Source organism: Condylostylus longicornis, unplaced genomic scaffold, assembly GCF_029603195.1.
Source record: "Condylostylus longicornis isolate FDR11 unplaced genomic scaffold, ASM2960319v2 ptg000126l, whole genome shotgun sequence".
NCBI lineage: Eukaryota > Metazoa > Arthropoda > Insecta > Diptera > Dolichopodidae > Condylostylus > Condylostylus longicornis.
In genome coordinates this window covers 667805-739893 of record NW_026578094.1, presented here as the reverse complement: position 1 = coordinate 739893, position 72089 = coordinate 667805, and the positions used below count along the sequence as shown (strand labels likewise).

The 72089-nt window shown below is 23.7% G+C and overlaps 1 long non-coding RNA gene across 1 annotated transcript; it reads right to left on the bottom strand.

The window, feature by feature from the left end:
* Window positions 1–35612: 35612 nt before the first annotated feature.
* Window positions 35613–37196, bottom strand: LOC129614908 (uncharacterized). The gene is made up of 4 exons (XR_008697418.1): window positions 37061–37196; window positions 36782–36972; window positions 36293–36480; window positions 35613–36179 (listed from the first exon to the last, which is right to left on the bottom strand). It is a non-coding gene; the product is annotated as an uncharacterized LOC129614908 (long non-coding RNA).
* Between the last annotated feature and the right edge of the window lie 34893 nt (window positions 37197–72089).

Genomic DNA, 72089 nt, shown 5'->3' with positions numbered 1-72089 from the left:
TACGTTCATATGTTGGAACGAAAAATTTTAAAATCTTCAATTCTAATCCATTCATATATACATACACACATATATTCATATATACATTCATACACATATTTTTACATACATAAATTATTATTTTGTTTTTGACTAAACCTTTTCTTTATTTGAGAAATTAATTTTTGTAAGTTTACCCCCATGATATAATAATTATGCGTTTAAAATTTATTTCTATTTATTCTACAGTTTTGAATATTATTAAATTCATATAGAAAGCTTAAAAAAAATTACTCAGTAAGCTTTAAAAAAAATATACATACTACATACATATTTATGTACTTAAAATTTTTGCGAATTTTTCCAAACTATTATAAGAATATTTTTTTGGAAATTTTCTTTAAACTTTTATATAACATTTATCAGTTATATATTAAAAAAAAATAAAACACAAAATTTAAACAAAATAAAAAAAAAATTTTTAAAATAATCCAAAAAAAGAAAAATACAACATCCAGGCAAGCATTGATCCAATAACCTTCTGGCTATGAGACTACCACGCTAACCACTAGGCTACGCAGTACCTTGAATTTCCCTTAATAATTCTATATTTTATTCATATATCGTATAACTCATCAAAAACCATCATATTTTACATTATATATATATAGCTACTTCTCAGGTGGTAAAAAGTACGGGTACTTCTAGAAGGGCTAGAGACATGGGACAAAAGGCATTAGATAGAGTTTTGCCTCCAGGGTCCCAAAAAAATCTGACATTGGAACTTTTTAGCCCCGAAATAGCTCTATTTTAAGATTTTCAGAAAAAATTTTTGTATAACAAAAGCACGTTTTTCTTTTATACTTTTTATAATTAGAAACACAAACCAAGAAATAAATGATACGTTTTACGTTATTTTTATTAATATTTCATTTGTTATTGTTTTGAACATTACGTTTCGTCAGCAAGCTTTAAAAAAATATATGTACATACAGAATATATGTATGTACGTATGTAGTTAGAATTTTATTTTTATTGTTCCAAACGGAAAACTGTAAAATGCTAAATTTTAATACATTTATATATACATACATATATTTGAATAAAATTATTATTTTGTTTTTGCCTAAACCTTTCCTTTATTTAAAAAAATTACATTCATATGTACATATATATATTTGAATACAATTATTATTTTATTTTAACCTAAACCTTTTCTTTATTTGAGAAATTTATTTCTATATGTTCACCCGCAGTTTTAAAAAAACTAGGTATACATTCATAATAACGTGTGTTTGTGTTAATAATTTTATTTCTAATTTTTCCAACAGCAAAATTTCAAAATTTTCGATTCTAATACATTCATATGTACATACGTTCATATGTTGGAACGAAAAATTTTAAAATCTTCAATTCTAATCCATTCATATATACATACACACATATATTCATATATACATTCATACACATATTTTTACATACATAAATTATTATTTTGTTTTTGACTAAACCTTTTCTTTATTTGAGAAATTAATTTTTGTAAGTTTACCCCCATGATATAATAATTATGCGTTTAAAATTTATTTCTATTTATTCTACAGTTTTGAATATTATTAAATTCATATAGAAAGCTTAAAAAAAATTACTCAGTAAGCTTTAAAAAAAATATACATACTACATACATATTTATGTACTTAAAATTTTTGCGAATTTTTCCAAACTATTATAAGAATATTTTTTTGGAAATTTTCTTTAAACTTTTATATAACATTTATCAGTTATATATTAAAAAAAAATAAAACACAAAATTTAAACAAAATAAAAAAAAAATTTTTAAAATAATCCAAAAAAAGAAAAATACAACATCCAGGCAAGCATTGATCCAATAACCTTCTGGCTATGAGACTACCACGCTAACCACTAGGCTACGCAGTACCTTGAATTTCCCTTAATAATTCTATATTTTATTCATATATCGTATAACTCATCAAAAACCATCATATTTTACATTATATATATATAGCTACTTCTCAGGTGGTAAAAAGTACGGGTACTTCTAGAAGGGCTAGAGACATGGGACAAAAGGCATTAGATAGAGTTTTGCCTCCAGGGTCCCAAAAAAATCTGACATTGGAACTTTTTAGCCCCGAAATAGCTCTATTTTAAGATTTTCAGAAAAAATTTTTGTATAACAAAAGCACGTTTTTCTTTTATACTTTTTATAATTAGAAACACAAACCAAGAAATAAATGATACGTTTTACGTTATTTTTATTAATATTTCATTTGTTATTGTTTTGAACATTACGTTTCGTCAGCAAGCTTTAAAAAAATATATGTACATACAGAATATATGTATGTACGTATGTAGTTAGAATTTTATTTTTATTGTTCCAAACGGAAAACTGTAAAATGCTAAATTTTAATACATTTATATATACATACATATATTTGAATAAAATTATTATTTTGTTTTTGCCTAAACCTTTCCTTTATTTAAAAAAATTACATTCATATGTACATATATATATTTGAATACAATTATTATTTTATTTTAACCTAAACCTTTTCTTTATTTGAGAAATTTATTTCTATATGTTCACCCGCAGTTTTAAAAAAACTAGGTATACATTCATAATAACGTGTGTTTGTGTTAATAATTTTATTTCTAATTTTTCCAACAGCAAAATTTCAAAATTTTCGATTCTAATACATTCATATGTACATACGTTCATATGTTGGAACGAAAAATTTTAAAATCTTCAATTCTAATCCATTCATATATACATACACACATATATTCATATATACATTCATACACATATTTTTACATACATAAATTATTATTTTGTTTTTGACTAAACCTTTTCTTTATTTGAGAAATTAATTTTTGTAAGTTTACCCCCATGATATAATAATTATGCGTTTAAAATTTATTTCTATTTATTCTACAGTTTTGAATATTATTAAATTCATATAGAAAGCTTAAAAAAAATTACTCAGTAAGCTTTAAAAAAAATATACATACTACATACATATTTATGTACTTAAAATTTTTGCGAATTTTTCCAAACTATTATAAGAATATTTTTTTGGAAATTTTCTTTAAACTTTTATATAACATTTATCAGTTATATATTAAAAAAAAATAAAACACAAAATTTAAACAAAATAAAAAAAAAATTTTTAAAATAATCCAAAAAAAGAAAAATACAACATCCAGGCAAGCATTGATCCAATAACCTTCTGGCTATGAGACTACCACGCTAACCACTAGGCTACGCAGTACCTTGAATTTCCCTTAATAATTCTATATTTTATTCATATATCGTATAACTCATCAAAAACCATCATATTTTACATTATATATATATAGCTACTTCTCAGGTGGTAAAAAGTACGGGTACTTCTAGAAGGGCTAGAGACATGGAACAAAAGGCATTAGATAGAGTTTTGCCTCCAGGGTCCCAGAAAAATCTGACATTGGAACTTTTTAGCCCCGAAATAGCTCTATTTTAAGATTTTCAGAAAAAATTTTTGTATAACAAAAGCACGTTTTTCTTTTATACTTTTTATAATTAGAAACACAAACCAAGAAATAAATGATACGTTTTACGTTATTTTTATTAATATTTCATTTGTTATTGTTTTGAACATTACGTTTCGTCAGCAAGCTTTAAAAAAATATATGTACATACAGAATATATGTATGTACGTATGTAGTTAGAATTTTATTTTTATTGTTCCAAACGGAAAACTGTAAAATGCTAAATTTTAATACATTTATATATACATACATATATTTGAATAAAATTATTATTTTGTTTTTGCCTAAACCTTTCCTTTATTTAAAAAAATTACATTCATATGTACATATATATATTTGAATACAATTATTATTTTATTTTAACCTAAACCTTTTCTTTATTTGAGAAATTTATTTCTATATGTTCACCCGCAGTTTTAAAAAAACTAGGTATACATTCATAATAACGTGTGTTTGTGTTAATAATTTTATTTCTAATTTTTCCAACAGCAAAATTTCAAAATTTTCGATTCTAATACATTCATATGTACATACGTTCATATGTTGGAACGAAAAATTTTAAAATCTTCAATTCTAATCCATTCATATATACATACACACATGTATTCATATATACATACTTACATATATTTTTACATACATAAATTATTATTTTGTTTTTGACTAAACCTTTTCTTTATTTGAGAAATTAATTTTTGTAAGTTTACCCCCATGATATAATAATTATGCGTTTAAAATTTATTTCTATTTATTCTACAGTTTTGAATATTATTAAATTCATATAGAAAGCTTAAAAAAAATTACTCAGTAAGCTTTAAAAAAAATATACATACTACATACATATTTATGTACTTAAAATTTTTGCGAATTTTTCCAAACTATTATAAGAATATTTTTTTGGAAATTTTCTTTAAACTTTTATATAACATTTATCAGTTATATATTAAAAAAAAATAAAACACAAAATTTAAACAAAATAAAAAAAAAATTTTTAAAATAATCCAAAAAAAGAAAAATACAACATCCAGGCAAGCATTGATCCAATAACCTTCTGGCTATGAGACTACCACGCTAACCACTAGGCTACGCAGTACCTTGAATTTCCCTTAATAATTCTATATTTTATTCATATATCGTATAACTCATCAAAAACCATCATATTTTACATTATATATATATAGCTACTTCTCAGGTGGTAAAAAGTACGGGTACTTCTAGAAGGGCTAGAGACATGGAACAAAAGGCATTAGATAGAGTTTTGCCTCCATGGTCCCAGAAAAAGCAAGAATTCCACCCGCCCTCCCCCTTCACCCCCCTCCCAAGATGTTTTGTAACCGTTTTTTACAAAATGGTTTTACATCCTGTAGGGGTAATTTTTTACTTACTTTTGGAAGTATTAATATTGTATATAAATTCATTTTTGGAAGTGTGAGTTATAACAAAAAATGAAAACTTTCTTAAGAAAATTGTTTTAATAAAATCTACATTGTTTTATAATAAGTGTGTACATATGAATTTAGTTGTGCATTCTTTTCGGGATCTGTTGCAACATGTATTAGAAAGCAAAACATAAGTTTACATTAAACTCCTTGACAATATATTTTTAGGGTAAAATTTTATAAGAAAATATTATTCTATTGCATTAAACTTTTTACAAGTAGGGTAAAATTTTTAGAACGGAAACTCGCTGATATTGATTTGGTAAGGGTGAAGGTTTTTTAATTTTATTTTAAAAAAAAATAAAATTATCAATAAAAAAAGTTGATCTGGCAAATCGCATTTTGAAGGGTTCGAACCTGAGACTTTTCGCATAGAAATCGTATGCATTACGTATTACCCTATATACGTTAGTATTGGTGTTAACTCATTCTACAGTCACGCGTTTTATTCGCATGTATTATAAACTCCAAATACATACGTGCATGAATTGTAGTTTATAATTAACAATAATTTATGGCTAAAAGTGTTTATTGTAAAAGGTATTTTACGATTTTATGCAACATAACTCAAAGTGAAGTTTTAAAATAAATTACTCAAAAGGTATTAGATTTCAAAGGAACTAATTATTTGTTTAATTATGTATTTTTGGGTAATTATTTCTCAGAACTTTTTTATTTTAAGTTTTAAGTTTTATCTTATTATTTATCAGGAAAAAACATATCTATATGTATATTATGGGTGTGTTTTTGAAGAAATAAAGTAAACTTAAAATATCTCAGCCACAGAATGGAACACAATTTCAAAACTACAGGCATCATACTTGCAAGGCTTGCAATGCAAGCACACACGACTAGTTATTATATATATATAGCTACTTCTCAGGTGGTAAAAAGTACGGGTACTTCTAGAAGGGCTAGAGACATGGGACAAAAGGTATTAGATAGAATTTTGCCTCTAGGGTCCCAGAAAAATCTGACATTGGAACTTTTTAGCCCCGAAATAGCTCTATTTTAAGATTTTCTGAAAAAATTTTTGTATAACAAAAGCACGTTTTTCTTTTATACTTTTTATAATTAGAAACACAAACCAAGAAATAAATGATACGTTTTACGTTATTTTTATTATTAGAAACACAAACCGAGAAATAAATAATATTTGAAAATGCAATGATCTCACATATATTTTAATTTCGAAAAATCGAAATAAACTTAAATAAATGTCAGATTTTATAAAAGACATCAGATGTTTTGTGGCAACTGAATATTAATGCTTCATTTGTTATTGTTTTGAATATTATGTTTCGTCAGCAAGCTTTAAAAAAATATACATACACAATTTATGTACGTATGTATCTACCTAAAATTTTATTTTTATTGTTCGAGTGAAAACCTGTAAAAAATGCTAAATTCCAATACATTCATATATACATACATACACACATATATTCATATATACATTCATACACATATTTTTACATACATAAATTATTATTTTGTTTTTGACTAAACCTTTTCTTTATGTTTAAAATTCAATCCTATATGTTTACCCACAGTTTAAAAAAAACAGGTATCTATTCATAATTATGTATATTTGCATTTATAATTTTATTTATAATTTTTCCAACAGCAAAATTTCAAAATTTTCGATTCTAATACATTCATATGTACATACGTTCATATGTTGGAACGAAAAATTTTAAAATCTTCAATTCTAATCCATTCATATATACATACATACACACATATATTCATATATACATTCATGCACATATTTTTACATACATAAATTATTATTTTGTTTTTGACTAAACCTTTTCTTTATTTGAGAAATTAATTTTTGTAAGTTTACCCCCATGATATAATAATTATGCGTTTAAAATTTATTTCTATTTATTCTACAGTTTTGAATATTATTAAATTTATATAGAAAGCTTAAAAAAATTACTCAGTAAGCTTTAAAAAAAATATACATACTACATACATATTTATGTACTTAAAATTTTTGCGAATTTTTCCAAACTATTATAAGAATATTTTTTTGGAAATTTTCTTTAAACTTTTATATAACATTTATCAGTTATATATTAAAAAAAAATAAAACACAAAATTTAAACAAAATAAAAAAAAAAATTTTTAAAATAATCCAAAAAAAGAAAAATACAACAATCCATTCAAGCATTGATCCAATAACCTTCTGGCTATGAGACTACCACGCTAACCACTAGGCTACGCAGTACCTTGAATTTCCCTTAATAATTCTATATTTTATTCATATATCGTATAACTCATCAAAAACCATCATATTTTACATTATATATATATAGCTACTTCTCAGGTGGTAAAAAGTACGGGTACTTCTAGAAGGGCTAGAGACATGGGACAAAAGGCATTAGATAGAATTTTGCCTCTAGGGTCCCAGAAAAATCTGACATTGGAACTTTTTAGCCCCGAAATAGCTCTATTTTAAGATTTTCTGAAAAAATTTTTGTATAACAAAAGCACGTTTTTCTTTTATACTTTTATAATTAGAAACACAAACCAAGAAATAAATGATACGTTTTACGTTATTTTTATTATTAGAAACACAAACCGAGAAATAAATAATATTTGAAAATTCAATGATCTCACATATATTTTAATTTCGAAAAATCGAAATAAACTTAAATAAATGTCAGATTTTATAAAAGACATCAGATGTTTTGTGGCAACTAAATATTAATGCTTCATTCGTTATTGTTTTGAATATTATGTTTCGTCAGCAAGCTTTAAAAAAATATACATACACAATTTATGTACGTATGTATCTACCTAAAATTTTATTTTTATTGTTCGAGCGAAAACCTGTAAAAAATGCTAAATTCCAATACATTCATATATACATACATACACACATATATTTATATATACATTCATACACATATTTTTACATACATAAATTATTATTTTGTTTTTGACTAAACCTTTTCTTTATGTTTAAAATTCAATCCTATATGTTTACCCACAGTTTAAAAAAAACAGGTATCTATTCATAATTATGTATATTTGCATTTATAATTTTATTTATAATTTTTCCAACAGCAAAATTTCAAAATTTTCGATTCTAATACATTCATATGTACATACGTTCATATGTTGGAACGAAAAATTTTAAAATCTTCAATTCTAATCCATTCATATATACATACATACACACATATATTCATATATACATTCATGCACATATTTTTACATACATAAATTATTATTTTGTTTTTGACTAAACCTTTTCTTTATTTGAGAAATTAATTTTTGTAAGTTTACCCCCATGATATAATAATTATGCGTTTAAAATTTATTTCTATTTATTCTACAGTTTTGAATATTATTAAATTCATATAGAAAGCTTAAAAAAATTACTCAGTAAGCTTTAAAAAAAATATACATACTACATACATATTTATGTACTTAAAATTTTTGCGAATTTTTCCAAACTATTATAAGAATATTTTTTTGGAAATTTTCTTTAAACTTTTATATAACATTTATCAGTTATATATTAAAAAAAAATAAAACACAAAATTTAAACAAAATAAAAAAAAAAATTTTTAAAATAATCCAAAAAAAGAAAAATACAACAATCCAGGCAAGCATTGATCCAATAACCTTCTGGCTATGAGACTACCACGCTAACCACTAGGCTACGCAGTACCTTCAATTTCCCTTAATAATTCTATATTTTATTCATATATCGTATAACTCATCAAAAACCATCATATTTTACATTATATATATATAGCTACTTCTCAGGTGGTAAAAAGTACGGGTACTTCTAGAAGGGCTAGAGACATGGGACAAAAGGCATTAGATAGAATTTTACCTCTAGGGTCCCAGAAAAATCTGACATTGGAACTTTTTAGCCCCGAAATAGCTCTATTTTAAGATTTTCTGAAAAAATTTTTGTATAACAAAAGCACGTTTTTCTTTTATACTTTTTATAATTAGAAACACAAACCAAGAAATAAATGATACGTTTTACGTTATTTTTATTATTAGAAACACAAACCGAGAAATAAATAATATTTGAAAATGCAATGATCTCACATATATTTTAATTTCGAAAAATCGAAATAAACTTAAATAAATGTCAGATTTTATAAAAGACATCAGATGTTTTGTGGCAACTGAATATTAATGCTTCATTTGTTATTGTTTTGAATATTATGTTTCGCCAGCAAGCTTTAAAAAAATATACATACACAATTTATGTACATATGTATCTACCTAAAATTTTATTTTTATTGTTCGAGCGAAAACCTGTAAAAAATGCTAAATTCCAACCCATTCATATATACATACACACATATATTCATATATACATTCATACACATATTTTTGCATACATAAATTATTATTTTGTTTTTGACTAAACCTCTTCTTTATGTTTAAAATTCAATCCTATATGTTTACCCACAGTTTAAAAAAAACAGGTATCCATTCATAATTATGTATGTTTGCATTTATAATTTTATTTATAATTTTTCCAACAGCAAAATTTCAAAATTTTCGATTCTAATACATTAATATGTACATACGTTCATATGTTGGAACGAAAAATTTTAAAATCTTCAATTCTAATCCATTCATATATACATACACACATATATTTATATATACATTCATACACATATTTTTACATACATAAATTATTATTTTGTTTTTGACTAAACCTTTTCTTTATTTGAAAAATTAATTTTTGTATGTTTACTCCCATGATTTAATAATTATGCGTTTAAAATTTATTTCTATTTATTCTACAGTTTTGAATATTATTAAATTCATATAGAAAGCTTAAAAAACATTACTCAGTAAGCTTTAAAAAAAATATACATACTACATACATATTTATGTACTTAAAATTTTTGCGAATTTTTCCAAACTATTATAAGAATATTTTTTTGGAAATTTTCTTTAAACTTTTATATAACATTTATCAGTTATATATTAAAAAAAAATAAAACACAAAATTTAAACAAAATAAAAAAAAAATTTTTAAAATAATCCAAAAAAAGAAAAATACAACATCCAGGCAAGCATTGATCCAATAACCTTCTGGCTATGAGACTACCACGCTAACCACTAGGCTACGCAGTACCTTTAATTTCCCTTAATAATTCTATATTTTATTCATATATCGTATAACTCATCAAAAACCATCATATTTTACATTATATATATATAGCTACTTCTCAGGTGGTAAAAAGTACGGGTACTTCTAGAAGAGCTAGAGACATGGGACAAAAGGCATTAGGTAGAGTTTTGCCTCTAGGGTCCCAGAAAAATCTGACATTGGAACTTTTTAGCCCCGAAATAGCTCTATTTTAAGATTTTCTGAAAAAATTTTTGTATAACAAAAGCACGTTTTTCTTTTATACTTTTTATAATTAGAAACACAAACCACGAAATAAATGATACGTTTTACGTTATTTTTATTATTAGAAACACAAACCGAGAAATAAATAATATTTGAAAATATAATGATCTCACATATTTTTGTTGCGGATAAACGAATTAATTTTAACGTAAATAAATGTCAGCTTTTATCAGACATCAGATGTTTTGTGATATCTGAATATTAATATTTCATTTGTTATTGTTTTGAACATTACGTTTCGTCAGCAAGCTTTAAAAAAATATATGTACATACAGAATATATGTATGTACGTATGTAGTTAGAATTTTATTTTTATTGTTCCAAACGGAAAACTGTAAAATGCTAAATTTTAATACATTTATATATACATACATATATTTGAATAAAATTATTATTTTGTTTTTGCCTAAACCTTTTCTTTATTTAAAAAAATTACATTCATATGTACATTTATATATTTGAATACAATTATTATTTTATTTTAACCTAAACCTTTTCTTTATTTGAGAAATTTATTTCTATATGTACACCCGCAGTTTTAAAAAAACTAGGTATACATTCATAATAACGTGTGTTTGTGTTAATAATTTTATTTCTAATTTTTCCAACAGCAAAATTTCAAAATTTTCGATTCTAATACATTCATATGTACATACGTTCATATGTTGGAACGAAAAATTTTAAAATCTTCAATTCTAATCCATTCATATATACATACACACATGTATTCATATATACAAACATACATATATTTTTACATACATAAATTATTATTTTGTTTTTGTTTCTTTTTTAATTTTCGATTCTAATAGATTCATATGTACATACGTTCATATGTTGGAACGAAAAATTTCAAAATCTTCAATTCTAATCCATTCATATATACATACACACATATATTCATACATACATACATACATATATATGAATAAAATTATTATTTTGTTTTTGACTAAACCTTTTCTTTATTTGAAAAATTAATTTTTGTATGTTTACTCCCATGATTTAATAATTATGCGTTTAAAATTTATTTCTATATATTCTACAGTTTTGAATATTATTAAATTCATATAGAAAGCTTAAAAAAAATTACTCAGGAAGCTTTAAAAAAAATATACATACATACATATTTATGTACTTAAAATTTTTGCAAATTTTTCCAAACTATTATAAGAATATTTTTTTGGAAATTTTCTTTAAACTTTTATATAACATTTATCTGTTATATATTAAAAAAAAATAAAATACAAAATTTAAACAAAATAAAAAAAAAAAATTTTTAAAATAATCCAAAAAAAGAAAAATACAACATCCAGGCAAGCATTGATCCAATAACCTTCTGGCTATGAGACCACCACGCTAACCACTAGGCTACGCAGTACATTGAATTTCTCTTATTAATTCTATATTTTATTCATATTTCGTATAACTCTTCAAAAACCATCCTATTTTACATTATTATATATATATATATAGCTACTTCTCAGGTGGTAAAAAGTACGGGTACTTCTAGAAGGGCTAGAGACATGGGACAAAAGGCATTAGGTAGAATTTTGCCTCTAGGGTACCAGAAAAATCTGACATTGGAACTTTTTAGCCCCGAAATAGCTCTATTTTAAGATTTTCTGAAAAAATTTTTGTATAACAAAAGCACGTTTTTCTTTTATACTTTTTATAATTAGAAACACAAACCACGAAATAAATGATACGTTTTACGTTATTTTTATTATTAGAAACACAAACCGAGAAATAAATAATATTTGAAAATATAATGATCTCACATATTTTTGTTGCGGATAAACGAATTAATTTTAACGTAAATAAATGTCAGCTTTTATCAGACATCAGATGTTTTGTGATATCTGAATATTAATATTTCATTTGTTATTGTTTTGAACATTACGTTTCGTCAGCAAGCTTTAAAAAAATATATGTACATACAGAATATATGTATGTACGTATGTAGTTAGAATTTTATTTTTATTGTTCCAAACGGAAAACTGTAAAATGCTAAATTTTAATACATTTATATATACATACATATATTTGAATAAAATTATTATTTTGTTTTTGCCTAAACCTTTTCTTTATTTAAAAAAATTACATTCATATGTACATTTATATATTTGAATACAATTATTATTTTATTTTAACCTAAACCTTTTCTTTATTTGAGAAATTTATTTCTATATGTTCACCCGCAGTTTTAAAAAAACTAGGTATACATTCATAATAACGTGTGTTTGTGTTAATAATTTTATTTCTAATTTTTCCAACAGCAAAATTTCAAAATTTTCGATTCTAATACATTCATATGTACATACGTTCATATGTTGGAACGAAAAATTTTAAAATCTTCAATTCTAATCCATTCATATATACATACACACATGTATTCATATATACAAACATACATATATTTTTACATACATAAATTATTATTTTGTTTTTGTTTCTTTTTTAATTTTCGATTCTAATAGATTCATATGTACATACGTTCATATGTTGGAACGAAAAATTTCAAAATCTTCAATTCTAATCCATTCATATATACATACACACATATATTCATACATACATACATACATATATATGAATAAAATTATTATTTTGTTTTTGACTAAACCTTTTCTTTATTTGAAAAATTAATTTTTGTATGTTTACCCCCATGATTTAATAATTATGCGTTTAAAATTTATTTCTATATATTCTACAGTTTTGAATATTATTAAATTCATATAGAAAGCTTAAAAAAAATTACTCAGGAAGCTTTAAAAAAAATATACATACATACATATTTATGTACTTAAAATTTTTGCAAATTTTTCCAAACTATTATAAGAATATTTTTTTGGAAATTTTCTTTAAACTTTTATATAACATTTATCTGTTATATATTAAAAAAAAATAAAATACAAAATTTAAACAAAATAAAAAAAAAAATTTTTAAAATAATCCAAAAAAAGAAAAATACAACATCCAGGCAAGCATTGATCCAATAACCTTCTGGCTATGAGACCACCCCGCTAACCACTAGGCTACGCAGTACATTGAATTTCTCTTATTAATTCTATATTTTATTCATATTTCGTATAACTCTTCAAAAACCATCCTATTTTACATTATTATATATATATATAGCTACTTCTCAGGTGGTAAAAAGTACGGGTACTTCTAGAAGGGCTAGAGACATGGGACAAAAGGCATTAGGTAGAATTTTGCCTCTAGGGTACCAGAAAAATCTGACATTGGAACTTTTTAGCCCCGAAATAGCTCTATTTTAAGATTTTCTGGAAAAATTTTTGTATAACAAAAGCACGTTTTTCTTTTATACTTTTTATAATTAGAAACACAAACCAAGAAATAAATGATACGTTTTACGTTATTTTTATTATTAGAAACACAAACCGAGAAATAAATAATATTTGAAAATGCAATGATCTCACATATATTTTAATTTCGAAAAATCGAAATAAACTTAAATAAATGTCAGATTTTATAAAAGACATCAGATGTTTTGTGGCAACTGAATATTAATGCTTCATTTGTTATTGTTTTGAATATTATGTTTCGCCAGCAAGCTTTAAAAAAATATACATACACAATTTATGTACATATGTATCTACCTAAAATTTTATTTTTATTGTTCGAGCGAAAACCTGTAAAAAATGCTAAATTCCAATCCATTCATATATACATACACACATATATTCATATATACATTCATACACATATTTTTGCATACATAAATTATTATTTTGTTTTTGACTAAACCTCTTCTTTATGTTTAAAATTCAATCCTATATGTTTACCCACAGTTTAAAAAAAACAGGTATCCATTCATAATTATGTATGTTTGCATTTATAATTTTATTTATAATTTTTCCAACAGCAAAATTTCAAAATTTTCGATTCTAATACATTAATATGTACATACGTTCATATGTTGGAACGAAAAATTTTAAAATCTTCAATTCTAATCCATTCATATATACATACACACATATATTTATATATACATTCATACACATATTTTTACATACATAAATTATTATTTTGTTTTTGACTAAACCTTTTCTTTATTTGAAAAATTAATTTTTGTATGTTTACTCCCATGATTTAATAATTATGCGTTTAAAATTTATTTCTATTTATTCTACAGTTTTGAATATTATTAAATTCATATAGAAAGCTTAAAAAACATTACTCAGTAAGCTTTAAAAAAAATATACATACTACATACATATTTATGTACTTAAAATTTTTGCGAATTTTTCCAAACTATTATAAGAATATTTTTTTGGAAATTTTCTTTAAACTTTTATATAACATTTATCAGTTATATATTAAAAAAAAATAAAATACAAAATTTAAACAAAATAAAAAAAAAATTTTTAAAATAATCCAAAAAAAGAAAAATACAACATCCAGGCAAGCATTGATCCAATAACCTTCTGGCTATGAGACTACCACGCTAACCACTAGGCTACGCAGTACCTTGAATTTCCCTTAATAATTCTATATTTTATTCATATATCGTATAACTCATCAAAAACCATCATATTTTACATTATATATATATAGCTACTTCTCAGGTGGTAAAAAGTACGGGTACTTCTAGAAGAGCTAGAGACATGGGACAAAAGGCATTAGGTAGAGTTTTGCCTCTAGGGTCCCAGAAAAATCTGACATTGGAACTTTTTAGCCCCGAAATAGCTCTATTTTAAGATTTTCTGAAAAAATTTTTGTATAACAAAAGCACGTTTTTCTTTTATACTTTTTATAATTAGAAACACAAACCACGAAATAAATGATACGTTTTACGTTATTTTTATTATTAGAAACACAAACCGAGAAATAAATAATATTTGAAAATATAATGATCTCACATATTTTTGTTGCGGATAAACGAATTAATTTTAACGTAAATAAATGTCAGCTTTTATCAGACATCAGATGTTTTGTGATATCTGAATATTAATATTTCATTTGTTATTGTTTTGAACATTACGTTTCGTCAGCAAGCTTTAAAAAAATATATGTACATAAAGAATATATGTATGTACGTATGTAGTTAGAATTTTATTTTTATTGTTCCAAACGGAAAACTGTAAAATGCTAAATTTTAATACATTTATATATACATACATATATTTGAATAAAATTATTATTTTGTTTTTGCCTAAACCTTTTCTTTATTTAAAAAAATTACATTCATATGTACATTTATATATTTGAATACAATTATTATTTTATTTTAACCTAAACCTTTTCTTTATTTGAGAAATTTATTTCTATATGTACACCCGCAGTTTTAAAAAAACTAGGTATACATTCATAATAACGTGTGTTTGTGTTAATAATTTTATTTCTAATTTTTCCAACAGCAAAATTTCAAAATTTTCGATTCTAATACATTCATATGTACATACGTTCATATGTTGGAACGAAAAATTTTAAAATCTTCAATTCTAATCCATTCATATATACATACACACATGTATTCATATATACAAACATACATATATTTTTACATACATAAATTATTATTTTGTTTTTGTTTCTTTTTTAATTTTCGATTCTAATAGATTCATATGTACATACGTTCATATGTTGGAACGAAAAATTTCAAAATCTTCAATTCTAATCCATTCATATATACATACACACATATATTCATACATACATACATCCATATATATGAATAAAATTATTATTTTGTTTTTGACTAAACCTTTTCTTTATTTGAAAAATTAATTTTTGTATGTTTACTCCCATGATTTAATAATTATGCGTTTAAAATTTATTTCTATATATTCTACAGTTTTGAATATTATTAAATTCATATAGAAAGCTTAAAAAAAATTACTCAGGAAGCTTTAAAAAAAATATACATACATACATATTTATGTACTTAAAATTTTTGCAAATTTTTCCAAACTATTATAAGAATATTTTTTTGGAAATTTTCTTTAAACTTTTATATAACATTTATCTGTTATATATTAAAAAAAAATAAAATACAAAATTTAAACAAAATAAAAAAAAAAATTTTTAAAATAATCCAAAAAAAGAAAAATACAACATCCAGGCAAGCATTGATCCAATAACCTTCTGGCTATGAGACCACCACGCTAACCACTAGGCTACGCAGTACATTGAATTTCTCTTATTAATTCTATATTTTATTCATATTTCGTATAACTCTTCAAAAACCATCCTATTTTACATTATTATATATATATATATAGCTACTTCTCAGGTGGTAAAAAGTACGGGTACTTCTAGAAGGGCTAGAGACATGGGACAAAAGGCATTAGGTAGAATTTTGCCTCTAGGGTACCAGAAAAATCTGACATTGGAACTTTTTAGCCCCGAAATAGCTCTATTTTAAGATTTTCTGAAAAAATTTTTGTATAACAAAAGCACGTTTTTCTTTTATACTTTTTATAATTAGAAACACAAACCACGAAATAAATGATACGTTTTACGTTATTTTTATTATTAGAAACACAAACCGAGAAATAAATAATATTTGAAAATATAATGATCTCACATATTTTTGTTGCGGATAAACGAATTAATTTTAACGTAAATAAATGTCAGATTTTATAAAAGACATCAGATGTTTTGTGGCAACTGAATATTAATGCTTCATTTGTTATTGTTTTGAATATTATGTTTCGTCAGCAAGCTTTAAAAAAATATACATACACAATTTATGTACGTATGTATCTACCTAAAATTTTATTTTTATTGTTCGAGCGAAAACCTGTAAAAAATGCTAAATTCCAATCCATTCATATATCCATACACACATATATTCATATATACATTCATACACATATTTTTACATACATAAATTATTATTTTGTTTTTGACTAAACATTTTCTTTATGTTTAAAATTCAATCCTATATGTTTACCCGCAGTTTAAAAAAAACAGGTATCCATTCATAATTATGTATATTTGCATTTATAATTTTATTTATAATTTTTCCAACAACAAAATTTCAAAATTTTCGATTCTAATACATTCATATGTACATACGTTCATATGTTGGAACGAAAAATTTTAAAATCTTCAATTCTAATCCATTCATATATCCATACACACATATATTCATATATACATTCATACACATATTTTTACATACATAAATTATTATTTTGTTTTTGACTAAACATTTTCTTTATGTTTAAAATTCAATCCTATATGTTTACCCGCAGTTTAAAAAAAACAGGTATCCATTCATAATTATGTATATTTGCATTTATAATTTTATTTATAATTTTTCCAACAACAAAATTTCAAAATTTTCGATTCTAATACATTCATATGTACATACGTTCTTATGTTGGAACGAAAAATTTTAAAATCCTCAATTCTAATCCATTCATATATCCATACACACATATATTCATATATACATTCATACACATATTTTTACATACATAAATTATTATTTTGTTTTTGACTAAACATTTTCTTTATGTTTAAAATTCAATCCTATATGTTTACCCGCAGTTTAAAAAAAACAGGTATCCATTCATAATTATGTATATTTGCATTTATAATTTTATTTATAATTTTTCCAACAACAAAATTTCAAAATTTTCGATTCTAATACATTCATATGTACATACGTTCATATGTTGGAACGAAAAATTTTAAAATCTTCAATTCTAATCCATTCATATATACATACACACATGTATTCATATATACAAACATACATATATTTTTACATACATAAATTATTATTTTGTTTTTGTTTCTTTTTTAATTTTCGATTCTAATAGATTCATATGTACATACGTTCATATGTTGGAACGAAAAATTTCAAAATCTTCAATTCTAATCCATTCATATATACATACACACATATATTCATACATACATACATACATATATATGAATAAAATTATTATTTTGTTTTTGACTAAACCTTTTCTTTATTTGAAAAATTAATTTTTGTATGTTTACCCCCATGATTTAATAATTATGCGTTTAAAATTTATTTCTATATATTCTACAGTTTTGAATATTATTAAATTCATATAGAAAGCTTAAAAAAAATTACTCAGGAAGCTTTAAAAAAAATATACATACATACATATTTATGTACTTAAAATTTTTGCAAATTTTTCCAAACTATTATAAGAATATTTTTTTGGAAATTTTCTTTAAACTTTTATATAACATTTATCTGTTATATATTAAAAAAAAATAAAATACAAAATTTAAACAAAATAAAAAAAAAAATTTTTAAAATAATCCAAAAAAAGAAAAATACAACATCCAGGCAAGCATTGATCCAATAACCTTCTGGCTATGAGACCACCCCGCTAACCACTAGGCTACGCAGTACATTGAATTTCTCTTATTAATTCTATATTTTATTCATATTTCGTATAACTCTTCAAAAACCATCCTATTTTACATTATTATATATATATATAGCTACTTCTCAGGTGGTAAAAAGTACGGGTACTTCTAGAAGGGCTAGAGACATGGGACAAAAGGCATTAGGTAGAATTTTGCCTCTAGGGTACCAGAAAAATCTGACATTGGAACTTTTTAGCCCCGAAATAGCTCTATTTTAAGATTTTCTGGAAAAATTTTTGTATAACAAAAGCACGTTTTTCTTTTATACTTTTTATAATTAGAAACACAAACCAAGAAATAAATGATACGTTTTACGTTATTTTTATTATTAGAAACACAAACCGAGAAATAAATAATATTTGAAAATGCAATGATCTCACATATATTTTAATTTCGAAAAATCGAAATAAACTTAAATAAATGTCAGATTTTATAAAAGACATCAGATGTTTTGTGGCAACTGAATATTAATGCTTCATTTGTTATTGTTTTGAATATTATGTTTCGCCAGCAAGCTTTAAAAAAATATACATACACAATTTATGTACATATGTATCTACCTAAAATTTTATTTTTATTGTTCGAGCGAAAACCTGTAAAAAATGCTAAATTCCAATCCATTCATATATACATACACACATATATTCATATATACATTCATACACATATTTTTGCATACATAAATTATTATTTTGTTTTTGACTAAACCTCTTCTTTATGTTTAAAATTCAATCCTATATGTTTACCCACAGTTTAAAAAAAACAGGTATCCATTCATAATTATGTATGTTTGCATTTATAATTTTATTTATAATTTTTCCAACAGCAAAATTTCAAAATTTTCGATTCTAATACATTAATATGTACATACGTTCATATGTTGGAACGAAAAATTTTAAAATCTTCAATTCTAATCCATTCATATATACATACACACATATATTTATATATACATTCATACACATATTTTTACATACATAAATTATTATTTTGTTTTTAACTAAACCTTTTCTTTATTTGAAAAATTAATTTTTGTATGTTTACTCCCATGATTTAATAATTATGCGTTTAAAATTTATTTCTATTTATTCTACAGTTTTGAATATTATTAAATTCATATAGAAAGCTTAAAAAACATTGCTCAGTAAGCTTTAAAAAAAATATACATACTACATACATATTTATGTACTTAAAATTTTTGCGAATTTTTCCAAACTATTATAAGAATATTTTTTTGGAAATTTTCTTTAAACTTTTATATAACATTTATCAGTTATATATTAAAAAAAAATAAAATACAAAATTTAAACAAAATAAAAAAAAAATTTTTAAAATAATCCAAAAAAAGAAAAATACAACATCCAGGCAAGCATTGATCCAATAACCTTCTGGCTATGAGACTACCACGCTAACCACTAGGCTACGCAGTACCTTGAATTTCCCTTAATAATTCTATATTTTATTCATATATCGTATAACTCATCAAAAACCATCATATTTTACATTATATATATATAGCTACTTCTCAGGTGGTAAAAAGTACGGGTACTTCTAGAAGAGCTAGAGACATGGGACAAAAGGCATTAGGTAGAGTTTTGCCTCTAGGGTCCCAGAAAAATCTGACATTGGAACTTTTTAGCCCCGAAATAGCTCTATTTTAAGATTTTCTGAAAAAATTTTTGTATAACAAAAGCACGTTTTTCTTTTATACTTTTTATAATTAGAAACACAAACCACGAAATAAATGATACGTTTTACGTTATTTTTATTATTAGAAACACAAACCGAGAAATAAATAATATTTGAAAATATAATGATCTCACATATTTTTGTTGCGGATAAACGAATTAATTTTAACGTAAATAAATGTCAGCTTTTATCAGACATCAGATGTTTTGTGATATCTGAATATTAATATTTCATTTGTTATTGTTTTGAACATTACGTTTCGTCAGCAAGCTTTAAAAAAATATATGTACATAAAGAATATATGTATGTACGTATGTAGTTAGAATTTTATTTTTATTGTTCCAAACGGAAAACTGTAAAATGCTAAATTTTAATACATTTATATATACATACATATATTTGAATAAAATTATTATTTTGTTTTTGCCTAAACCTTTTCTTTATTTAAAAAAATTACATTCATATGTACATTTATATATTTGAATACAATTATTATTTTATTTTAACCTAAACCTTTTCTTTATTTGAGAAATTTATTTCTATATGTACACCCGCAGTTTTAAAAAAACTAGGTATACATTCATAATAACGTGTGTTTGTGTTAATAATTTTATTTCTAATTTTTCCAACAGCAAAATTTCAAAATTTTCGATTCTAATACATTCATATGTACATACGTTCATATGTTGGAACGAAAAATTTTAAAATCTTCAATTCTAATCCATTCATATATACATACACACATGTATTCATATATACAAACATACATATATTTTTACATACATAAATTATTATTTTGTTTTTGTTTCTTTTTTAATTTTCGATTCTAATAGATTCATATGTACATACGTTCATATGTTGGAACGAAAAATTTCAAAATCTTCAATTCTAATCCATTCATATATACATACACACATATATTCATACATACATACATCCATATATATGAATAAAATTATTATTTTGTTTTTGACTAAACCTTTTCTTTATTTGAAAAATTAATTTTTGTATGTTTACTCCCATGATTTAATAATTATGCGTTTAAAATTTATTTCTATATATTCTACAGTTTTGAATATTATTAAATTCATATAGAAAGCTTAAAAAAAATTACTCAGGAAGCTTTAAAAAAAATATACATACATACATATTTATGTACTTAAAATTTTTGCAAATTTTTCCAAACTATTATAAGAATATTTTTTTGGAAATTTTCTTTAAACTTTTATATAACATTTATCTGTTATATATTAAAAAAAAATAAAATACAAAATTTAAACAAAATAAAAAAAAAAAATTTTTAAAATAATCCAAAAAAAGAAAAATACAACATCCAGGCAAGCATTGATCCAATAACCTTCTGGCTATGAGACCACCACGCTAACCACTAGGCTACGCAGTACATTGAATTTCTCTTATTAATTCTATATTTTATTCATATTTCGTATAACTCTTCAAAAACCATCCTATTTTACATTATTATATATATATATATAGCTACTTCTCAGGTGGTAAAAAGTACGGGTACTTCTAGAAGGGCTAGAGACATGGGACAAAAGGCATTAGGTAGAATTTTGCCTCTAGGGTACCAGAAAAATCTGACATTGGAACTTTTTAGCCCCGAAATAGCTCTATTTTAAGATTTTCTGAAAAAATTTTTGTATAACAAAAGCACGTTTTTCTTTTATACTTTTTATAATTAGAAACACAAACCACGAAATAAATGATACGTTTTACGTTATTTTTATTATTAGAAACACAAACCGAGAAATAAATAATATTTGAAAATATAATGATCTCACATATTTTTGTTGCGGATAAACGAATTAATTTTAACGTAAATAAATGTCAGATTTTATAAAAGACATCAGATGTTTTGTGGCAACTGAATATTAATGCTTCATTTGTTATTGTTTTGAATATTATGTTTCGTCAGCAAGCTTTAAAAAAATATACATACACAATTTATGTACGTATGTATCTACCTAAAATTTTATTTTTATTGTTCGAGCGAAAACCTGTAAAAAATGCTAAATTCCAATCCATTCATATATCCATACACACATATATTCATATATACATTCATACACATATTTTTACATACATAAATTATTATTTTGTTTTTGACTAAACATTTTCTTTATGTTTAAAATTCAATCCTATATGTTTACCCGCAGTTTAAAAAAAACAGGTATCCATTCATAATTATGTATATTTGCATTTATAATTTTATTTATAATTTTTCCAACAACAAAATTTCAAAATTTTCGATTCTAATACATTCATATGTACATACGTTCATATGTTGGAACGAAAAATTTTAAAATCTTCAATTCTAATCCATTCATATATCCATACACACATATATTCATATATACATTCATACACATATTTTTACATACATAAATTATTATTTTGTTTTTGACTAAACATTTTCTTTATGTTTAAAATTCAATCCTATATGTTTACCCGCAGTTTAAAAAAAACAGGTATCCATTCATAATTATGTATATTTGCATTTATAATTTTATTTATAATTTTTCCAACAACAAAATTTCAAAATTTTCGATTCTAATACATTCATATGTACATACGTTCTTATGTTGGAACGAAAAATTTTAAAATCCTCAATTCTAATCCATTCATATATCCATACACACATATATTCATATATACATTCATACACATATTTTTACATACATAAATTATTATTTTGTTTTTGACTAAACATTTTCTTTATGTTTAAAATTCAATCCTATATGTTTACCCGCAGTTTAAAAAAAACAGGTATCCATTCATAATTATGTATATTTGCATTTATAATTTTATTTATAATTTTTCCAACAACAAAATTTCAAAATTTTCGATTCTAATACATTCATATGTACATACGTTCATATGTTGGAACGAAAAATTTTAAAATCTTCAATTCTAATCCATTCATATATACATACACACATATATTCATATATACATTCATACACATATTTTTACATACATAAATTATTATTTTGTTTTTGACTAAACCTTTTCTTTATTTGAGAAATTAATTTTTGTAAGTTTACCCCCATGATATAATAATTATGCGTTTAAAATTTATTTCTATTTATTCTACAGTTTTGAATATTATTAAATTCATATAGAAAGCTTAAAAAAAATTACTCAGTAAGCTTTAAAAAAAATATACATACTACATACATATTTATGTACTTAAAATTTTTGCGAATTTTTCCAAACTATTATAAGAATATTTTTTTGGAAATTTTCTTTAAACTTTTATATAACATTTATCAGTTATATATTAAAAAAAAATAAAACACAAAATTTAAACAAAATAAAAAAAAAATTTTTAAAATAATCCAAAAAAAGAAAAATACAACATCCAGGCAAGCATTGATCCAATAACCTTCTGGCTATGAGACTACCACGCTAACCACTAGGCTACGCAGTACCTTGAATTTCCCTTAATAATTCTATATTTTATTCATATATCGTATAACTCATCAAAAACCATCATATTTTACATTATATATATATAGCTACTTCTCAGGTGGTAAAAAGTACGGGTACTTCTAGAAGAGCTAGAGACATGGGACAAAAGGCATTAGGTAGAGTTTTGCCTCTAGGGTCCCAGAAAAATCTGACATTGGAACTTTTTAGCCCCGAAATAGCTCTATTTTAAGATTTTTTGAAAAAATTTTTGTATAACAAAAGCACGTTTTTCTTTTATACTTTTTATAATTAGAAACACAAACCACGAAATAAATGATACGTTTTACGTTATTTTTATTATTAGAAACACAAACCGAGAAATAAATAATATTTGAAAATATAATGATCTCACATATTTTTGTTGCGGATAAACGAATTAATTTTAACATAAATAAATGTCAGCTTTTATCAGACATCAGATGTTTTGTGATATTTGAATATTAATATTTCATTTGTTATTGTTTTGAACATTACGTTTCGTCAGCAAGCTTTAAAAAAATATATGTACATACAGAATATATGTATGTACGTATGTAGTTAGAATTTTATTTTTATTGTTCCAAACGGAAAACTGTAAAATGCTAAATTTTAATACATTTATATATACATACATATATTTGAATAAAATTATTATTTTGTTTTTGCCTAAACCTTTTCTTTATTTAAAAAAATTACATTCATATGTACATTTATATATTTGAATACAATTATTATTTTATTTTAACCTAAACCTTTTCTTTATTTGAGAAATTTATTTCTATATGTTCACCCGCAGTTTTAAAAAAACTAGGTATACATTCATAATAACGTGTGTTTGTGTTAATAATTTTATTTCTAATTTTTCCAACAGCAAAATTTCAAAATTTTCGATTCTAATACATTCATATGTACATACGTTCATATGTTGGAACGAAAAATTTTAAAATCTTCAATTCTAATCCATTCATATATACATACACACATGTATTCATATATACAAACATACATATATTTTTACATACATAAATTATTATTTTGTTTTTGTTTCTTTTTTAATTTTCGATTCTACTAGATTCATATGTACATACGTTCATATGTTGGAACGAAAAATTTCAAAATCTTCAATTCTAATCCATTCATATATACATACACACATATATTCATACATACATACATACATATATATGAATAAAATTATTATTTTGTTTTTGACTAAACCTTTTCTTTATTTGAAAAATTAATTTTTGTATGTTTACCCCCATGATTTAATAATTATGCGTTTAAAATTTATTTCTATATATTCTACAGTTTTGAATATTATTAAATTCATATAGAAAGCTTAAAAAAAATTACTCAGGAAGCTTTAAAAAAAATATACATACATACATATTTATGTACTTAAAATTTTTGCAAATTTTTCCAAACTATTATAAGAATATTTTTTTGGAAATTTTCTTTAAACTTTTATATAACATTTATCTGTTATATATTAAAAAAAAATAAAATACAAAATTTAAACAAAATAAAAAAAAAAATTTTTAAAATAATCCAAAAAAAGAAAAATACAACATCCAGGCAAGCATTGATCCAATAACCTTCTGGCTATGAGACCACCACGCTAACCACTAGGCTACGCAGTACATTGAATTTCTCTTATTAATTCTATATTTTATTCATATTTCGTATAACTCTTCAAAAACCATCCTATTTTACATTATTATATATATATATAGCTACTTCTCAGGTGGTAAAAAGTACGGGTACTTCTAGAAGGGCTAGAGACATGGGACAAAAGGCATTAGGTAGAATTTTGCCTCTAGGGTACCAGAAAAATCTGACATTGGAACTTTTTAGCCCCGAAATAGCTCTATTTTAAGATTTTCTGAAAAAATTTTTGTATAACAAAAGCACGTTTTTCTTTTATACTTTTTATAATTAGAAACACAAACCAAGAAATAAATGATACGTTTTACGTTATTTTTATTATTAGAAACACAAACCGAGAAATAAATAATATTTGAAAATATAATGATCTCACATATTTTTGTTGCGGATAAACGAATTAATTTTAACGTAAATAAATGTCAGCTTTTATCAGACATCAGATGTTTTGTGATATCTGAATATTAATATTTCATTTGTTATTGTTTTGAACATTACGTTTCGTCAGCAAGCTTTAAAAAAATATATGTACATAAAGAATATATGTATGTACGTATGTAGTTAGAATTTTATTTTTATTGTTCCAAACGGAAAACTGTAAAATGCTAAATTTTAATACATTTATATATACATACATATATTTGAATAAAATTATTATTTTGTTTTTGCCTAAACCTTTTCTTTATTTAAAAAAATTACATTCATATGTACATTTATATATTTGAATACAATTATTATTTTATTTTAACCTAAACCTTTTCTTTATTTGAGAAATTTATTTCTATATGTACACCCGCAGTTTTAAAAAAACTAGGTATACATTCATAATAACGTGTGTTTGTGTTAATAATTTTATTTCTAATTTTTCCAACAGCAAAATTTCAAAATTTTCGATTCTAATACATTCATATGTACATACGTTCATATGTTGGAACGAAAAATTTTAAAATCTTCAATTCTAATCCATTCATATATACATACACACATGTATTCATATATACAAACATACATATATTTTTACATACATAAATTATTATTTTGTTTTTGTTTCTTTTTTAATTTTCGATTCTAATAGATTCATATGTACATACGTTCATATGTTGGAACGAAAAATTTCAAAATCTTCAATTCTAATCCATTCATATATACATACACACATATATTCATACATACATACATCCATATATATGAATAAAATTATTATTTTGTTTTTGACTAAACCTTTTCTTTATTTGAAAAATTAATTTTTGTATGTTTACTCCCATGATTTAATAATTATGCGTTTAAAATTTATTTCTATATATTCTACAGTTTTGAATATTATTAAATTCATATAGAAAGCTTAAAAAAAATTACTCAGGAAGCTTTAAAAAAAATATACATACATACATATTTATGTACTTAAAATTTTTGCAAATTTTTCCAAACTATTATAAGAATATTTTTTTGGAAATTTTCTTTAAACTTTTATATAACATTTATCTGTTATATATTAAAAAAAAATAAAATACAAAATTTAAACAAAATAAAAAAAAAAAATTTTTAAAATAATCCAAAAAAAGAAAAATACAACATCCAGGCAAGCATTGATCCAATAACCTTCTGGCTATGAGACCACCACGCTAACCACTAGGCTACGCAGTACATTGAATTTCTCTTATTAATTCTATATTTTATTCATATTTCGTATAACTCTTCAAAAACCATCCTATTTTACATTATTATATATATATATATAGCTACTTCTCAGGTGGTAAAAAGTACGGGTACTTCTAGAAGGGCTAGAGACATGGGACAAAAGGCATTAGGTAGAATTTTGCCTCTAGGGTACCAGAAAAATCTGACATTGGAACTTTTTAGCCCCGAAATAGCTCTATTTTAAGATTTTCTGAAAAAATTTTTGTATAACAAAAGCACGTTTTTCTTTTATACTTTTTATAATTAGAAACACAAACCACGAAATAAATGATACGTTTTACGTTATTTTTATTATTAGAAACACAAACCGAGAAATAAATAATATTTGAAAATATAATGATCTCACATATTTTTGTTGCGGATAAACGAATTAATTTTAACGTAAATAAATGTCAGATTTTATAAAAGACATCAGATGTTTTGTGGCAACTGAATATTAATGCTTCATTTGTTATTGTTTTGAATATTATGTTTCGTCAGCAAGCTTTAAAAAAATATACATACACAATTTATGTACGTATGTATCTACCTAAAATTTTATTTTTATTGTTCGAGCGAAAACCTGTAAAAAATGCTAAATTCCAATCCATTCATATATCCATACACACATATATTCATATATACATTCATACACATATTTTTACATACATAAATTATTATTTTGTTTTTGACTAAACATTTTCTTTATGTTTAAAATTCAATCCTATATGTTTACCCGCAGTTTAAAAAAAACAGGTATCCATTCATAATTATGTATATTTGCATTTATAATTTTATTTATAATTTTTCCAACAACAAAATTTCAAAATTTTCGATTCTAATACATTCATATGTACATACGTTCTTATGTTGGAACGAAAAATTTTAAAATCCTCAATTCTAATCCATTCATATATCCATACACACATATATTCATATATACATTCATACACATATTTTTACATACATAAATTATTATTTTGTTTTTGACTAAACATTTTCTTTATGTTTAAAATTCAATCCTATATGTTTACCCGCAGTTTAAAAAAAACAGGTATCCATTCATAATTATGTATATTTGCATTTATAATTTTATTTATAATTTTTCCAACAACAAAATTTCAAAATTTTCGATTCTAATACATTCATATGTACATACGTTCATATGTTGGAACGAAAAATTTTAAAATCTTCAATTCTAATCCATTCATATATACATACACACATATATTCATATATACATTCATACACATATTTTTACATACATAAATTATTATTTTGTTTTTGACTAAACCTTTTCTTTATTTGAGAAATTAATTTTTGTAAGTTTACCCCCATGATATAATAATTATGCGTTTAAAATTTATTTCTATTTATTCTACAGTTTTGAATATTATTAAATTCATATAGAAAGCTTAAAAAAAATTACTCAGTAAGCTTTAAAAAAAATATACATACTACATACATATTTATGTACTTAAAATTTTTGCGAATTTTTCCAAACTATTATAAGAATATTTTTTTGGAAATTTTCTTTAAACTTTTATATAACATTTATCAGTTATATATTAAAAAAAAATAAAACACAAAATTTAAACAAAATAAAAAAAAAATTTTTAAAATAATCCAAAAAAAGAAAAATACAACATCCAGGCAAGCATTGATCCAATAACCTTCTGGCTATGAGACTACCACGCTAACCACTAGGCTACGCAGTACCTTGAATTTCCCTTAATAATTCTATATTTTATTCATATATCGTATAACTCATCAAAAACCATCATATTTTACATTATATATATATAGCTACTTCTCAGGTGGTAAAAAGTACGGGTACTTCTAGAAGAGCTAGAGACATGGGACAAAAGGCATTAGGTAGAGTTTTGCCTCTAGGGTCCCAGAAAAATCTGACATTGGAACTTTTTAGCCCCGAAATAGCTCTATTTTAAGATTTTTTGAAAAAATTTTTGTATAACAAAAGCACGTTTTTCTTTTATACTTTTTATAATTAGAAACACAAACCACGAAATAAATGATACGTTTTACGTTATTTTTATTATTAGAAACACAAACCGAGAAATAAATAATATTTGAAAATATAATGATCTCACATATTTTTGTTGCGGATAAACGAATTAATTTTAACGTAAATAAATGTCAGCTTTTATCAGACATCAGATGTTTTGTGATATTTGAATATTAATATTTCATTTGTTATTGTTTTGAACATTACGTTTCGTCAGCAAGCTTTAAAAAAATATATGTACATACAGAATATATGTATGTACGTATGTAGTTAGAATTTTATTTTTATTGTTCCAAACGGAAAACTGTAAAATGCTAAATTTTAATACATTTATATATACATACATATATTTGAATAAAATTATTATTTTGTTTTTGCCTAAACCTTTTCTTTATTTAAAAAAATTACATTCATATGTACATTTATATATTTGAATACAATTATTATTTTATTTTAACCTAAACCTTTTCTTTATTTGAGAAATTTATTTCTATATGTTCACCCGCAGTTTTAAAAAAACTAGGTATACATTCATAATAACGTGTGTTTGTGTTAATAATTTTATTTCTAATTTTTCCAACAGCAAAATTTCAAAATTTTCGATTCTAATACATTCATATGTACATACGTTCATATGTTGGAACGAAAAATTTTAAAATCTTCAATTCTAATCCATTCATATATACATACACACATGTATTCATATATACAAACATACATATATTTTTACATACATAAATTATTATTTTGTTTTTGTTTCTTTTTTAATTTTCGATTCTACTAGATTCATATGTACATACGTTCATATGTTGGAACGAAAAATTTCAAAATCTTCAATTCTAATCCATTCATATATACATACACACATATATTCATACATACATACATACATATATATGAATAAAATTATTATTTTGTTTTTGACTAAACCTTTTCTTTATTTGAAAAATTAATTTTTGTATGTTTACCCCCATGATTTAATAATTATGCGTTTAAAATTTATTTCTATATATTCTACAGTTTTGAATATTATTAAATTCATATAGAAAGCTTAAAAAAAATTACTCAGGAAGCTTTAAAAAAAATATACATACATACATATTTATGTACTTAAAATTTTTGCAAATTTTTCCAAACTATTATAAGAATATTTTTTTGGAAATTTTCTTTAAACTTTTATATAACATTTATCTGTTATATATTAAAAAAAAATAAAATACAAAATTTAAACAAAATAAAAAAAAAAATTTTTAAAATAATCCAAAAAAAGAAAAATACAACATCCAGGCAAGCATTGATCCAATAACCTTCTGGCTATGAGACCACCACGCTAACCACTAGGCTACGCAGTACATTGAATTTCTCTTATTAATTCTATATTTTATTCATATTTCGTATAACTCTTCAAAAACCATCCTATTTTACATTATTATATATATATATAGCTAATTCTCAGGTGGTAAAAAGTACGGGTACTTCTAGAAGGGCTAGAGACATGGGACAAAAGGCATTAGGTAGAATTTTGCCTCTAGGGTACCAGAAAAATCTGACATTGGAACTTTTTAGCCCCGAAATAGCTCTATTTTAAGATTTTCTGAAAAAATTTTTGTATAACAAAAGCACGTTTTTCTTTTATACTTTTTATAATTAGAAACACAAACCAAGAAATAAATGATACGTTTTACGTTATTTTTATTATTAGAAACACAAACCGAGAAATAAATAATATTTGAAAATATAATGATCTCACATATATTTTAATTTCGAAAAATCGAAATAAACTTAAATAAATGTCAGATTTTATAAAAGACATCAGATGTTTTGTGACATCTGAATATTAATATTTCATTTGTTATTGTTTTGAACATTACGTTTCGTCAGCAAGCTTTAAAAAAATATATGTACATACAGAATATATGTATGTACGTATGTAGTTAGAATTTTATTTTTATTGTTCCAAACGGAAAACTGTAAAATGCTAAATTTTAATACATTTATATATACATACATATATTTGAATAAAATTATTATTTTGTTTTTGCCTAAACCTTTTCTTTATTTAAAAAAATTACATTCATATGTACATTTATATATTTGAATACAATTATTATTTTATTTTAACCTAAACCTTTTCTTTATTTGAGAAATTTATTTCTATATGTTCACCCGCAGTTTTAAAAAAACTAGGTATACATTCATAATAACGTGTTTTTGTGTTAATAATTTTATTTCTAATTTTTCCAACAGCAAAATTTCAAAATTTTCGATTCTAATACATTCATATGTACATACGTTCATATGTTGGAACGAAAAATTTTAAAATCTTCAATTCTAATCCATTCATATATACATACACACATGTATTCATATATACAAACATACATATATTTTTACATACATAAATTATTATTTTGTTTTTGTTTCTTTTTTAATTTTCGATTCTAATAGATTCATATGTACATACGTTCATATGTTGGAACGAAAAATTTCAAAATCTTCAATTCTAATCCATTCATATATACATACACACATATATTCATACATACATACATACATATATATGAATAAAATTATTATTTTGTTTTTGACTAAACCTTTTCTTTATTTGAAAAATTAATTTTTGTATGTTTACCCCCATGATTTAATAATTATGCGTTTAAAATTTATTTCTATATATTCTACAGTTTTGAATATTATTAAATTCATATAGAAAGCTTAAAAAAAATTACTCAGGAAGCTTTAAAAAAAATATACATACATACATATTTATGTACTTAAAATTTTTGCAAATTTTTCCAAACTATTATAAGAATATTTTTTTGGAAATTTTCTTTAAACTTTTATATAACATTTATCTGTTATATATTAAAAAAAAATAAAATACAAAATTTAAACAAAATAAAAAAAAAATTTTTAAAATAATCCAAAAAAAGAAAAATACAACATCCAGGCAAGCATTGATCCAATAAACTTCTGGCTATGAGACCACCACGCTAACCACTAGGCTACGCAGTACATTGAATTTCTCTTATTAATTCTATATTTTATTCATATTTCGTATAACTCTTCAAAAACCATCCTATTTTACATTATTATATATATATATAGCTACTTCTCAGGTGGTAAAAAGTACGGGTACTTCTAGAAGGGCTAGAGACATGGGACAAAAGGCATTAGGTAGAATTTTGCCTCTAGGGTACCAGAAAAATCTGACATTGGAACTTTTTAGCCCCGAAATAGCTCTATTTTAAGATTTTCTGAAAAAATTTTTGTATAACAAAAGCACGTTTTTCTTTTATACTTTTTATAATTAGAAACACAAACCAAGAAATAAATGATACGTTTTACGTTATTTTTATTATTAGAAACACAAACCGAGAAATAAATAATATTTGAAAATGCAATGATCTCACATATATTTTAATTTCGAAAAATCGAAATAAACTTAAATAAATGTCAGATTTTATAAAAGACATCAGATGTTTTGTGGCAACTGAATATTAATGCTTCATTTGTTATTGTTTTGAATATTATGTTTCGTCAGCAAGCTTTAAAAAAATATACATACACAATTTATGTACGTATGTATCTACCTAAAATTTTATTTTTATTGTTCGAGCGAAAACCTGTAAAAAATGCTAAATTCCAATCCATTCATATATCCATACACACATATATTCATATATACATTCATACACATATTTTTACATACATAAATTATTATTTTGTTTTTGACTAAACATTTTCTTTATGTTTAAAATTCAATCCTATATGTTTACCCGCAGTTTAAAAAAAACAGGTATCCATTCATAATTATGTATATTTGCATTTATAATTTTATTTATAATTTTTCCAACAACAAAATTTCAAAATTTTCGATTCTAATACATTCATATGTACATACGTTCATATGTTGGAACGAAAAATTTTAAAATCTTCAATTCTAATCCATTCATATATCCATACACACATATATTCATATATACATTCATACACATATTTTTACATACATAAATTATTATTTTGTTTTTGACTAAACATTTTCTTTATGTTTAAAATTCAATCCTATGTGTTTACCCGCAGTTTAAAAAAAACAGGTATCCATTCATAATTATGTATATTTGCATTTATAATTTTATTTATAATTTTTCCAACAACAAAATTTCAAAATTTTCGATTCTAATACATTCATATGTACATACGTTCTTATGTTGGAACGAAAAATTTTAAAATCCTCAATTCTAATCCATTCATATATCCATACACACATATATTCATATATACATTCATACACATATTTTTACATACATAAATTATTATTTTGTTTTTGACTAAACATTTTCTTTATGTTTAAAATTCAATCCTATATGTTTACCCGCAGTTTAAAAAAAACAGGTATCCATTCATAATTATGTATATTTGCATTTATAATTTTATTTATAATTTTTCCAACAACAAAATTTCAAAATTTTCGATTCTAATACATTCATATGTACATACGTTCATATGTTGGAACGAAAAATTTTAAAATCTCCAATTCTAATCCATTCATATATACATACACACATATATTCATATATACATTCATACACATATTTTTACATACATAAATTATTATTTTGTTTTTGACTAAACCTTTTCTTTATTTGAGAAATTAATTTTTGTAAGTTTACCCCCATGATATAATAATTATGCGTTTAAAATTTATTTCTATTTATTCTACAGTTTTGAATATTATTAAATTCATATAGAAAGCTTAAAAAAAATTACTCAGTAAGCTTTAAAAAAAATATACATACTACATACATATTTATGTACTTAAAATTTTTGCGAATTTTTCCAAACTATTATAACAATATTTTTTTGGAAATTTTCTTTAAACTTTTATATAACATTTATCAGTTATATATTAAAAAAAAATAAAACACAAAATTTAAACAAAATAAAAAAAAAATTTTTAAAATAATCCAAAAAAAGAAAAATACAACATCCAGGCAAGCATTGATCCAATAACCTTCTGGCTATGAGACTACCACGCTAACCACTAGGCTACGCAGTACCTTGAATTTCCCTTAATAATTCTATATTTTATTCATATATCGTATAACTCATCAAAAACCATCATATTTTACATTATATATATATATCACTGAACGAAAAGATTAGTTTAAATTAGCTAAAATTCGAGTGTGGCGCAGCTTATTTATTGGGTGTTTTTCAGCCAACTAATATATTAGGTAATATAACTAAGAAAAATTGGGTAAAACTTGGTATAAAAAAACAATGGAAAATCAGCCAAGCCTTAGTGAAATTAAGCTTATCGGTTTTGGCTAAAACTTATTGCCTTAGGCAGAGCAGCTTAGCCACTTAGGTGTTTTACCTTATTTCTGACTGTTATATTTGTATAACAGCGTAAATTGTTATACAAGTTTTACCTTATTTTTAAGCTGTATTACCTTAACAGTTAAGGTGTTCTACCTAATTTTTAAGGTACTTAAATAGCTTAACAAATAAGGTGTCTTACCTTATTTCTTAGGTGTTCAAATAGCTAAGCAAATAAGGTGTCTTACCTTATTTCTTGGGTGTTCAAATAGCTTAGAAAATAAGGTGTCTTACCTTATTTCTTGGGTGTTCAAATAGCTTAGCAAATATGGTGTTTTACCTTACTTCTTGGCTGTTCAAATAGCTTAGTAAATAAGGTATTTTAACTTATTTATAAGCTGTTTAAATAGCTTAATAAATAAGATGTTTTAACTTATTTATAAGCTGTTTAAATAGCTCAATAAATACGGTGTTTTAACTTATTTATAAGCTGTTTTAATAGCTTAATAAATAACGTGACTTACCTTACTTTTAAGCTATTTTATGATAACTAATAATTTAAGATATTAAACTTAATTTCAAGTGAAAATCTGGCAACAATGTACAATAAAAAATTTGTTTTTCAATTATATGTGAATTAATTAAAGCGATTTTTATTTAAAAAAAAAATATTGTAAATTATTTCGTGAAATAATATTCTGTTATTGTCATAATTATTGAAATATTCTTTGAAATATTATTTTGTAATAAAAAAATACATTCCAATTTGAAATTTTGTAACATTAAAAGTAATCTAAATGTAAATTGAAAGTAATATTAATTAATCCAAAATGTTATACTTTATAAAAAAACTAAAATACAGAAACAAAAAGAAATTTTCCTTTTCTCTTTTGGCAAAATTATTTTAAAAGTTTCAAATTTGTTTTTCTTGATATGTTTGTTACTTATCCATATATAGCAAAAACTTTGATGTTCACAAAAAAGATTTTCAAATTGTATTTCAACTTTCCAAAATGAATTTAATTATTGCTTATATCTATCCTTTAAAAAAAAATTGTTATAAAATTTAAACTTATTTTTAATTCTGTTAATTCTGTATAATTAATGACTGACTCTAAATGTAAACAATATTGTGTTTTAAATATTTTAGCCTTATGCAAAAAGTTATATAAACTAAATAAGCTAATGAGCTAATTCCGTATGTTCAATTTCTTAAATAATTTAAAACGAAAAAAACTTCCTTCCAAAATACGATAGAATAATTTGAAGCAACATTGAATAGTTTCTAAGTATTAAATTGAAATTTTGCATCTGCCAGAACAATTTAGAATTTTTGGTAGCGAAATTCTTCTCCGGTAATCAAAATGAATGGTTGCAAAGTCGATTTATTTTGATAATGTTGATCAGTTAATTCGTTTAAGACACTATTCACTTGACTTTCCAAATTGTTGGTAATGTAAATGATCATTGGGAATCATGAATAGTATATTTTGTCCGTTTTCCATTGATTACCTTGGTAGACGGTAATAAAATTCAAATAGAAACTTCATATTACAAAGATGTATCATGTCTAAAATAATAATTAACTGTGTTAATGACAACGAGAAACTATATCATAGCATTAAGATTATAGAAATAAAACTACAATTTATTGTTTATTAATTTGTAATAAAATGTACGAACCTGAATCCATCATACTATTTTTTCTTTAAATATTTTTAATAAGTTTTATTTGCAGCATCTTTAATCTTTATTGTAAAATTTCCACTGCAACTTTACAAAAACTGTTCCATAAATCAAAATAAAAGTTATTATGCCGGAATAGTGTGAGTAATTCTATCTTATCAACCTTATATATAGAGATTATCAATCTGGAAAAATACAATTTTTATTAATTAAATATTTATGTGATTTTATTAACACATTATAAAATTTTTTACTAAGACAAAAAAAGTTTGATAAAAAACTTAAAACTTATAAAATCAAAAATTTTTTGTTCGGGCAAACATCTTTTTCTTCAATGCTTTTTGCTCACAAACTACTTGCACATTCAAGTATTATTGTTACATAATTACTCTTGTTTAAAAAACGTCAGGTTTTTTAAAATGTTCGCGGAAGAACACTAAATAATTTATATTTCTTAAATTTTCTAATTTCAATGACAAGTCTTACCAGCTCAGGTGCTTTTAAGTATCTAAATAGTCATTCCACCAAAATTTGTTCCAGATTCCTGTTGCTGAAACATATTTTATTTTTGGACTTTGTAGTTTTTTTCCATTTTGGTATTAATTCATCCCAATCCCGTATGTATTTAAGCTCAGTGCAAATATTTTTTGCTTCTTGAGGTGAAACGTTTTCCATATCTATATAATAAGTGTGAAACATATAAAAAGCATTCAGTTAAGTAAAGTACAAAATTATAACTATTTTAAATATAGCAAAAATATTTACCATTTTGTTAAGTATAGTCTATTTGATACTCTAATTTAGGAAAAATAGCATTATCTGATACATCGTCTGTTGTTCCTTTTTTTGCACTCTGCATCTGAGACTCTAGATTGCAATTTTTCATTCTTATTCATTTTCCTTTTGGTTCAATAAATAGCTCTTTCACGCTCCCAGAACTAACCTGGTTTAATTCAAGTAGCACATCGCAAACAGTAGTGCATCGTTTTGTATTCATATAATTTTAAATATTATAAAATTTGACGATGAGTATATTATACACATAAAATTAATTTAAAATACTTACAAATCTAAGTATTCAATATTCACCCAAAATAAATAAAGATAACTACATAAATTAAATTTGATTAAAATATAATATCTAAGCCATTTTACTGAAAAAAAGCATTATCTTTAAACAACCTGTAGAAATAGTAATATGCTTAAGTATGTATTAGGGATGTTTATGTATGCATGTATATATGAATATATTGTCTTCCGACGAATGATTTTTTATTATTTTGATTTGTTGCAAAAATCTTTGTGTTGTTTAATCTTTTTAGTACTTTTTAATTATAAAAAAAAAATAAAAAAACATGAAAAGTGTGAATAGAAGAATAAAAGAGACAAAAATAACTGTAAATAAGTTTGGACGCTTCGAATGATTTTAACATTCATAGTTTATTTCACCTATATACATACATACATGCATATACATATATAATTTCAAATATTTAAAATTTAACTTACCAATATTTCGATTCCTTTTTTTTCTTTTCCTTTTATGTATGTTTCACTTTTGTACCAAATTTTTTACATAAATATAAATCTTCATAAATGTATGTACATATGTATATATTTTTCAAAAAATTTAATAAAATTAATAAAATGTGTTTGTAAAGTAAATTTTAATTCTTTCAAAGTTATGTTTTAGCAACTTTGTTAATATTTTGTTCATATAAATTTCTAATATTTATGTTTTTCTTAAATTATACTTTTACTAGAATTATTTTAACTTTAATTTTTTTAATACATACATATATTTTTAAATTATTATTCACTGAAAAAAAAAAACACTTTACTAGCAAACACTCTTTATGCGAGACTAGAGACGAATAAAATTTAATCTGTACAAGACATAAAAATCAATGTGGTTTTGATAACTGTTTCTCTCATATACGTAAATAAACGATTTACTTTTTGCTCTCATGTGATCTTTCTCCCATATTTATAAGAAAAATCACCTAAGAACTTAGCCGGCTTAACAAAATATTTGGCAAAATTGATATAAACTTTTAATTTGGCTAAGTTTTTTGCAATTATAACCAGCGTTACCATTTTATGGCAAGTGGGATGAGCCCGTTTTTCTTGCTAAAGATCTATTTGACTGATTTTTCGTCTTGAAGAAAACATTAATTCTTCTTTTTTTAAAGTTTTTTATATATAATTTGATTATAAAAATTTTGCAAGACCTTAGAATTAAGTTGTAAGATTGTGTACAATGCTCTTAGTATTGGTAATTTAATATTACTATAAAACCCATTTCCATATTAGAATGTGTTTTTTTAGTTGTAAAATATCGAATATGCAGCAAAAGGTTTTTTAAATATTTTATTCCCAATTTTATATATTATTTACATATAAACAGAAAATTTTTCAGACCTCATACAACAAAATAAAAAACGCATGGTAATATAAAATTTGAATTAAATTTGCAATTAGAATAGCAATAAGTTTTTTAATTCGAAAATTAAGCACATTATTAATCTTGGCCCTTTTGTTTTACAATTTGACCTATTAATTGTTTCATGAATGGTAACCCTGGTTATAACCTATTCATAGACCATGTATTCAATACTTAAATAAATTAATAACTGCACTTTTCTCTCTTACATATGTATGTACGTATACATGTATAAAATCACCTAAAAACTTAGCTAATTTAACATAAAACTTGGCAAAATTGTTATAAATTTACCAGCTTATTTTTGGGAATTAGGTATGACATATTTACAAGCAGAGGCGATTCTACTATGTGTTCAAGAGTAGCACTTGCACTGATAACTAAAAATTCTGAAATATTTTTTTTCCTCTATTTATATCTATGTTAAGTATACGAAAAGTTCTAACATAAATAACATAAATTTTAAGTTGACTGTTTTCTATATTACAATAAATATCTATATAAGTCAGACAATTTATATAATAATATAAATTTGAAGTATTAAAATAAAGTTTTTTTGTTATATGTAATAATTAATATTTTTTCTTTGATTATACTGCCTTAATAGAAAAGTTATAGAATAGATTTGGAATGATTGAAAACCACCTACAAAATGTGCTGTACAGTTTTTAAAGCTGAATAAATGAAATTGACGAATTGTATATGTACATCTTTTAAAAAATGGAAAATTTTGATTATATTGGAAATTTTAAATGTAATCAAAATTCGTGAAAAATAAAAAAATGTCTTCCTCAAAATCAAACGAAAATATCAATATTTTTAACGGGGAAATATTAGAAAGTAAAAATAATTTAGTTTTTTAATTTACATCGTTCAGAAAGAAGTTTATAAGAAAGTTTTAAAAACGACATTGGTTATTTCCTTTTATTTTTTTATTGCAACCTATTTATCAAGTTTATGTTAAAAGACCACTTAATTATTATGCCGTCCCCTGCAGATTTCAGAAATGACTTAAACTTTGTGATTCCAAATTATAGGACAAAATTTTATTATGATAACACAAGCAAAAAATTTTTATTTGCTTTTTTTTTTCCTCTATTCTTAAAATGACCACGTGGTGACTAAACGTTTGCATTCCGAATTAACTGTATTTCTCTTTCTATAAGTAAAATCACCTAAAAACTTGGCTGATTTAACATAAAATTTGGAAATATTGTTATGAATTTATAATTCAGTGATGTTTTCTTATTTATAAGCAGGGACAGTTCCTGTATACTAACAAAATGATCACTTGCATTAAAAATGTAACAATTTAGGAAATAATTGTTTTCTCTATTTAAAAGTTCTCCTTTTCTGTCCGGAATAATTATAAAAATTCAGTTTTATTACAAAAGTTGTTAATCACATGTATAATTATTGATAAACTAAGAGTCAACTCATATTTTGTTTTTTATTACTACCTGAGTAGAAAATTTATAGAAAAAATTATTTTCGAAACAACTTACAAAGTTTGCTTAAGAAAAAAAAATTAGAAAAAGTTGTTTGAAAAATTTAATTTTTCAATTACAATATGAAATTGCAAAGCTGAATAAATCAAATTGTCAATTATTTACCAGGCGTATTTCGTATGGAAATAGATGATTTTGAACAAAACAACGCATAATTTGGCTTTTTAATTTGGATAATGCATGGTGAACACGCCAACAGATTTAGAAACATAATTTAACCATTTATTTATCAAGTTTATTTAAAAAAAAGAACACTTTAATAATTAAACAGCAGGTGAATTGCCTATTATGGAAATATCTTAAAATATTTGAATCCAAATTATAGGACAAAATTTTCAAAATTAATACATGTGCATAAAAAAAGCTAGAATGGGGTTGGTTTTTTAGCAAGAGCATATTTTATAGCATAAGTAAAAAATTTCTATTATTTTTTTTTTCTCTTTTTTCAATTTCTTAAAATGACACGTGATGATTCAATATTTGCATTTCGAATTAACTGTACTTCTGTTTCTATAAGTAAAACCACCTAACAACTAAGCTGATTTGACATAAAATTTAGCAAAATTATTATCAACTTATAATTCAACTTATATTTTTGGAATTATAGCTTGTTCATAGACAATATTAACTAAGCATTCAGGTGAGGTAATAGATATACCCTTCTTTTATATAATTTAGTATTTAAGAATTGTAACTTACTATTAAGAAATATTACTTAGGTACTTATGCGGTTTGATAATTATATTTCTCTTTCGTATGAGTAAAATCACCTAAAAACTTAGTTGGTTAAACGTAAAGCTGGCAAAAATTACCTTAGCGCCTAAGAATTTGTAACTAAATTTTTCTCTCTTTAATTTAAGTTAAATCACTTAAGAATTAAGTTGATTTAATATAAATCTTAACAAAATAATTATTAACTTGTATATCAGTTTAGTTTTTAGGAATTATAGCTCACTACTTTGGAATATTACCCAAGCACTTAGGTGAATTGATAACTACGTGCTTTTTTTTATATAAGTAAAATCACCTAAGAACTTAGCTGGATAAATGTAAAGCTTGCAAAAATTACCTTAGCGGTTAGTTGAATTTCTATGCACATTTTTCTTTCTTTAATTTAAGTAAGATCAGCTAAGAACTAAGCTGGTTTAATATAAAACTTAACAAATTTATTATTAGCTTGTATATAAGTTTAATTTTTAGGAATTATAGCTTAGTACTAAGCAATATTACCCAAGCACTTAGGTGAATTGATATCTGCGTATATAAGTAAAATTACCTAAGAACTAAGCTAATTTAGCATAAGTTTAGGAAATATATTTTGAACTTATAATTCAGCTTAGTTTTTAGGAATAATAACTTATTCCTAGGAAATATTGCCTAAGTAGCAACACCTAAGAATTTTTACCTTTGGTAAAATTGACTTACAGTCTAAGGTAATTTTATAAATAGATCATTACCTAATCTTATATTATAATACTACGTTAAATTACCTAAGAATAAGTTGAAACAGCTTAGAATATTTAACTTAGTTTCCTAAACATATTACCCAAGTTTTTTTGTTCAATCTGGCTTATTTTTTTACCTAATTAACACATGTAATATTCCTAATCTCTTGGCTGGTATACACTAGTTTCAAAATCTCCATACAAAAAAATTTACCAAAGTCGGTTTTGGTGATTTAACTTATGTTTTTTCGTTGGGTGATAGCTACTTCTCAGGTGGTAAAAAGTACGGGTACTTCTAGAAGAGCTAGAGACATGGGACAAAAGGCATTAGGTAGAGTTTTGCCTCTAGGGTCCCAGAAAAATCTGACATTGGAACTTTTTAGCCCCGAAATAGCTCTATTTTAAGATTTTTTGAAAAAATTTTTGTATAACAAAAGCACGTTTTTCTTTTATACTTTTTATAATTAGAAACACAAACCACGAAATAAATGATACGTTTTACGTTATTTTTATTATTAGAAACACAAACCGAGAAATAAATAATATTTGAAAATATAATGATCTCACATATTTTTGTTGCGGATAAACGAATTAATTTTAACGTAAATAAATGTCAGCTTTTATCAGACATCAGATGTTTTGTGATATTTGAATATTAATATTTCATTTGTTATTGTTTTGAACATTACGTTTCGTCAGCAAGCTTTAAAAAAATATATGTACATACAGAATATATGTATGTACGTATGTAGTTAGAATTTTATTTTTATTGTTCCAAACGGAAAACTGTAAAATGCTAAATTTTAATACATTTATATATACATACATATATTTGAATAAAATTATTATTTTGTTTTTGCCTAAACCTTTTCTTTATTTAAAAAAATTACATTCATATGTACATTTATATATTTGAATACAATTATTATTTTATTTTAACCTAAACCTTTTCTTTATTTGAGAAATTTATTTCTATATGTTCACCTGCAGTTTTAAAAAAACTAGGTATACATTCATAATAACATGTGTTTGTGTTAATAATTTTATTTCTAATTTTTCCAACAGCAAAATTTCAAAATTTTCGATTCTAATACATTCATATGTACATACGTTCATATGTTGGAACGAAAAATTTTAAAATCTTCAATTCTAATCCATTCATATATACATACACACATGTATTCATATATACAAACATACATATATTTTTACATACATAAATTATTATTTTGTTTTTGTTTCTTTTTTAATTTTCGATTCTACTAGATTCATATGTACATACGTTCATATGTTGGAACGAAAAATTTCAAAATCTTCAATTCTAATCCATTCATATATACATACACACATATATTCATACATACATACATACATATATATGAATAAAATTATTATTTTGTTTTTGACTAAACCTTTTCTTTATTTGAAAAATTAATTTTTGTATGTTTACCCCCATGATTTAATAATTATGCGTTTAAAATTTATTTCTATATATTCTACAGTTTTGAATATTATTAAATTCATATAGAAAGCTTAAAAAAAATTACTCAGGAAGCTTTAAAAAAAATATACATACATACATATTTATGTACTTAAAATTTTTGCAAATTTTTCCAAACTATTATAAGAATATTTTTTTGGAAATTTTCTTTAAACTTTTATATAACATTTATCTGTTATATATTAAAAAAAAATAAAATACAAAATTTAAACAAAATAAAAAAAAAAATTTTTAAAATAATCCAAAAAAAGAAAAATACAACATCCAGGCAAGCATTGATCCAATAACCTTCTGGCTATGAGACCACCACGCTAACCACTAGGCTACGCAGTACATTGAATTTCTCTTATTAATTCTATATTTTATTCATATTTCGTATAACTCTTCAAAAACCATCGTATTTTACATTATTATATATATATATAGCTACTTCTCAGGTGGTAAAAAGTACGGGTACTTCTAGAAGGGCTAGAGACATGGGACAAAAGGCATTAGGTAGAATTTTGCCTCTAGGGTACCAGAAAAATCTGACATTGGAACTTTTTAGCCCCGAAATAGCTCTATTTTAAGATTTTCTGAAAAAATTTTTGTATAACAAAAGCACGTTTTTCTTTTATACTTTTTATAATTAGAAACACAAACCAAGAAATAAATGATACGTTTTACGTTATTTTTATTATTAGAAACACAAACCGAGAAATAAATAATATTTGAAAATGCAATGATCTCACATATATTTTAATTTCGAAAAATCGAAATAAACTTAAATAAATGTCAGATTTTATAAAAGACATCAGATGTTTTGTGGCAACTGAATATTAATGCTTCATTTGTTATTGTTTTGAATATTATGTTTCGTCAGCAAGCTTTAAAAAAATATACATACACAATTTATGTACGTATGTATCTACCTAAAATTTTATTTTTATTGTTCGAGCGAAAACCTGTAAAAAATGCTAAATTCCAATCCATTCATATATCCATACACACATATATTCATATATACATTCATACACATATTTTTACATACATAAATTATTATTTTGTTTTTGACTAAACATTTTCTTTATGTTTAAAATTCAATCCTATATGTTTACCCGCAGTTTAAAAAAAACAGGTATCCATTCATAATTATGTATATTTGCATTTATAATTTTATTTATAATTTTTCCAACAACAAAATTTCAAAATTTTCGATTCTAATACATTCATATGTACATACGTTCATATGTTGGAACGAAAAATTTTAAAATCTTCAATTCTAATCCATTCATATATCCATACACACATATATTCATATATACATTCATACACATATTTTTACATACATAAATTATTATTTTGTTTTTGACTAAACATTTTCTTTATGTTTAAAATTCAATCCTATATGTTTACCCGCAGTTTAAAAAAAACAGGTATCCATTCATAATTATGTATATTTGCATTTATAATTTTATTTATAATTTTTCCAACAACAAAATTTCAAAATTTTCGATTCTAATACATTCATATGTACATACGTTCATATGTTGGAACGAAAAATTTTAAAATCTTCAATTCTAATCCATTCATATATACATACACACATATATTCATATATACATTCATACACATATTTTTACATACATAAATTATTATTTTGTTTTTGACTAAACCTTTTCTTTATTTGAGAAATTAATTTTTGTAAGTTTACCCCCATGATATAATAATTATGCGTTTAAAATTTATTTCTATTTATTCTACAGTTTTGAATATTATTAAATTCATATAGAAAGCTTAAAAAAAATTACTCAGTAAGCTTTAAAAAAAATATACATACTACATACATATTTATGTACTTAAAATTTTTGCGAATTTTTCCAAACTATTATAAGAATATTTTTTTGGAAATTTTCTTTAAACTTTTATATAACATTTATCAGTTATATATTAAAAAAAAATAAAACACAAAATTTAAACAAAATAAAAAAAAAATTTTTAAAATAATCCAAAAAAAGAAAAATACAACATCCAGGCAAGCATTGATCCAATAACCTTCTGGCTATGAGACTACCACGCTAACCACTAGGCTACGCAGTACCTTGAATTTCCCTTAATAATTCTATATTTTATTCATATATCGTATAACTCATCAAAAACCATCATATTTTACATTATATATATATAGCTACTTCTCAGGTGGTAAAAAGTACGGGTACTTCTAGAAGGGCTAGAGACATGGGACAAAAGGCATTAGGTAGAATTTTGCCTCTAGGGTCCCAGAAAAATCTGACATTGGAACTTTTTAGCCCCGAAATAGCTCTATTTTAAGATTTTCTGAAAAAATTTTTGTATAACAAAAGCACGTTTTTCTTTTATACTTTTTATAATTAGAAACACAAACCAAGAAATAAATGATACGTTTTACGTTATTTTTATTATTAGAAACACAAACCGAGAAATAAATAATATTTGAAGATGCAATGATCTCACATATATTTTAATTTCGAAAAATCGAAATAAACTTAAATAAATGTTAGATTTTATAAAAGACATCAGATGTTTTGTGGCAACTGAATATTAATGCTTCATTTGTTATTGTTTTGAATATTATGTTTCGTCAGCAAGCTTTAAAAAAATATACATACACAATTTATGTACGTATGTATCTACATAAAATTTCATTTTTATTGTTCGAGCGAAAACCTGTAAAAAATGCTAAATTCCAATCCATTCATATATCCATACACACATATATTCATATATACATTCATACACATATTTTTACATACATAAATTATTATTTTGTTTTTGACTAAACCTTTTCTTTATGTTTAAAATTCAATCCTATATGTTTACCCACAGTTTAAAAAAACAGGTATCCATTCATAATTATGTATATTTGCATTTATAATTTTATTTATAATTTTTCCAACAGCAAAATTTCAAAATTTTCGATTCTAATACATTCATATGTACATACGTTCATATGTTGGAACGAAAAATTTTAAAATCTTCAATTCTAATCCATTCATATATACATACACACATGTATTCATATATACATACTTACATATATTTTTACATACATAAATTATTATTTTGTTTTTGACTAAACCTTTTCTTTATTTGAGAAATTAATTTTTGTAAGTTTACCCCCATGATATAATAATTATGCGTTTAAAATTTATTTCTATTTATTCTACAGTTTTGAATATTATTAAATTCATATAGAAAGCTTAAAAAAAATTACTCAGTAAGCTTTAAAAAAAATATACATACTACATACATATTTATGTACTTAAAATTTTTGCGAATTTTTCCAAACTATTATAAGAATATTTTTTTGGAAATTTTCTTTAAACTTTTATATAACATTTATCAGTTATATATTAAAAAAAAATAAAACACAAAATTTAAACAAAATAAAAAAAAAATTTTTAAAATAATCCAAAAAAAGAAAAATACAACATCCAGGCAAGCATTGATCCAATAACCTTCTGGCTATGAGACTACCACGCTAACCACTAGGCTATGCAGTACCTTGAATTTCCCTTAATAATTCTATATTTTATTCATATATCGTATAACTCATCAAAAACCATCATATTTTACATTATATATATATAGCTACTTCTCAGGTGGTAAAAAGTACGGGTACTTCTAGAAGGGCTAGAGACATGGGACAAAAGGCATTAGGTAGAATTTTGCCTCTAGGGTCCCAGAAAAATCTGACATTGGAACTTTTTAGCCCCGAAATAGCTCTATTTTAAGATTTTCTGAAAAAATTTTTGTATAACAAAAGCACGTTTTTCTTTTATACTTTTTATAATTAGAAACACAAACCAAGAAATAAATGATACGTTTTACGTTATTTTTATTATTAGAAACACAAACCGAGAAATAAATAATATTTGAAGATGCAATGATCTCACATATATTTTAATTTCGAAAAATCGAAATAAACTTAAATAAATGTTAGATTTTATAAAAGACATCAGATGTTTTGTGGCAACTGAATATTAATGCTTCATTTGTTATTGTTTTGAATATTATGTTTCGTCAGCAAGCTTTAAAAAAATATACATACACAATTTATGTACGTATGTATCTACATAAAATTTCATTTTTATTGTTCGAGCGAAAACCTGTAAAAAATGCTAAATTCCAATCCATTCATATATCCATACACACATATATTCATATATACATTCATACACATATTTTTACATACATAAATTATTATTTTGTTTTTGACTAAACCTTTTCTTTATGTTTAAAATTCAATCCTATATGTTTACCCACAGTTTAAAAAAACAGGTATCCATTCATAATTATGTATATTTGCATTTATAATTTTATTTATAATTTTTCCAACAGCAAAATTTCAAAATTTTCGATTCTAATACATTCATATGTACATACGTTCATATGTTGGAACGAAAAATTTTAAAATCTTCAATTCTAATCCATTCATATATACATACACACATGTATTCATATATACATACTTACATATATTTTTACATACATAAATTATTATTTTGTTTTTGACTAAACCTTTTCTTTATTTGAGAAATTAATTTTTGTAAGTTTACCCCCATGATATAATAATTATGCGTTTAAAATTTATTTCTATTTATTCTACAGTTTTGAATATTATTAAATTCATATAGAAAGCTTAAAAAAAATTACTCAGTAAGCTTTAAAAAAAATATACATACTACATACATATTTATGTACTTAAAATTTTTGCGAATTTTTCCAAACTATTATAAGAATATTTTTTTGGAAATTTTCTTTAAACTTTTATATAACATTTATCAGTTATATATTAAAAAAAAATAAAACACAAAATTTAAACAAAATAAAAAAAAAAATTTTTAAAATAATCCAAAAAAAGAAAAATACAACATCCAGGCAAGCATTGATCCAATAACCTTCTGGCTATGAGACTACCACGCTAACCACTAGGCTACGCAGTACCTTGAATTTCCCTTAATAATTCTATATTTTATTCATATATCGTATAACTCATCAAAAACCATCATATTTTACATTATATATATATAGCTACTTCTCAGGTGGTAAAAAGTACGGGTACTTCTAGAAGGGCTAGAGACATGGGACAAAAGGCATTAGGTAGAATTTTGCCTCTAGGGTCCCAGAAAAATCTGACATTGGAACTTTTTAGCCCCGAAATAGCTCTATTTTAAGATTTTCTGAAAAAATTTTTGTATAACAAAAGCACGTTTTTCTTTTATACTTTTTATAATTAGAAACACAAACCAAGAAATAAATGATACGTTTTACGTTATTTTTATTATTAGAAACACAAACCGAGAAATAAATAATATTTGAAGATGCAATGATCTCACATATATTTTAATTTCGAAAAATCGAAATAAACTTAAATAAATGTTAGATTTTATAAAAGACATCAGATGTTTTGTGGCAACTGAATATTAATGCTTCATTTGTTATTGTTTTGAATATTATGTTTCGTCAGCAAGCTTTAAAAAAATATACATACACAATTTATGTACGTATGTATCTACATAAAATTTCATTTTTATTGTTCGAGCGAAAACCTGTAAAAAATGCTAAATTCCAATCCATTCATATATCCATACACACATATATTCATATATACATTCATACACATATTTTTACATACATAAATTATTATTTTGTTTTTGACTAAACCTTTTCTTTATGTTTAAAATTCAATCCTATATGTTTACCCACAGTTTAAAAAAACAGGTATCCATTCATAATTATGTATATTTGCATTTATAATTTTATTTATAATTTTTCCAACAGCAAAATTTCAAAATTTTCGATTCTAATACATTCATATGTACATACGTTCATATGTTGGAACGAAAAATTTTAAAATCTTCAATTCTAATCCATTCATATATACATACACACATGTATTCATATATACATACTTACATATATTTTTACATACATAAATTATTATTTTATTTTTGACTAAACCTTTTCTTTATTTGAGAAATTAATTTTTGTAAGTTTACCCCCATGATATAATAATTATGCGTTTAAAATTTATTTCTATTTATTCTACAGTTTTGAATATTATTAAATTCATATAGAAAGCTTAAAAAAATTACTCAGTAAGCTTTAAAAAAAATATACATACTACATACATATTTATGTACTTAAAATTTTTGCGAATTTTTCCAAACTATTATAAGAATATTTTTTTGGAAATTTTCTTAAAACTTTTATATAACATTTATCAGTTATATATTAAAAAAAAATAAAACACAAAATTTAAACAAAATAAAAAAAAAAATTTTTAAAATAATCCAAAAAAAGAAAAATACAACATCCAGGCAAGCATTGATCCAATAACCTTCTGGCTATGAGACTACCACGCTAACCACTAGGCTACGCAGTACCTTGAATTTCCCTTAATAATTCTATATTTTATTCATATATCGTATAACTCATCAAAAACCATCATATTTTACATTATATATATATAGCTACTTCTCAGGTGGTAAAAAGTACGGGTACTTCTAGAAGGGCTAGAGACATGGGACAAAAGGCATTAGGTAGAATTTTGCCTCTAGGGTCCCAGAAAAATCTGACATTGGAACTTTTTAGCCCCGAAATAGCTCTATTTTAAGATTTTCTGAAAAAATTTTTGTATAACAAAAGCACGTTTTTCTTTTATACTTTTTATAATTAGAAACACAAACCAAGAAATAAATGATACGTTTTACGTTATTTTTATTATTAGAAACACAAACCGAGAAATAAATAATATTTGAAGATGCAATGATCTCACATATATTTTAATTTCGAAAAATCGAAATAAACTTAAATAAATGTTAGATTTTATAAAAGACATCAGATGTTTTGTGGCAACTGAATATTAATGCTTCATTTGTTATTGTTTTGAATATTATGTTTCGTCAGCAAGCTTTAAAAAAATATACATACACAATTTATGTACGTATGTATCTACATAAAATTTCATTTTTATTGTTCGAGCGAAAACCTGTAAAAAATGCTAAATTCCAATCCATTCATATATCCATACACACATATATTCATATATACATTCATACACATATTTTTACATACATAAATTATTATTTTGTTTTTGACTAAACCTTTTCTTTATGTTTAAAATTCAATCCTATATGTTTACCCACAGTTTAAAAAAACAGGTATCCATTCATAATTATGTATATTTGCATTTATAATTTTATTTATAATTTTTCCAACAGCAAAATTTCAAAATTTTCGATTCTAATACATTCATATGTACATACGTTCATATGTTGGAACGAAAAATTTTAAAATCTTCAATTCTAATCCATTCATATATACATACACACATGTATTCATATATACATACTTACATATATTTTTACATACATAAATTATTATTTTGTTTTTGACTAAACCTTTTCTTTATTTGAGAAATTAATTTTTGTAAGTTTACCCCCATGATATAATAATTATGCGTTTAAAATTTATTTCTATTTATTCTACAGTTTTGAATATTATTAAATTCATATAGAAAGCTTAAAAAAATTACTCAGTAAGCTTTAAAAAAAATATACATACTACATACATATTTATGTACTTAAAATTTTTGCGAATTTTTCCAAACTATTATAAGAATATTTTTTTGGAAATTTTCTTAAAACTTTTATATAACATTTATCAGTTATATATTAAAAAAAAATAAAACACAAAATTTAAACAAAATAAAAAAAAAAATTTTTAAAATAATCCAAAAAAAGAAAAATACAACATCCAGGCAAGCATTGATCCAATAACCTTCTGGCTATGAGACTACCACGCTAACCACTAGGCTACGCAGTACCTTGAATTTCCCTTAATAATTCTATATTTTATTCATATATCGTATAACTCATCAAAAACCATCATATTTTACATTATATATATATAGCTACTTCTCAGGTGGTAAAAAGTACGGGTACTTCTAGAAGGGCTAGAGACATGGGACAAAAGGCATTAGGTAGAATTTTGCCTCTAGGGTCCCAGAAAAATCTGACATTGGAACTTTTTAGCCCCGAAATAGCTCTATTTTAAGATTTTCTGAAAAAATTTTTGTATAACAAAAGCACGTTTTTCTTTTATACTTTTTATAATTAGAAACACAAACCAAGAAATAAATGATACGTTTTACGTTATTTTTATTATTAGAAACACAAACCGAGAAATAAATAATATTTGAAGATGCAATGATCTCACATATATTTTAATTTCGAAAAATCGAAATAAACTTAAATAAATGTTAGATTTTATAAAAGACATCAGATGTTTTGTGGCAACTGAATATTAATGCTTCATTTGTTATTGTTTTGAATATTATGTTTCGTCAGCAAGCTTTAAAAAAATATACATACACAATTTATGTACGTATGTATCTACATAAAATTTCATTTTTATTGTTCGAGCGAAAACCTGTAAAAAATGCTAAATTCCAATCCATTCATATATCCATACACACATATATTCATATATACATTCATACACATATTTTTACATACATAAATTATTATTTTGTTTTTGACTAAACCTTTTCTTTATGTTTAAAATTCAATCCTATATGTTTACCCACAGTTTAAAAAAACAGGTATCCATTCATAATTATGTATATTTGCATTTATAATTTTATTTATAATTTTTCCAACAGCAAAATTTCAAAATTTTCGATTCTAATACATTCATATGTACATACGTTCATATGTTGGAACGAAAAATTTTAAAATCTTCAATTCTAATCCATTCATATATACATACACACATGTATTCATATATACATACTTACATATATTTTTACATACATAAATTATTATTTTGTTTTTGACTAAACCTTTTCTTTATTTGAGAAATTAATTTTTGTAAGTTTACCCCCATGATATAATAATTATGCGTTTAAAATTTATTTCTATTTATTCTACAGTTTTGAATATTATTAAATTCATATAGAAAGCTTAAAAAAATTACTCAGTAAGCTTTAAAAAAAATATACATACTACATACATATTTATGTACTTAAAATTTTTGCGAATTTTTCCAAACTATTATAAGAATATTTTTTTGGAAATTTTCTTAAAACTTTTATATAACATTTATCAGTTATATATTAAAAAAAAATAAAACACAAAATTTAAACAAAATAAAAAAAAAAATTTTTAAAATAATCCAAAAAAAGAAAAATACAACATCCAGGCAAGCATTGATCCAATAACCTTCTGGCTATGAGACTACCACGCTAACCACTAGGCTACGCAGTACCTTGAATTTCCCTTAATAATTCTATATTTTATTCATATATCGTATAACTCATCAAAAACCATCATATTTTACATTATATATATATAGCTACTTCTCAGGTGGTAAAAAGTACGGGTACTTCTAGAAGGGCTAGAGACATGGGACAAAAGGCATTAGGTAGAATTTTGCCTCTAGGGTCCCAGAAAAATCTGACATTGGAACTTTTTAGCCCCGAAATAGCTCTATTTTAAGATTTTCTGAAAAAATTTTTGTATAACAAAAGCACGTTTTTCTTTTATACTTTTTATAATTAGAAACACAAACCAAGAAATAAATGATACGTTTTACGTTATTTTTATTATTAGAAACACAAACCGAGAAATAAATAATATTTGAAGATGCAATGATCTCACATATATTTTAATTTCGAAAAATCGAAATAAACTTAAATAAATGTTAGATTTTATAAAAGACATCAGATGTTTTGTGGCAACTGAATATTAATGCTTCATTTGTTATTGTTTTGAATATTATGTTTCGTCAGCAAGCTTTAAAAAAATATACATACACAATTTATGTACGTATGTATCTACATAAAATTTCATTTTTATTGTTCGAGCGAAAACCTGTAAAAAATGCTAAATTCCAATCCATTCATATATCCATACACACATATATTCATATATACATTCATACACATATTTTTACATACATAAATTATTATTTTGTTTTTGACTAAACCTTTTCTTTATGTTTAAAATTCAATCCTATATGTTTACCCACAGTTTAAAAAAACAGGTATCCATTCATAATTATGTATATTTGCATTTATAATTTTATTTATAATTTTTCCAACAGCAAAATTTCAAAATTTTCGATTCTAATACATTCATATGTACATACGTTCATATGTTGGAACGAAAAATTTTAAAATCTTCAATTCTAATCCATTCATATATACATACACACATGTATTCATATATACATACTTACATATATTTTTACATACATAAATTATTATTTTGTTTTTGACTAAACCTTTTCTTTATTTGAGAAATTAATTTTTGTAAGTTTACCCCCATGATATAATAATTATGCGTTTAAAATTTATTTCTATTTATTCTACAGTTTTGAATATTATTAAATTCATATAGAAAGCTTAAAAAAATTACTCAGTAAGCTTTAAAAAAAATATACATACAACATACATATTTATGTACTTAAAATTTTTGCGAATTTTTCCAAACTATTATAAGAATATTTTTTTGGAAATTTTCTTAAAACTTTTATCTAACATTTATCAGTTATATATTAAAAAAAAATAAAACACAAAATTTAAACAAAATAAAAAAAAAAATTTTTAAAATAATCCAAAAAAAGAAAAATACAACATCCAGGCAAGCATTGATCCAATAACCTTCTGGCTATGAGACTACCACGCTAACCACTAGGCTACGCAGTACCTTGAATTTCCCTTAATAATTCTATATTTTATTCATATATCGTATAACTCATCAAAAACCATCATATTTTACATTATATATATATAGCTACTTCTCAGGTGGTAAAAAGTACGGGTACTTCTAGAAGGGCTAGAGACATGGGACAAAAGGCATTAGGTAGAATTTTGCCTCTAGGGTCCCAGAAAAATCTGACATTGGAACTTTTTAGCCCCGAAATAGCTCTATTTTAAGATTTTCTGAAAAAATTTTTGTATAACAAAAGCACGTTTTTCTTTTATACTTTTTATAATTAGAAACACAAACCAAGAAATAAATGATACGTTTTACGTTATTTTTATTATTAGAAACACAAACCGAGAAATAAATAATATTTGAAGATGCAATGATCTCACATATATTTTAATTTCGAAAAATCGAAATAAACTTAAATAAATGTTAGATTTTATAAAAGACATCAGATGTTTTGTGGCAACTGAATATTAATGCTTCATTTGTTATTGTTTTGAATATTATGTTTCGTCAGCAAGCTTTAAAAAAATATACATACACAATTTATGTACGTATGTATCTACATAAAATTTCATTTTTATTGTTCGAGCGAAAACCTGTAAAAAATGCTAAATTCCAATCCATTCATATATCCATACACACATATATTCATATATACATTCATACACATATTTTTACATACATAAATTATTATTTTGTTTTTGACTAAACCTTTTCTTTATGTTTAAAATTCAATCCTATATGTTTACCCACAGTTTAAAAAAACAGGTATCCATTCATAATTATGTATATTTGCATTTATAATTTTATTTATAATTTTTCCAACAGCAAAATTTCAAAATTTTCGATTCTAATACATTCATATGTACATACGTTCATATGTTGGAACGAAAAATTTTAAAATCTTCAATTCTAATCCATTCATATATACATACACACATGTATTCATATATACATACTTACATATATTTTTACATACATAAATTATTATTTTGTTTTTGACTAAACCTTTTCTTTATTTGAGAAATTAATTTTTGTAAGTTTACCCCCATGATATAATAATTATGCGTTTAAAATTTATTTCTATTTATTCTACAGTTTTGAATATTATTAAATTCATATAGAAAGCTTAAAAAAATTACTCAGTAAGCTTTAAAAAAAATATACATACTACATACATATTTATGTACTTAAAATTTTTGCGAATTTTTCCAAACTATTATAAGAATATTTTTTTGGAAATTTTCTTAAAACTTTTATATAACATTTATCAGTTATATATTAAAAAAAAATAAAACACAAAATTTAAACAAAATAAAAAAAAAAATTTTTAAAATAATCCAAAAAAAGAAAAATACAACATCCAGGCAAGCATTGATCCAATAACCTTCTGGCTATGAGACTACCACGCTAACCACTAGGCTACGCAGTACCTTGAATTTCCCTTAATAATTCTATATTTTATTCATATATCGTATAACTCATCAAAAACCATCATATTTTACATTATATATATATAGCTACTTCTCAGGTGGTAAAAAGTACGGGTACTTCTAGAAGGGCTAGAGACATGGGACAAAAGGCATTAGGTAGAATTTTGCCTCTAGGGTCCCAGAAAAATCTGACATTGGAACTTTTTAGCCCCGAAATAGCTCTATTTTAAGATTTTCTGAAAAAATTTTTGTATAACAAAAGCACGTTTTTCTTTTATACTTTTTATAATTAGAAACACAAACCAAGAAATAAATGATACGTTTTACGTTATTTTTATTATTAGAAACACAAACCGAGAAATAAATAATATTTGAAGATGCAATGATCTCACATATATTTTAATTTCGAAAAATCGAAATAAACTTAAATAAATGTTAGATTTTATAAAAGACATCAGATGTTTTGTGGCAACTGAATATTAATGCTTCATTTGTTATTGTTTTGAATATTATGTTTCGTCAGCAAGCTTTAAAAAAATATACATACACAATTTATGTACGTATGTATCTACATAAAATTTCATTTTTATTGTTCGAGCGAAAACCTGTAAAAAATGCTAAATTCCAATCCATTCATATATCCATACACACATATATTCATATATACATTCATACACATATTTTTACATACATAAATTATTATTTTGTTTTTGACTAAACCTTTTCTTTATGTTTAAAATTCAATCCTATATGTTTACCCACAGTTTAAAAAAACAGGTATCCATTCATAATTATGTATATTTGCATTTATAATTTTATTTATAATTTTTCCAACAGCAAAATTTCAAAATTTTCGATTCTAATACATTCATATGTACATACGTTCATATGTTGGAACGAAAAATTTTAAAATCTTCAATTCTAATCCATTCATATATACATACACACATGTATTCATATATACATACTTACATATATTTTTACATACATAAATTATTATTTTGTTTTTGACTAAACCTTTTCTTTATTTGAGAAATTAATTTTTGTAAGTTTACCCCCATGATATAATAATTATGCGTTTAAAATTTATTTCTATTTATTCTACAGTTTTGAATATTATTAAATTCATATAGAAAGCTTAAAAAAAATTACTCAGTAAGCTTTAAAAAAAATATACATACTACATACATATTTATGTACTTAAAATTTTTGCGAATTTTTCCAAACTATTATAAGAATATTTTTTTGGAAATTTTCTTTAAACTTTTATATAACATTTATCAGTTATATATTAAAAAAAAATAAAACACAAAATTTAAACAAAATAAAAAAAAAAATTTTTAAAATAATCCAAAAAAAGAAAAATACAGCATCCAGGCAAGCATTGATCCAATAACCTTCTGGCTATGAGACTACCACGCTAACCACTAGGCTACGCAGTACCTTGAATTTCCCTTAATAATTCTATATTTTATTCATATATCGTATAACTCATCAAAAACCATCATATTTTACATTATATATATATAGCTACTTCTCAGGTGGTAAAAAGTACGGGTACTTCTAGAAGGGCTAGAGACATGGGACAAAAGGCATTAGGTAGAATTTTGCCTCTAGGGTCCCAGAAAAATCTGACATTGGAACTTTTTAGCCCCGAAATAGCTCTATTTTAAGATTTTCTGAAAAAATTTTTGTATAACAAAAGCACGTTTTTCTTTTATACTTTTTATAATTAGAAACACAAACCAAGAAATAAATGATACGTTTTACGTTATTTTTATTATTAGAAACACAAACCGAGAAATAAATAATATTTGAAGATGCAATGATCTCACATATATTTTAATTTCGAAAAATCGAAATAAACTTAAATAAATGTTAGATTTTATAAAAGACATCAGATGTTTTGTGGCAACTGAATATTAATGCTTCATTTGTTATTGTTTTGAATATTATGTTTCGTCAGCAAGCTTTAAAAAAATATACATACACAATTTATGTACGTATGTATCTACATAAAATTTCATTTTTATTGTTCGAGCGAAAACCTGTAAAAAATGCTAAATTCCAATCCATTCATATATCCATACACACATATATTCATATATACATTCATACACATATTTTTACATACATAAATTATTATTTTGTTTTTGACTAAACCTTTTCTTTATGTTTAAAATTCAATCCTATATGTTTACCCACAGTTTAAAAAAACAGGTATCCATTCATAATTATGTATATTTGCATTTATAATTTTATTTATAATTTTTCCAACAGCAAAATTTCAAAATTTTCGATTCTAATACATTCATATGTACATACGTTCATATGTTGGAACGAAAAATTTTAAAATCTTCAATTCTAATCCATTCATATATACATACACACATGTATTCATATATACATACTTACATATATTTTTACATACATAAATTATTATTTTGTTTTTGACTAAACCTTTTCTTTATTTGAGAAATTAATATTTGTAAGTTTACCCCCATGATATAATAATTATGCGTTTAAAATTTATTTCTATTTATTCTACAGTTTTGAATATTATTAAATTCATATAGAAAGCTTAAAAAAAATTACTCAGTAAGCTTTAAAAAAAATATACATACTACATACATATTTATGTACTTAAAATTTTTGCGAATTTTTCCAAACTATTATAAGAATATTTTTTTGGAAATTTTCTTTAAACTTTTATATAACATTTATCAGTTATATATTAAAAAAAAATAAAACACAAAATTTAAACAAAATAAAAAAAAAAATTTTTAAAATAATCCAAAAAAAGAAAAATACAACATCCAGGCAAGCATTGATCCAATAACCTTCTGGCTATGAGACTACCACGCTAACCACTAGGCTACGCAGTACCTTGAATTTCCCTTAATAATTCTATATTTTATTCATATATCGTATAACTCATCAAAAACCATCATATTTTACATTATATATATATAGCTACTTCTCAGGTGGTAAAAAGTACGGGTACTTCTAGAAGGGCTAGAGACATGGGACAAAAGGCATTAGGTAGAATTTTGCCTCTAGGGTCCCAGAAAAATCTGACATTGGAACTTTTTAGCCCCGAAATAGCTCTATTTTAAGATTTTCTGAAAAAATTTTTGTATAACAAAAGCACGTTTTTCTTTTATACTTTTTATAATTAGAAACACAAACCAAGAAATAAATGATACGTTTTACGTTATTTTTATTATTAGAAACACAAACCGAGAAATAAATAATATTTGAAGATGCAATGATCTCACATATATTTTAATTTCGAAAAATCGAAATAAACTTAAATAAATGTTAGATTTTATAAAAGACATCAGATGTTTTGTGGCAACTGAATATTAATGCTTCATTTGTTATTGTTTTGAATATTATGTTTCGTCAGCAAGCTTTAAAAAAATATACATACACAATTTATGTACGTATGTATCTACATAAAATTTCATTTTTATTGTTCGAGCGAAAACCTGTAAAAAATGCTAAATTCCAATCCATTCATATATCCATACACACATATATTCATATATACATTCATACACATATTTTTACATACATAAATTATTATTTTGTTTTTGACTAAACCTTTTCTTTATGTTTAAAATTCAATCCTATATGTTTACCCACAGTTTAAAAAAACAGGTATCCATTCATAATTATGTATATTTGCATTTATAATTTTATTTATAATTTTTCCAACAGCAAAATTTCAAAATTTTCAATTCTAATACATTCATATGTACATACGTTCATATGTTGGAACGAAAAATTTTAAAATCTTCAATTCTAATCCATTCATATATACATACACACATGTATTCATATATACATACTTACATATATTTTTACATACATAAATTATTATTTTGTTTTTGACTAAACCTTTTCTTTATTTGAGAAATTAATTTTTGTAAGTTTACCCCCATGATATAATAATTATGCGTTTAAAATTTATTTCTATTTATTCTACAGTTTTGAATATTATTAAATTCATATAGAAAGCTTAAAAAAATTACTCAGTAAGCTTTAAAAAAAATATACATACTACATACATATTTATGTACTTAAAATTTTTGCGAATTTTTCCAAACTATTATAAGAATATTTTTTTGGAAATTTTCTTAAAACTTTTATATAACATTTATCAGTTACATATTAAAAAAAAATAAAACACAAAATTTAAACAAAATAAAAAAAAAAATTTTTAAAATAATCCAAAAAAAGAAAAATACAACATCCAGGCAAGCATTGATCCAATAACCTTCTGGCTATGAGACTACCACGCTAACCACTAGGCTACGCAGTACCTTGAATTTCCCTTAATAATTCTATATTTTATTCATATATCGTATAACTCATCAAAAACCATCATATTTTACATTATATATATATAGCTACTTCTCAGGTGGTAAAAAGTACGGGTACTTCTAGAAGGGCTAGAGACATGGGACAAAAGGCATTAGGTAGAATTTTGCCTCTAGGGTCCCAGAAAAATCTGACATTGGAACTTTTTAGCCCCGAAATAGCTCTATTTTAAGATTTTCTGAAAAAATTTTTGTATAACAAAAGCACGTTTTTCTTTTATACTTTTTATAATTAGAAACACAAACCAAGAAATAAATGATACGTTTTACGTTATTTTTATTATTAGAAACACAAACCGAGAAATAAATAATATTTGAAGATGCAATGATCTCACATATATTTTAATTTCGAAAAATCGAAATAAACTTAAATAAATGTTAGATTTTATAAAAGACATCAGATGTTTTGTGGCAACTGAATATTAATGCTTCATTTGTTATTGTTTTGAATATTATGTTTCGTCAGCAAGCTTTAAAAAAATATACATACACAATTTATGTACGTATGTATCTACATAAAATTTCATTTTTATTGTTCGAGCGAAAACCTGTAAAAAATGCTAAATTCCAATCCATTCATATATCCATACACACATATATTCATATATACATTCATACACATATTTTTACATACATAAATTATTATTTTGTTTTTGACTAAACCTTTTCTTTATGTTTAAAATTCAATCCTATATGTTTACCCACAGTTTAAAAAAACAGGTATCCATTCATAATTATGTATATTTGCATTTATAATTTTATTTATAATTTTTCCAACAGCAAAATTTCAAAATTTTCGATTCTAATACATTCATATGTACATACGTTCATATGTTGGAACGAAAAATTTTAAAATCTTCAATTCTAATCCATTCATATATACATACACACATGTATTCATATATACATACTTACATATATTTTTACATACATAAATTATTATTTTGTTTTTGACTAAACCTTTTCTTTATTTGAGAAATTAATTTTTGTAAGTTTACCCCCATGATATAATAATTATGCGTTTAAAATTTATTTCTATTTATTCTACAGTTTTGAATATTATTAAATTCATATAGAAAGCTTAAAAAAAATTACTCAGTAAGCTTTAAAAAAAATATACATACTACATACATATTTATGTACTTAAAATTTTTGCGAATTTTTCCAAACTATTATAAGAATATTTTTTTGGAAATTTTCTTTAAACTTTTATATAACATTTATCAGTTATATATTAAAAAAAAATAAAACACAAAATTTAAACAAAATAAAAAAAAAAATTTTTAAAATAATCCAAAAAAAGAAAAATACAACATCCAGGCAAGCATTGATCCAATAACCTTCTGGCTATGAGACTACCACGCTAACCACTAGGCTACGCAGTACCTTGAATTTCCCTTAATAATTCTATATTTTATTCATATATCGTATAACTCATCAAAAACCATCATATTTTACATTATATATATATAGCTACTTCTCAGGTGGTAAAAAGTACGGGTACTTCTAGAAGGGCTAGAGACATGGGACAAAAGGCATTAGGTAGAATTTTGCCTCTAGGGTCCCAGAAAAATCTGACATTGGAACTTTTTAGCCCCGAAATAGCTCTATTTTAAGATTTTCTGAAAAAATTTTTGTATAACAAAAGCACGTTTTTCTTTTATACTTTTTATAATTAGAAACACAAACCAAGAAATAAATGATACGTTTTACGTTATTTTTATTATTAGAAACACAAACCGAGAAATAAATAATATTTGAAGATGCAATGATCTCACATATATTTTAATTTCGAAAAATCGAAATAAACTTAAATAAATGTTAGATTTTATAAAAGACATCAGATGTTTTGTGGCAACTGAATATTAATGCTTCATTTGTTATTGTTTTGAATATTATGTTTCGTCAGCAAGCTTTAAAAAAATATACATACACAATTTATGTACGTATGTATCTACATAAAATTTCATTTTTATTGTTCGAGCGAAAACCTGTAAAAAATGCTAAATTCCAATCCATTCATATATCCATACACACATATATTCATATATACATTCATACACATATTTTTACATACATAAATTATTATTTTGTTTTTGACTAAACCTTTTCTTTATGTTTAAAATTCAATCCTATATGTTTACCCACAGTTTAAAAAAACAGGTATCCATTCATAATTATGTATATTTGCATTTATAATTTTATTTATAATTTTTCCAACAGCAAAATTTCAAAATTTTCGATTCTAATACATTCATATGTACATACGTTCATATGTTGGAACGAAAAATTTTAAAATCTTCAATTCTAATCCATTCATATATACATACACACATGTATTCATATATACATACTTACATATATTTTTACATACATAAATTATTATTTTGTTTTTGACTAAACCTTTTCTTTATTTGAGAAATTAATTTTTGTAAGTTTACCCCCATGATATAATAATTATGCGTTTAAAATTTATTTCTATTTATTCTACAGTTTTGAATATTATTAAATTCATATAGAAAGCTTAAAAAAATTACTCAGTAAGCTTTAAAAAAAATATACATACTACATACATATTTATGTACTTAAAATTTTTGCGAATTTTTCCAAACTATTATAAGAATATTTTTTTGGAAATTTTCTTAAAACTTTTATATAACATTTATCAGTTATATATTAAAAAAAAATAAAACACAAAATTTAAACAAAATAAAAAAAAAAATTTTTAAAATAATCCAAAAAAAGAAAAATACAACATCCAGGCAAGCATTGATCCAATAACCTTCTGGCTATGAGACTACCACGCTAACCACTAGGCTACGCAGTACCTTGAATTTCCCTTAATAATTCTATATTTTATTCATATATCGTATAACTCATCAAAAACCATCATATTTTACATTATATACAAAATGTAAAGAAAGTCTTTTCAAAATGAAAAAATTTTTAAAAATTTACTTCTAGTCTTTAATAAGTTGCATGGCATGCATTGATTTTGATTTTTTTTTGTAAATGTCAGTTTATTAATCCTTTATAGAACCTAATTGCGTTAAAATAATTTTTCTAATGAGAAAACCACAAAAGAAAAGGGGCAAAAACTAAAAAGTTCGACAAATTACAATGTAAATAAAGTCTTTTCAAAATTAGTTTTCTTAATCTAATATTACACAAAAAAATAAAATGCAGCTACAATTGGTAAATTTAATGCTTTACGTGGTAGACCGTAGATTTGGAACAGCCCAAAGTCATCGTTTCATAGAAGTAGTCAATTTTTCCATGTCAATTTAATCCAAAATTATGGACAATTCTTCTATTATATGTTTTATAAGGTCACTTTTGGATTTTAGTATCCTTTTCGCTACACTTTTCTTCAAGTGGGCCCAAAAATTCTCAATTGGATTGAGGTCTGGACTTTGGGGGAGTGTTTCGAACACTTTTGGGCAGTCATGAAGCAAACAGTTTCTTACCAAATAAGATTTATACTGCAAGCGCTTATACCGATAAAATTTATAATAACCAACAAGACCAAATTTTTCGACTTTGTTTACTAGGTTCGTTTTTAAAATGTCTAGATATTGTTGCTTATCTACATGACCATCTTTAAAAAACAAGTTTAACACCCCGCGACAACATATACAACTCCAAAACATTACAGATAATTTTCCAAATTTAACGGTTGGTATAATATTTTTGTGGTTTAGAGCCTGTAACGGATTTCTTAACACTAGTTGATCCTTGGTTGTAATATAGCATAGTTTTAATTTCATCACAGAATATAACATCGTTGCAGTAACGTTCTGGTTCATCCTTATAAGTTTCGGCAAAACAAATATTATACCAATCGTTAAATTTGGAAAATTATCTGTAATGTTTTGGAGTTGTATATGTTGTCGCGGGGTGTTAAACTTGTTTTTTAAAGATGGTCATGTAGATAAGCAACAATATCTAGACATTTTAAAAACGAACCTAGTAAACAAAGTCGAAAATTTTGGTCTTGTTGGTTATTATAAATTTTATCGGTATAAGCGCTTGCAGTATAAATCTTATTTGGTAAGAAACTGTTTGCTTCATGACTGCCCAAAAGTGTTCGAAACACTCCCCCAAAGTCCAGACCTCAATCCAATTGAGAATTTTTGGGCCCACTTGAAGAAAAGTGTAGCGAAAAGGATACTAAAATCCAAAAGTGACCTTATAAAACATATAATAGAAGAATTGTCCATAATTTTGGATTAAATTGATATGGAAAAATTGACTACTTCTATGAAACGATGACTTTGGGCTGTTCCAAATCTACGGTCTACCACGTAAAGCATTAAATTTACCAATTGTAGCTGCATTTTATTTTTTTGTGTAATATTAGATTAAGAAAACTAATTTTGAAAAGACTTTATTTACATTGTAATTTGTCGAACTTTTTAGTTTTTGCCCCTTTTCTTTTGTGGTTTCCTCATTAGAAAAATTATTTTAACGCAATTAGGTTCTATAAAGGATTAATAAACTGACATTTACAAAAAAAATCAAAATCAATGCATGCCATGCAACTTATTAAAGACTGGAAGTAAATTTTTTAAAATTTTTTCATTTTGAAAAGACTTTCTTTACATTTTGTATATATAGCTACTTCTCAGGTGGTAAAAAGTACGGGTACTTCTAGAAGGGCTAGAGACATGGGACAAAAGGCATTAGGTAGAATTTTGCCTCTAGGGTCCCAGAAAAATCTGACATTGGAACTTTTTAGCCCCGAAATAGCTCTATTTTAAGATTTTCTGAAAAAATTTTTGTATAACAAAAGCACGTTTTTCTTTTATACTTTTTATAATTAGAAACACAAACCAAGAAATAAATGATACGTTTTACGTTATTTTTATTATTAGAAACACAAACCGAGAAATAAATAATATTTGAAGATGCAATGATCTCACATATATTTTAATTTCGAAAAATCGAAATAAACTTAAATAAATGTTAGATTTTATAAAAGACATCAGATGTTTTGTGGCAACTGAATATTAATGCTTCATTTGTTATTGTTTTGAATATTATGTTTCGTCAGCAAGCTTTAAAAAAATATACACACAATTTATGTACGTATGTATCTACATAAAATTTCATTTTTATTGTTCGAGCGAAAACCTGTAAAAAATGCTAAATTCCAATCCATTCATATATCCATACACACATATATTCATATATACATTCATACACATATTTTTACATACATAAATTATTATTTTGTTTTTGACTAAACCTTTTCTTTATGTTTAAAATTCAATCCTATATGTTTACCCACAGTTTAAAAAAACAGGTATCCATTCATAATTATGTATATTTGCATTTATAATTTTATTTATAATTTTTCCAACAGCAAAATTTCAAAATTTTCGATTCTAATACATTCATATGTACATACGTTCATATGTTGGAACGAAAAATTTTAAAATCTTCAATTCTAATCCATTCATATATACATACACACATGTATTCATATATACATACTTACATATATTTTTACATACATAAATTATTATTTTGTTTTTGACTAAACCTTTTCTTTATTTGAGAAATTAATTTTTGTAAGTTTACCCCCATGATATAATAATTATGCGTTTAAAATTTATTTCTATTTATTCTACAGTTTTGAATATTATTAAATTCATATAGAAAGCTTAAAAAAAATTACTCAGTAAGCTTTAAAAAAAATATACATACTACATACATATTTATGTACTTAAAATTTTTGCGAATTTTTCCAAACTATTATAAGAATATTTTTTTGGAAATTTTCTTTAAACTTTTATATAACATTTATCAGTTATATATTAAAAAAAAATAAAACACAAAATTTAAACAAAATAAAAAAAAAAATTTTTAAAATAATCCAAAAAAAGAAAAATACAACATCCAGGCAAGCATTGATCCAATAACCTTCTGGCTATGAGACTACCACGCTAACCACTAGGCTACGCAGTACCTTGAATTTCCCTTAATAATTCTATATTTTATTCATATATCGTATAACTCATCAAAAACCATCATATTTTACATTATATATATATAGCTACTTCTCAGGTGGTAAAAAGTACGGGTACTTCTAGAAGGGCTAGAGACATGGGACAAAAGGCATTAGGTAGAATTTTGCCTCTAGGGTACCAGAAAAATCTGACATTGGAACTTTTTAGCCCCGAAATAGCTCTATTTTAAGATTTTCTGAAAAAATTTTTGTATAACAAAAGCACGTTTTTCTTTTATACTTTTTATAATTAGAAACACAAACCAAGAAATAAATGATACGTTTTACGTTATTTTTATTATTAGAAACACAAACCGAGAAATAAATAATATTTGAAAATGCAATGATCTCACATATATTTTAATTTCGAAAAATCGAAATAAACTTAAATAAATGTCAGATTTTATAAAAGACATCAGGTGTTTTGTGGCAACTGAATATTAATGCTTCATTTGTTATTGTTTTGAATATTATGTTTCGTCAGCAAGCTTTAAAAAAATATACATACACAATTTATGTACGTATGTATCTACCTAAAATTTTATTTTTATTGTTCGAGCGAAAACCTGTAAAAAATGCTAAATTCCAATCCATTCATATATCCATACACACATATATTCATATATACATTCATACACATATTTTTACATACATAAATTATTATTTTGTTTTTGACTAAACATTTTCTTTATGTTTAAAATTCAATCCTATATGTTTACCCGCAGTTTAAAAAAAACAGGTATCCATTCATAATTATGTATATTTGCATTTATAATTTTATTTATAATTTTTCCAACAACAAAATTTCAATATTTTCGATTCTAATACATTCATATGTACATACGTTCATATGTTGGAACGAAAAATTTTAAAATCTTCAATTCTAATCCATTCATATATCCATACACACATATATTCATATATACATTCATACACATATTTTTACATACATAAATTATTATTTTGTTTTTGACTAAACATTTTCTTTATGTTTAAAATTCAATCCTATATGTTTACCCGCAGTTTAAAAAAAACAGGTATCCATTCATAATTATGTATATTTGCATTTATAATTTTATTTATAATTTTTCCAACAACAAAATTTCAAAATTTTCGATTCTAATACATTCATATGTACATACGTTCATATGTTGGAACGAAAAATTTTAAAATCTTCAATTCTAATCCATTCATATATACATACACACATATATTCATATATACATTCATACACATATTTTTACATACATAAATTATTATTTTGTTTTTGACTAAACCTTTTCTTTATTTGAGAAATTAATTTTTGTAAGTTTACCCCCATGATATAATAATTATGCGTTTAAAATTTATTTCTATTTATTCTACAGTTTTGAATATTATTAAATTCATATAGAAAGCTTAAAAAAAATTACTCAGTAAGCTTTAAAAAAAATATACATACTACATACATATTTATGTACTTAAAATTTTTGCGAATTTTTCCAAACTATTATAAGAATATTTTTTTGGAAATTTTCTTTAAACTTTTATATAACATTTATCAGTTATATATTAAAAAAAAATAAAACACAAAATTTAAACAAAATAAAAAAAAAATTTTTAAAATAATCCAAAAAAAGAAAAATACAACATCCAGGCAAGCATTGATCCAATAACCTTCTGGCTATGAGACTACCACGCTAACCACTAGGCTACGCAGTACCTTGAATTTCCCTTAATAATTCTATATTTTATTCATATATCGTATAACTCATCAAAAACCATCATATTTTACATTATATATATATAGCTACTTCTCAGGTGGTAAAAAGTACGGGTACTTCTAGAAGAGCTAGAGACATGGGACAAAAGGCATTAGGTAGAGTTTTGCCTCTAGGGTCCCAGAAAAATCTGACATTGGAACTTTTTAGCCCCGAAATAGCTCTATTTTAAGATTTTTTGAAAAAATTTTTGTATAACAAAAGCACGTTTTTCTTTTATACTTTTTATAATTAGAAACACAAACCACGAAATAAATGATACGTTTTACGTTATTTTTATTATTAGAAACACAAACCGAGAAATAAATAATATTTGAAAATATAATGATCTCACATATTTTTGTTGCGGATAAACGAATTAATTTTAACGTAAATAAATGTCAGCTTTTATCAGACATCAGATGTTTTGTGATATTTGAATATTAATATTTCATTTGTTATTGTTTTGAACATTACGTTTCGTCAGCAAGCTTTAAAAAAATATATGTACATACAGAATATATGTATGTACGTATGTAGTTAGAATTTTATTTTTATTGTTCCAAACGGAAAACTGTAAAATGCTAAATTTTAATACATTTATATATACATACATATATTTGAATAAAATTATTATTTTGTTTTTGCCTAAACCTTTTCTTTATTTAAAAAAATTACATTCATATGTACATTTATATATTTGAATACAATTATTATTTTATTTTAACCTAAACCTTTTCTTTATTTGAGAAATTTATTTCTATATGTTCACCCGCAGTTTTAAAAAAACTAGGTATACATTCATAATAACGTGTGTTTGTGTTAATAATTTTATTTCTAATTTTTCCAACAGCAAAATTTCAAAATTTTCGATTCTAATACATTCATATGTACATACGTTCATATGTTGGAACGAAAAATTTTAAAATCTTCAATTCTAATCCATTCATATATACATACACACATGTATTCATATATACAAACATACATATATTTTTACATACATAAATTATTATTTTGTTTTTGTTTCTTTTTTAATTTTCGATTCTACTAGATTCATATGTACATACGTTCATATGTTGGAACGAAAAATTTCAAAATCTTCAATTCTAATCCATTCATATATACATACACACATATATTCATACATACATACATACATATATATGAATAAAATTATTATTTTGTTTTTGACTAAACCTTTTCTTTATTTGAAAAATTAATTTTTGTATGTTTACCCCCATGATTTAATAATTATGCGTTTAAAATTTATTTCTATATATTCTACAGTTTTGAATATTATTAAATTCATATAGAAAGCTTAAAAAAAATTACTCAGGAAGCTTTAAAAAAAATATACATACATACATATTTATGTACTTAAAATTTTTGCAAATTTTTCCAAACTATTATAAGAATATTTTTTTGGAAATTTTCTTTAAACTTTTATATAACATTTATCTGTTATATATTAAAAAAAAATAAAATACAAAATTTAAACAAAATAAAAAAAAAAATTTTTAAAATAATCCAAAAAAAGAAAAATACAACATCCAGGCAAGCATTGATCCAATAACCTTCTGGCTATGAGACCACCACGCTAACCACTAGGCTACGCAGTACATTGAATTTCTCTTATTAATTCTATATTTTATTCATATTTCGTATAACTCTTCAAAAACCATCCTATTTTACATTATTTTATTATATATATATAGCTACTTCTCAGGTGGTAAAAAGTACGGGTACTTCTAGAAGGGCTAGAGACATGGAACAAAAGGCATTAGATAGAGTTTTGCCTCCAGGGTCCCAGAAAAATCTGACATTGGAACTTTTTAGCCCCGAAATAGCTCTATTTTAAGATTTTCTGAAAAAATTTTTGTATAACAAAAGCACGTTTTTCTTTTATACTTTTTATAATTAGAAACACAAACCAAGAAATAAATGATACGTTTTACGTTATTTTTATTATTAGAAACACAAACCGAGAAATAAATAATATTTGAAAATGCAATGATCTCACATATATTTTAATTTCGAAAAATCGAAATAAACTTAAATAAATGTCAGATTTTATAAAAGACATCAGATGTTTTGTGGCAACTGAATATTAATGCTTCATTTGTTATTGTTTTGAATATTATGTTTCGTCAGCAAGCTTTAAAAAAATATACATACACAATTTATGTACGTATGTATCTACCTAAAATTTTATTTTTATTGTTCGAGCGAAAACCTGTAAAAAATGCTAAATTCCAATACATTCATATATACATACATACACACATATATTCATATATACATTCATACACATATTTTTACATACATAAATTATTATTTTGTTTTTGACTATACCTTTTCTTTATGTTTAAAATTCAATCCTATATGTTTACCCACAGTTTAAAAAAAACAGGTATCCATTCATAATTATGTATATTTGCATTTATAATTTTATTTATAATTTTTCCAACAGCAAAATTTCAAAATTTTCGATTCTAATACATTCATATGTACATACGTTCATATGTTGGAACGAAAAATTTTAAAATCTTCAATTCTAATCCATTCATATATACATACACACATGTATTCATATATACATACTTACATATATTTTTACATACATAAATTATTATTTTGTTTTTGACTAAACCTTTTCTTTATTTGAGAAATTAATTTTTGTAAGTTTACCCCCATGATATAATAATTATGCGTTTAAAATTTATTTCTATTTATTCTACAGTTTTGAATATTATTAAATTCATATAGAAAGCTTAAAAAAAATTACTCAGTAAGCTTTAAAAAAAATATACATACTACATACATATTTATGTACTTAAAATTTTTGCGAATTTTTCCAAACTATTATAAGAATATTTTTTTGGAAATTTTCTTTAAACTTTTATATAACATTTATCAGTTATATATTAAAAAAAAATAAAACACAAAATTTAAACAAAATAAAAAAAAAAATTTTTAAAATAATGCAAAAAAATAAAAATACAACATCCAGGCAAGCATTGATCCAATAACCTTCTGGCTATGAGACTACCACGCTAACCACTAGGCTACGCAGTACCTTGAATTTCCCTTAATAATTCTATATTTTATTCATATATCGTATAACTCATCAAAAACCATCATATTTTACATTATATATATATAGCTACTTCTCAGGTGGTAAAAAGTACGGGTACTTCTAGAAGGGCTAGAGACATGGAACAAAAGGCATTAGATAGAGTTTTGCCTCCGCCCTCCCCCTTCACCCCCTCCCAAGATGTTTTGTAACCGTTTTTTACAAAATGGTTTTACATCCTGTAGGGGTAATTTTTTACTTACTTTTGGAAGTATTAATATTGTATATAAATTCATTTTTGGAAGTGTGAGTTATAACAAAAAATGAAAACTTTCTTAAGAAAATTGTTTTAATAAAATCTACATTGTTTTATAATAAGTGTGTACATATGAATTTAGTTGTGCATTCTTTTCGGGATCTGTTGCAACATGTATTAGAAAGCAAAACATAAGTTTACATTAAACTCCTTGACAATATATTTTTAGGGTAAAATTTTATAAGAAAATGTTATTCTATTGCATTAAACTTTTTACAAGTAGGGTAAAATTTTTAGAATGGAAACTCGCTGATATTGATTTGGTAAGGGTGAAGGTTTTTTAATTTTATTTTAAAAAAAAATAAAATTATCAATAAAAAAAGTTGATCTGGCAAATCGCATTTTGCAGGGTTCGAACCTGAGACTTTTCGCATAGAAATCGTATGCAATACGTATTACCCTATATACGTTAGTATTGGTGTTAACTCATTCTACAGTCACGCGTTTTATTCGCATGTATTATAAACTCCAAATACATACGTGCATGAATTGTAGTTTATAATTAACAATAATTTATGGCTAAAAGTATTTATTGTAGAAGGTATTTTACGATTTTATGCGACATAACTCAAAGTGAAGTTTTAAAATAAATTACTCAAAAGGTATTAGATTTCAAAGGAACTAATTATTTGTTTAATTATGTATTTTTGGGTAATTATTTCTCAGAACTTTTTTATTTTAAGTTTTAAGTTTTATCTTATTATTTATCAGGAAAAAACATATCTATATGTATATTATGGGTGTGTTTTTGAAGAAATAAAGTAAACTTAAAATATCTCAGCCACAGAATGGAACACAATTTCATCATACTTGCAAGGCTTGCAATGCAAGCACACACGACTAGTATATATATATAGCTACTTCTCAGGTGGTAAAAAGTACGGGTACTTCTAGAAGGGCTAGAGACATGGGACAAAAGGCATTAGGTAGAATTTTGCCTCTAGGGTACCAGAAAAATCTGACATTGGAACTTTTTAGCCCCGAAATAGCTCTATTTTAAGATTTTCTGAAAAAATTTTTGTATAACAAAAGCACGTTTTTCTTTTATACTTTTTATAATTAGAAACACAAACCAAGAAATAAATGATACGTTTTACGTTATTTTTATTATTAGAAACACAAACCGAGAAATAAATAATATTTGAAAATGCAATGATCTCACATATATTTTAATTTCGAAAAATCGAAATAAACTT